We start from the raw sequence: 72,089 nt of genomic DNA on the forward strand, positions 1-72,089 counted from the left end.
CAGCACAGCTCTCCCAGATGTCAGATGCATTATTCAGGGGAAAAACAAAAAAGGATAGCTTAGATAGACGTATGAACATTAATGGCCCTGCCAATATGCGAGTTTAGAAATGACATGGGATTCTCAAGGCTCAAGTTCCATCATGTTTGTTCTGAGCTGAGAAGGATGTGTTTTAGGCTTAGTTGTGTAAATGGAGTTGCGCAGCCTATAAGTCATAAAAATACTGTATTCAGAAAAGTGATCAAACATATATAAACATACACTATATTACTAAAAGTATTGAGACGCCTGCCTTTACACACAAATGAACTTTAATGGCATCCCAGTCTTATGTGTCCCGTACACACGATCGGATTTTCCGACAACAAATGTTGGATGTGAGCTTGTTGGCTGAAAGTCTGACTGTGTGTATGCTCCATCGAACATTTGTTGTTGGACTTTCCATCAACAAATGTTGGCTAGCAGGTTCTCAAATTTTCCGCCAACAAAACGTTGTTGTCAGAATTTCCAATCATGTGACCTTTGAGATGAATTAGAGCAGAGACTGCGAGCCAGGTCTTCTTGTCCACATCAGTGCCTGACCTCACAAATGTGCTTATGGAAGAATGGTCAAACATTCCCATAGACACATTCCTAAACCTTGTAACCTTGCAGAATAGTTGAAGCGGTTATAGCTGCAAAGGGTAGACCAACTGAACATTGAACCCTATGGACTAAGACACCATTAAAACTTATGCGCGTGAAAAGGCAGGTGTCACAATACTTTTGGTAATATAGTATATCTGTACAAGAAATCAAATAAAGTGATAAAGTATAGTGAAGATAAAAGCTGTATACATACAGCATAACGAGTGACAGATCAATAGTCTTCAATCGTGATGCATAGGTATAGTCCACTTCCTTAATATGAGTTAATCCACATAGTTTCATAGTTAGTAAGGTTGAATAAAGACACCAGTCCATCCAGTTCAACCTGAGTGTCTACAATTGTCCCTATCCCTGTACATTACACACTCACATGTGTCCCTACCCTCAAGGAGCCCACAATCCAAGGTCCACATTCATATACTAGGGCCAATTTTGGACAGAAGCCAATTAACCTACCTGCATGTCTTTGGATTGTGGGAGGAAACCGGAGCACCCGGCGGAAACCCACGCAGGCACAGGGAGAACATGCAAACTCCAGGCAGGTAGAGTCGCGGTTGGGATTTGAACCAGCAACCCTTCTTACTGCTAGGCGAGAGTGCTACCCACTACACCACTGTGCTGCCACATGTGGTAATGTACAACCATACGCGTGCTTCCACCTCTGTAAAACACCTCCGCGTTCACAGAACTCTCACCTTAATGAATATTCAAATACGCCTTATAATCAAAGCTCTTATAGATGGTATGGTGATCCTCGAAACAGAGCGCTCTCCTAATTCAAACCTAGGGTGCTGTTCCCCTTAAAGCTCCGATAGATGCTCTCATCAACTTTTGTTTGTTCAGAAGGTATTGTTGTTTGTTGTCCTCCTATTCCAGACTGATTCCTCAATGGGAACATCTGCCTTGATTAGAACCTGAGAAGACATCCCTCAGTGTTCTAATGTGCTTATGGTGAAATAATAAAAAAAGGTGCAGCGCTTAGATTATATATATGACAATATCTATATAATCTTTTACCAGTGTAAAAAATATAATCAACTCTAGTAGTGATAAAAAAAACTCTACATAAAAAAACTCTACATAAATTAACACTATTAATGATTCTATGTTTTAGACAACACTATATCCAAATATCCAAAAAAAAAATATTTGATATTACGTATAGCCACGTATATCCGGGATAATCCCCAGATGATGCCTGTTTAGGAGAAACGCGTTGGGAAGGGCTCGTTGATGCCACTGCGTTGCAAGATTTTAATTTAATGCTTGTATTTGCCTGTAATATGTGAGTACCCATTTATGCTTTTAATGTTAATAAAAGTTTTAAACTGTATTTCACTATGAGGCTGTATTTTCTTTTTGGCCTATAATATACGTGGAAGAATCTCTGTCCTCAGTCACTCCAAAAGGTGGATAGCCATTTCATCTATTTTTGGGTCATCTCTCTGTCTACTCTGGTACCCAGGAGAAGTAACAAGTTTTGCCAGCTGTTTTTTCGTGTGGATTTACATCAATAAACTCGTGTGACTCACTAGGTATATACCTAACTGGGTCCATAACATCTGGTAAGCCTCCTCTCAAGTGGTGGTGGATTTCTGCAAAGCATTCACTGAAGTCACTATAACTTCTCAAGATATTGCACTTTGACACCATATTGTTTCACTTATGGACTCTTAACATGTTCACTTTGGTGGATATACATATATCAAAAAAAAAATGTTTGTATATTTGGATATAGTGTTGTCTAAAACATAGAATCATTAATAGTGTTAATTTATGCAGAGTTTCTTTTATCACTACTAAAGTTGATTATATTTTTTACACTGGTAAAAGATTATATAGATATTGTCATATATATAATCTAAGCGCTGCACCTTTTTTTATTATTTTACCATTTTGTTTGTTGCAGTAAGTCTGCGGTGCTGGCAGCTATTATTTATTTGTTGTTTGTGGATAGCGCGTTTTTTTCTCACTTTATATACACTTTATTCTAATGTGCTTATGCCAGCTATACAGATGGAAAACGACCTATCACTAAGTCAGCCTGTATATCTATTTTGGTTTTTCTGTTTCTAGTTTTGGTTCCCTACCATAATGATCCCTCACATTCACCCACCTGTAATACTTGCAGTGGCCACAAACATACCAATATGATCATCAAATTGGGCAATACATGCAACCAAAGTGATTACATTGAATATAGAATGTCTAGAATGCAACACCTGACCAATAACATCCTTTCAACCAATAATTTTTCATAAATTGTATGGAGACGTGGTGATAAATGTCAGAGAATTGATTGTAGACACCAACTGATTGTGTGGAAAAAATAGTGTCTCAATTATTTTTTTTGATTGACAGCTGATCAGCAGTGGTGGGGGACGGGGGCTACGTTTTGAGATATTGATAATTGGATCAATAAGGAATGGCTTATTTTTGATCACGTGTATTTAATTTGCTAAAAAAGCATATTGTGTTTTATGGGTGAGACACTAAATCTCACTATAACAATAATATTCTCACTAACCATCCCTGTAACCCCAACACTTAGCCTTACTTATGTAAAATTAACACATTGTTAGCATAATTAAAGAATACACTATGTAATCCCAACACTTCATATTCCTGATATGTGCCTGCTGTACCATGAAAATGTAGGGGGGCGTGTCCGGACGCGGAATGAGGAGGACGTGTGGCGGCTGAGCTCCATACAGCCCAGGAGACATCCACCGCCATCCACCGCCATCCACCCCTGGAAATCACACACAAAGTGATACCTGAGTCCGGGGTCTGCGGAGCTGTCTCCCGGAGGCCATCGGCGGAAAAATACCCACCCTTAGCGGCGTACTCACACCCGGCCGCATCGCGGAGCTCCGGGCGCCATATTGCGGCCTGCGAGAACGCAGGACCGCGCCAGCCTCTGCCGCAACACCGCCGGAGTGAGGAGTCGGCCCAGCGGACACACATCGCCGCTCATCCGGACACAGCACGGCCTGACCAACGGAGTACAGTGCTCAGCAGTCTCCCGGAGCGTCCATCCAGGCCCTGGATCCGGCCTATACCTCCACCAGGCCGCAGTGAGTACCAGAACGGCATCCCCCCCCCCCTCCACAGCGGACTAATCCCATCATACTTAGTGGGAGCCTGTACCACAAACAGATCTGGGGGGCAGATCCTGGGGGCACAGGAAACAAAGTCCATCAGAGCAGGGAAAGCTTGAGGCTCAGGCCTATTTACTGGAGACGGCGGCCATCTTGCTACTCCAAGTACACCCTGTACCTCCCTAACTAACTAGCTCCGCTTGGACTGAAAACACCTAACCCTTCCCCAGCACATCCCCAGCACAGGTGCACATCCCACTAGCAATACAGTTCTCCTACCCAAGAACTGCCAAACTCTACCACAGGGGTGGTGGCCTGGTGAGCAACACACATGACTGTAATGTAGAGAAACCCTGGTGACCAGAAGGGCCTGTGCACTGAAAACGGACCTGACAGACGAATATGTCCACACAATCAAGGAGAAGCACACACAGCCATATTCTCCGCTCTGTGGGGACACCCCAGAAGAAAAAAAGGAACTTGCCAGCAGACCTTAGCAAATTTAAATACTGTGGAGGGAACAAAAGCTCTAAAATGGCACTGTCACGAAGAAACAGTATTGTGGAGGATATGGAAGATGATGAAGTCTCCCTATCGGCGTCTGAAGACTCAACCGCAGGCCATGGCAAAACCGACCAGCTCCTTACTTACGCAGCTATGACAGACATTGCCGCTGATATCAAAAGCTCCTTTGCTGCAGCAATCACAGATATTAAAACCGAGCTAATGAGACTAACTGAGCAAATGGCAATCACAGACAGAGCTGGGAAAAGGAGGGACAGGGCACTGATCAGGCTGGACGATATCACTAACTCGCATTCCCAACATTTGATCGATATGAACAGGCAGATTGAAGACCTGGACAACCGTGGCAGACGGAACAATATCAGAGTCAGAGGAGTGCCCGAATCGGTACCCCCAGACCAGATCAGACCAGCCCTAACCGCCATCTTTAACACTCTCATCGAACGGCCGGAGCAATCCCCCATTGAATTTGACAGGGCGCATAGGGCTCTCAGACCCAGAGCGCAGGATGGAATCCCCCCAAGGGACATCATCTGTTGCCTATCGAACTTTAGCCTGAAGGAAGACATCCTCCACAAAGCACGGATGAAGGAAAGGATAGTGCACGAAGAAGCTGCGATCCAACTTTTTCAAGACCTGTCACCCATTACACTTAAAAATAGAAGAGCGTTACGTCCGCTTCTAGAAGTACTGAAGCAAAAAGGAATCAACTACAGATGGAAGTTCCCGTTCACACTACAAGCAAACTTCCTGGGGAAACAGCATATGCTAAAAGTCCCTGAAGACCTCAAAAAATTCTGTGAGGAACTACAAATTACACCGGTGGACCTCCCGGAATGGTATGCAGAATTCCTCACACCGCCAGCGATCAACAACCCACAATTCTCAGCGGGTCCCCCCCAGGCACAATCGCCTTATCAGCTAGGCAAGCACCGCAGAAGCACTGACAGACACAATTTAGAGTCCCCAGCATCCTCCAAAAGTGCTAGGAGCCCGAGAGGGAGAGAATCAAGAGGCTACTGAAATGACCAAACCTTCTACAACATACATCCTGACCTGATGCAAGTTATCTCCCAGCTCTCTAGTACGGCACTTTGAAATGGAGCAACCCACCCTGTTTTGTTTTGTTTCTGAAAAACTCACCCACTATCCCACCTTGGCGGCTGTCACTATCTTGCTGCAATAGGGGGGCCCACAACTCTAAGAGCTGAAGGTTCCCCCTTTCACCTCACCCCCCCCCCCCCCAACATGGTTAGACTTCAGTTCTCTGCGAAGAGACTATAACAATCTGCAGCAACAACATTGACTTTTATTCTGTTATGCTTTAACTTTTGTCTTTTATCTAGGTTCTGAGAATGGCGAAGTGTTAAGCGCCTAAATGTCGCTATTGGCGCATGCGATACTCCCCTACATCCCCCGAGATGGTGTATCTCTCATGACTACAGAACAGTGAGTTACATTGCATGAGACACCGCTGTATATTCCCTCCCCCCAACATAACATGGGGGAAAGTATACCCTTGCGGCTAGTAGCAGAAAGCAATAACAGGTTAACCCTAAGGACACTATTTAATCCATCTGGACTAGGCCTCCTTCCGCATAGTCTTGGCAAACATCCGTGAAGATCCCCCTACTTCACTCGCTATGACATATCTTGCTCGGGGATTATAAGGGAGGGCTAGACCTATATGAAACAGAAACCTTGTTTCTCTCTTGCTTGATGTGGGAAACTAATCGTTCTTGCACAGGGACTAGGCTACCCCTAGTGTACACGGGGGTGCCTGGACCTAGTAATGCAATGTGGAAGAGTTGAAAGTTAAGCACTTACTCACTTAGGCTTTGGGTTAAAATCTGTAAGGGTCTTGTTTTTGCTTTGTTTTTTTTTGTGTGTTTTTTTTTTTTTTCTTTCTTTGCCAGTACTCGTTATACAGCTTGGTGCCTAGGCCATAGTTTCTTCTGAATGCTTTATAAAGTGTTTATATTGTTAACTTCTTTTGCAAACCGGTTAATGGTAACTTGTACATCTCCTTCCCCCCCATTACTCAAATCCACCGTAGCCTACAATAGATGCTAATAACTGGTCTCAGATACCTTACTTACAGATATCCTCTTGATGGGGATTAGACACAATGCACTGAGCCGCCCCCCCCCCCCCTCTGGTCACCTACATTGCTGCCACAGAGCAGTCCAAAGAAACAGTCACCGTTACACTGCTTATTGATCACCTCCCACTATCCCCCAAAGGGAAAATACCAACACATACGCATATTAGTTAAATCCCAAACAGACCAACCACCGACTAGTGGCTGGTGGGTACTTTTCTTCTTATACCTTACCTACTTAAATCTTTCATCCCCCTTTCTCCCCTTACCTTACCCCCCCACCCCCTACTCCCATTCCCCCTTCTTACCCCCACGCACGTACGCATTCTCCTCTTCTGACCCACAGCACCCTACCCTAACACGCTGTGCCACCTACAACTCCTGTGAAAATCATTCACGGAAGTAGCTTTTTCAGAACCCATCCATCCTAGATTAAAGGCCAAGATGGCATATGCTTTTCTAGGGAAAAAGCCAACCTTTGTCTCACATAATGTAAATGGCCTGAATATTCCTGAAAAACGGTCTAGATTGTTAAGAGAACTTAAAAAAGTGCGTCCCTCCGTGGTATTTCTACAAGAAACCCACTTCAAAGACAAAAATATTCCTAAACTCACTGACAATATATACACCAAAGCTTACCACTCTACTAATCCCCTTGCCAAAACGAAAGGAGTGTCCATCCTACTGAACAAAGACGCACCCTTTGAACTGAAGCACCAACTTATTGATCCTGAGGAAAGATATTTGTTCCTGAAGGGCACCTGGGAGGGATCCCCTATAACACTTGCTAATGTGTACTTCCCGAACACCTCCCATGTGCCATTCTGTGGCAAAATAATCGAAGAACTTAAATGGTTTGCGGAGGGATGTGTTCTCCTAGACGGGGATTTCAACATACCTCTTTCACCCCTGAGGGACACCTCTTCTGGACACACCCATGTCAGTTACAGGCTTCTTAAACGAATGAAAACACTACTGCAGTCATTGACTTTGGTGGATGCGTGGAGATCCATGCATCCATCGGAGAAGGACTTTACCTTTTACTCCGCACCTCACAAACGATACTCAAGAATTGACATGATCTTTGTCTCACAAAGAGACTTGGGTAACTTACTTGCAGCTGAGATTGGCATTATTGCCCTTTCTGACCACGCACCCACGGCTATCTCAGTAGAACTGGGTGCACACCGCAAATCTGCATTTAATTGGAGACTTAACCCTACACTCCTTACTGACCAAATAGTGAGAGATGACATCCAAAACACAATTAATACAAACTTTCGCAATAACATTGACACTGATACAAACCCACTAAATAATTGGGAAGCCCACAAGTCAGTGGTGAGGGGTGAACTGATAAAATGGGGCGCCAGGAAGAAAAGGGAAAGAGAGGGTGAAATTACAAAACTATCCCAACAAATTTCTAACTTGGAACTACAACATAAACAATCCCAATCTCGCCGGGTAGAAGAGCAACTGACTGAACGCAGAAAGGCACTACGCCTCCTACTGGATCTCAAAATCAAAAGATCCCTCTTTTTCAAAAAAAATATTTTTTATGAACAAGGGGACAAAAGTGGGAAACAACTAGCTAGGGCCCTGAAGGAAGCAACACTATCTAGTCATATCCATGCCATAAAGGACAAAAAAGGGACTCTGCAATACAAATCTAGAGAAATGGCAGACCTGTTTCACGATTACTATGCCAAATTATACGACCTGCCGGCCCAACACAAACCACCCCACATAACTCAGACAAAACAAGAAGCAATTAAAGACTTCTTGGAAAACAGTAACTTACCTTCTCTGGCAAGTGGTGAGGCACACAAGCTAGATGACCCTATAGCTATATCAGAGATCTCAGACGCAATATTAGATTTAAAAACAGGTAAGAGCCCTGGACCTGATGGTTTTACGTCACAATATTATAAGACTTACACAATCTCTCTCCTGAAACCTCTCCAAGCGGCCTTTAACTTTCTAGCAAAAAACAGAAACAACTCCAACTCATTCTTAATGGCACACATAGCTGTTATCCCAAAACCTAACAAGGACCACTCCGATTGCGCAAACTTTAGGCCCATATCACTCCTAAATGTCGATCTCAAGATCCTGGCCAAAATACTTGCCAATAGATTGAAACCCCTTCTGGCAAAGATCATAGGCCCTGAACAGGTGGGATTCATGCCAGGCAGGGAAGCCCGTGACAATACCACTAAGGCACTGAATCTTATCCACTTTGCTCAAACCTCCAAAACAGCCGGCATATTGCTCTCCGCTGACGCAGAGAAGGCTTTCGATAGAGTCTCCTGGGACTACATGATGGACACTTGTGCCCATATTGGATTAAAAGAGAACATGCTATCATGGATCTCAGCCCTCTATCGAAATCCCCAGGCCCAAATTAAAGTAAATAACATACTCTCAGACCCCATCTCGATTCACAATGGAACACGCCAAAGATGCCCTCTATCACCACTTCTCTTTATCATCACCTTAGAACCCCTAATAAGAACAATCAACCTACACAGAGATATTCAGGGCTTCGTAGTAAACCATAGAGAATACAAAATAGCCGCATATGCGGATGACCTTTTACTCTTCATCACCAACCCACATATATCTTTACCAAATCTTCAAAAAGTGTTTCAAACCTTTGGGTTCATTTCCAATTTTAAAGTGAATCAGTCAAAATCTGAAGCACTCAACCTTATCCTACCTCCTGACCAATTTAAGAGACTGAAAGACAACTACCCTTATAAATGGGAACAGACCACACTCAAATACTTGGGAATAAACTTAACTAACAACCTTGACACTTTATACAACTACAACTTTAAACCTTTATTATCCACAATAACTAAAGACCTGCTGAGGTGGAAACCAAAGAAATTCTCATGGTTTGGCAGGGCGTCCATCTTGAAGATGACGATACTGCCTAGACTATTGTACCTATTTAATGCTCTACCCATAAAAATTCCGGAAACCTTTTTTAGCACTCTCCTTAAAGCACAGAGAAGCTTCCTCTGGGCGGATAGAAGACCCAGAATCAATTTCAATCTACTAACGCTTCCCAAAAGTAAGGGAGGCATGGGTCTTCCTGACTTCAAAAAATATTTTCAGGCTGCACACATCACCAGACTCATAGACTGGCACTGCCATGGCCCAAACAAAGACTGGGTCCAATTAGAAAGCAATCTAACCCTACATAAAACACTTTACTATCCATGGTCCATACACTCCAAAAAAGATAAACAGATAGGACACCCACTGATTGAAAACACAATCAATATTTGGCACAAAATAGCGAGTCTTTACAAAATCGCATCCGTCCCGGGCCCGCTGACACCACTCACCAATAATCCTGCTTTCCCACCGGGTATGCACCATAAACTACCACATGACCTCCTCATTCACCACTGTATAGCAAACTCGAAAATCAAAACATTTGATGCACTTAGCTCCGAGGTGGGCGAGACATTTCCTGGCCTGTGGTTTTACATGCAATTACGGGACTTTGTGGTGAACAGTAAGCACAAATCTAAATTTAGCCTCCCGTTGACGCAGCTGGAATCTATATGCTTAAAAAGATCACCGGTAGCGCACACCACGTCCCTTGCATACGCATGGCTAATGTGTACGCCACACGTGGATAATAATAAACACAAGAAGAAGTGGGAACATGACCTTAAACTGCAAATTTCTGAAAAGCAATGGGAAAAGGTGTGTATTCTGACACACAAATGCTCATTAAGCTCCAAATACCAAGAGATTTCCTATAAGGTCCTCACCCAGTGGTATTTGACACCGCAAAAGACCGGGGGATGGTCTCATCCCACCTCGGATAAATGCTGGAGATGTAAAACTTGTGTAGGCTCCTTTATACATATCTGGTGGGAATGCCCTCTCATTAGCACCTACTGGGACGAAATTAAGACCTGGATAAAACATATAACGGAAACTAATCTCGAGCTAGACGCAGCCGCGTGCCTGATTAATCTAGTCCCAATTACCTTAAGTCGCTACAAAAAATCACTCTCTCGACACCTACTCGTTGCTGCTAAAACACTCATACCCATCTATTGGAAAACCCCCATAGTCCCAGGAGTCAGGGACTGGTTAAATAGAGTGCAATATATTTTTAAAATGGAGGAAATAGTGGCAATGAAAAAAGAGAATAGCACTTCCTTTAACAAAACTTGGCAATCTTGGCTGGCTTTTTCCCTCTCTTCAGATTACCAATTACTTATGGGCTGAACTACCCCTCCCCAATATTCTCAGAGGAAAAGGAAATAGAAAGGAGAAACAGAATGATTGAGCTATATATGCCTCTATTAGATACACACTTAACTTAAGGAATCGAATCCCAGTGCGATGGTACCCCTCCCCCCCCCCCCCTTGACTTCCATCCCCCTTTACCTTGTACCCTCTTTCACCCTCCCTCAAATACATGATTTATCCAGTGGTATCTTTAGTTTCCACTTTAGCTATTGGATCTTGCTTTATCTTTTGTTCTAATTGAGATACTTGGTTACAACACAAATGCTACCTAACTGTATCAATGTGTGTATACATACCACTGTTGACGACATTTATAATCCTATGTTAATTGTAAACCTGAACATACTCTCAATAAAACCTTTGATTGGGAAAAAAAAAAAAAAAAAATGTATACTGTTCTCTTTGTATTGCTTCCTTTGTGTGAAATCCCCGGTGTCTGCCAGTCCCTCTGCTTTCCTATTAAAAACTGACCACACTAAAAACAGGAGAAACCACTGTGGTCATTTCCCTAGCTGTGCTGGGAACTCTATGTGCTTGATATGGGTGCACTCAGCTGGGGAGGAGGAACCAGGAGCGCTGGTCGTTAAACCGAGAAGTGGAGGATCAGGGCTGCCCTGTGCAAAACCATTGTACAGAGCAAGTAAGTGTAGCACTACACCCATAGGGGTTGCAGATGGCAGGGTTCCCCACTCCTAAACAGCCAGGAAAGTAAAATTTTCAACATTCATCCAGACACAAGGAACAGTCTTTGAGCTTTGTTTTATTAGGGGTAATAAATGGGGAATGGGAATTATGGAATGCCTAACTTGATGGCAACAAAACCAGGGACCACTTCCTCCCTATGTACAATTCCGATTGTACCAAGGCAGAGCACCCCCCCTCCCCCCAGACTAGGGGGTTTGCCTAAAGGGCCACGGACAGTCCCCTTAGCACTCTGTCTCCATCTTCTACCCGACTCCCCCTTGCCAGCATAACTCATCCATACTTAAAGTGGAGCTCCACCCTCTTTTTGAAGTCATTTGCATCCCCTGCTTCTCTGTCCCCTTAAACACATTTGGCATATATTTTTTTATTTTTTTTTAACCTCACCGTTTTATTGATAAATTTCTTCTTCACTTCCTGCTTCCGGCCGCGGCCTGAGCGCGTCATCCCCGTCCGCTATGCCTCCTGGGAGATGTTTTTTATCAATCTCAGGAGGCAATAGGTGTGGGCTGGGCCGTAGCATCGCGTTATTTCAAAACCGGAAATGACGCGATGCACGGCAACGCCCGGCGCCATTTTACACAAGGGCAACCAGGCTTTTGTTGCCATCGTTACCCAAGCTTCCCTTGCAGGTACAAGCGCCCCTCGAGGGCCTCGTACACTGCAAAGAAAGAAGCTTCTGGCGATGCAGTGAACAGGAGGTGGGGGAGGTTAGCAGTGGAGAGTCTTATCACCGAGCAGGTCTGTGAAAGAACACACACAGTAACAGATGGATACAGGGTTTGGAGCAGGAACACTTACTCTATTGGCCATGAGTGAGATCTGCAGGACTTCCACATACACCAATCCCATCCCATCCCACCTCACCTCATGCCATCCCATCCCACCCCACCTTACCTCATGCCATCCCATCCCACCCCACCTCATGCCATCCCATCCCACCCCACCTTACCTCATGCCATCCCATCCCACCCCACCCCAGCTCATCCCACCCCACCCTATCTCATCCCACCCCACCCCATCTCATCTCATCCCACCCCATCTCATCCCACCCCACCTCACCTCATGCCATCTCATCCCACCCCACCTCACCTCATCCCATCCCACCTCATGCCATCCCATCCCACCCCACCTCATGCCATCTCATCCCATCCCACCCCACCTTATCCCATCCCACCCCACCTCATCTTATCCCACCCCACCTCATCCCATCCCATCCCATCCCACCCCACCTCATGCCATCCCACCCCACTCCACCCCATCCCATCCCACCCCACCCCATCCCATCCAATCCCACCCCACCCCATCCCATCCAATCCCACCTCATGCCATCCCACCCCATCTCACCTCATCCCATCCCACCCCATCCCACTCCACCTCATCCCATCCCATCCCACTCCACCTCATCCCATCCCATCCCATCCCACTCCACCTCATCCCATCCCACTCCACCTCATCCCATCCCATTCCATCTCATCCCATCCCACTCCACCTCATCCCATCCCACCTCACCTCATCTCATGCCATCCCATCCCACCCCACCTCATGCCATCCCATCCCACCCCACCTCATCCCATCCCATCTCATCCCATCCCACCCCATCCTCATCCCATCCTACCTCACCTCATCCCATCCCATCTCATCCCACTCCACCTCATCCCATCCCATCTCATGCCATCCCATCCCACCCCACCTCATGCCATCCCATGCCATCCCATCCTACGCCATCCCATCCCACCCCATCTCATCCCATCCCACCTCATTCCACTCCACCTCATCCCATCCTACCTCACCTCATCCCATCCCATCTCATCCCACCTCATCCCACCCCACCTCACCTCACCTCATCCCATCCCACCTGCTTTGGGCGATGCAATTCGATGTGTTGATGCGATTCGATATGTTGGGGGTGATGCAATGTGCTTTGGGCGATGTGATTCGATGTGCTGGGGGTGATTTGATGTGCTGGGGGAGATGCGATGAGCTGGGGCAATGTGATGTGCTGGGGGCGATGCGATTTGATGTGTTGCGGGTGATGCAATGTGCTTTGGGGCGATTTGATGTTCTGGTGATATGCGATGCGATTGGGCAATGGGATTCGATGTGTTGGGGCGAAGCGATTCGATGTGCTGATGTGATTCGATGTTTTGGGGGTGATGCAATGTGCTTTGGGCTATTCGATGTGCTGGGGAGATGCAATGTGCTGGGGGAGATGCGATTCGATTTGCTGAGGCGATGTGATGTGCTGAGGCGATGCGATTCGATGTGCTGATGCAATTCGAAGTGTTGGGGGTGATGCAACGTGCTGGGGTGATGCAATTTCGATGTTCTGGGGGTGTTGTCATTCGATGTGCTGGGGCAATTCAATGTGATTTGTTTGGGTGATGCGATTTGATGCGATGGGTGATGCGATTCGATGTTCTGGGGTGATGCAATGTGCTGGGGGTTATGCGATTCGATGTGCTGGGGCGATGCAATGTGCTTGGGCGATGCGTTTTGATGCGATGTGGTGGGGCAAAGCGATTCGATGTGCTGATGTGATTAGATGTTTTGGGGGTGATGCAATGTGCTTTGGGCGATTCGATGTGCTGGGGAGATGCAATGTGCTGGGGGAGATGCGATTCGATTTGCTGGGGCAATGCGATGTGCTGGGGCGATGCGATTCGATGTGCTGATGCAATTCGAAGTGTTGGGGGTGATGCGATTCGATGTTCTGGGGGAGATGCGATTCGATGTGCTGGGGCGATTCAATGTGATGTGCTTGGGTAATGCGATTCGATGCGATGTGTTGGGGGCGGCGCGATTCGATGTTCTAATGCGATTTGATGTGTTGGGGTGATGCAATGTGCTTTGGGCGATGCGATGAGATGTGCTGGGGGCGATTTGATGTGCTGGGGGAGATGCGATTCGATGTTCTGGGGCGATGCGATGTGCTTGGGCGATGCATTTCGATGCAATATGGTGGGGCGAAGCGATTTGATGTGATGATGCGATTCGATGTGTTGTAGGTGATGCAATGTGCTTTGGGCGTTTTGATGCGCTGGGGGTGATGCAATGTGCTGGGGGAGATGCAATGTGATGGGGAGATGCAATGTGATGGGGGAGATGCGATTCGATTTGCTGGAGCGATGCGATTCGATGTGCTGATGCAATTCGAAGTGTTGGGGGTGATACAATGTGCTGGGGGTGATGCGATTCGATGTTCTGGGGGAGATGTGATGTGCTTGGGTGTTGCGATTTGATGTTCTGGATTCATTACTGATCCGTCCCGTGTGAAAGGGGCCTAACACCAAAACTCAAGCACCATTTTTCAAAATTAATATGCACAGTTTGAACTTCATAAAGTCGTCTTCAATACATCTAGATGCATAAATGAATTGTGTTGCTGAGATTATTATTTTTTTTTTTCTTTTTAAATGAAAATCTGTACAGAAAAAAGTATCCGCTGAGTGTATATATGTACAGAACACGATATATATAGTGTGTGTGTTTCTTGAATAATATTCCTTGTACATGCAGTATATTTACTGGTTCCTGGAGGGAGGAGGGGTTTGCATAGATATGGGTGGCAACTTCCTCTAACACTGCCATTGCCATGGAAACCTGACCTGAACCTTATTACACTGCTTGTGCAGCATTGAGCATGTGCGAGATCTGAGAGGCTGAAATCCAGGAAGAAATACAGTCTGGCTTCAGATGCCCACACTTAAGATGGCCACGGTCTGCTGCTAGTTTATAAACTTTCAAAATGCTGTAATAACCTAACAAAACGGACCTTAGTTTACAGACCAACTTTACTGAATACATTAAGCTTGTGTATTATAGGGATATTTTTATTTAAAAAGTGTAATTTTGGCCGGAGCACCACTTTAAGATGAGCCAGAGCTATGCCCTTTCACTAAATGAAACAAAATCATCATTTCCATCTCTTCCTGTCTTTAGTTCCAGAAATATAGAATGTTGTTAATATGTGCTAACACATGTCACTCAATATGCGGCACATGGCATCTTAATTAAAATGACTTTTTTGTAATATTTGTCCAATGTACAGTTATGTTTGTTCCAGATTTTGCAAATGGTCCACACAAGGTTTTCTTAAAAAAAAAAAAAAAAAAAGAAAGAAATATCTGTTTAACCACTTAAGTCCCGGACCAATTTGCAGCCAAAGGACCAAGCCCCTTTTTGCGATTCGGCACTGTGACGCTTTAACTGACAATTGCGTGGTCATGCGACGTGGCTCCCAAACAAAATTGGTGTACTTTTTTTCCCACAAATAGAGCTTTCTTTTGGTGGTATTTGATCACCTCTGCGGTATTTATTTTTTGCGCTATAAACAAAAATAGAGAGACAATTTTGAAAAAAATGCAATATTTTTTACTTTTTGCTATAATAAATATCCCCAAAAAATATATAAAAAACATTTTTTTTCCTCAGTTTAGGCCAATACGTATTCTTCTACATATTTTTGGCAAAAAAAAATCGCAATTAGTGATTATTGATTGGTTTGCGCAAAAGTTATAGCGTTTACAAAATAGGGGATAGTTTTATGGCATTTTTATTAATATATTTTTTTTACTAGTAATGGCGACGATCAGCGATTTTTATTGTGACTGCGACATTATGGCGGACACATCGGACATTTTTGACACATTTTTGGGACCATTGTCATTTATACAGCAATCAGTGCTATACAAATGCACTGATTCCTGTGTAAATGACACTGGCAGTGAAGGAGTTAACCACTAGGGGGGGAGGAGGGGTTATGTGTGACGTTGTGTGTTTTTTTATTTATTGTAGGGGGCGTGGCCTGGCATGTGACATCACTGATCGTCTTTCCCTATAACAGAGAACAGACGATCGGTGACAGACACAGTAGGAAGCACGGGGAGAGGTTTGTTTACACAGACCTCTCCTGTTCTTCAGCTCTGTGACCCGATCGCGGTACACCAGCAGCGATCGGGTCCGCTGGTCCCGCGGCCACGGAGCTCAGGGCTGGGTCGGGAGCGTGCCGCCGACGGCGCGTTCCCGACCCATGGCTGGGCACTTAAAGAGCAACGTACAGGTACGTGCTTGTGCCCAGCTGTGCCATTCTGCCGACGTACATCAGCGTGAGACGGTCCTTAAGTGGTTAGAATTCGTTCTAAGTGAGCTTTTCTCAACCGGGTCCCTCCAGAGTATGCTTGGGGTTCCTTGAGCAATGTGAAATTTCTCCCTCTCAGATAGGTCTCCTCTGACAACAATGACATATTTTTGCTCCAATCTCTAGGTCTCTGATCTAGGTGCCGCTAAGATGGCTCTATTAAAGTGGTTGTAAACCCTGTTACTCCACTTTTACCTACAGGTAAGCCTATAATAAAGCTTACCTGTAGGTACTGGAAATATCTCCTAAACCTGTATGGTTTCGAAAATATTTACCATATACGCTTACGCCGACATCATCGGTGCATGCCCACTGAAGAAGGGGAACGATCGTGCAATTTCCAAGGGGCTCGTGCCATGACTGGCGGCTCCCACGCACATGCGCAGGAGTGACGTCATGTAACTCCGGACAGTCACAGAGCCGAAGTCAACGCATCGCTGGCTTCGTTTGCAGATAAGTGGCACATTATGGGCTAGTAAGCGATACACACTAGCATGCGCAGACCCATCTGAGGCATTTTTCGACAGGACGCAGTACTCAACAGGACATTGGAGATGAAAGCAGAGATCCCACTGCTTCTTTCATTTTGTGGGTTTGTGCTTCTTCCACCTCATTTGCTGCCTCTTGATCATTACACCACTGCTCATAGATTACCAGTCTTTCGGGGGTAGCACTGACATGAAGCAACATCCTGTCTCTATCAAGATGGCTATCTCACAGTGAAACAGTGCAAGCCAAGAAATGGTAAATCAGCAATGGGGAAATGATCAATAAAAAACGCAAATATTTGAAAAATTATATAATGTGGCCCTTAAACTGAAAAGGTTGGAGACCTCTGATTTGGACTAATAAAGTAAATAATAATAAAAAAGCAAAAACAAATTAGAAATAATTGGTGTTCATCCTGTCTAAATTTGTCAATGTCCCCGAAAAAGAGGTTTTCCACACTCTCTCTCTTTTTAATATTCCCTTCTATGAAGGCAGTGTATATACTAATGTCTTCTTAATACACAAGAATTTAATAGAACAAATGCACATTCAAGCAATAGTCAATAGTAATTTCTTTTACGTAATTGTATAGGGAATTAATATGAATATTTGTCATTTTATATTTTAAGTCTTGTATCTGATTATGTCAACTTTATATGATTACAACTATTACAGTGCTCCATGGAGCAGCTATATAGACCTATTTAATCGTCTGTGAAGGATTATTTCAGGGATTATTTTGTTTTCTGGGAAATGAAAACAAATTTAGATTTATGTAGTAAAAGAAAAGAAAAAAAGAAAAGGGATTTGTATTACAGCATCAAATGTTTTACAATAGGAATCTTATAAGAACAGTAACCTTAAATCTCCGAAGAGGTCTACATTTTCTCGGTGCATTACTTGCCTTACAGCACTAAGACCATTAGTCCCCTCATTACTTTGGATCGAACTCATATGACGAATTTCAACAAATCCAAAATACATCTTAATGAAAACAACAAATTCATTTGTTTCCTTCAGATGACATGACAATACGATAGTTTGGGCCTTTTGTTAATGTTTGAATTATCCCAAAAAAACGCAAAGACATAACGAATAATCCAAATTGATTCAGATCCGCTTGTTTTTATTGTAGTGAGCGTAGCTTGAATATTCTAATAAGATTCTTTTTGTATTGGGGTTGAGAGACCATTCCTTTAATTTGTATGTGTGTAGCCCAACAAGGGAATGGGGAAAGGAATTCCACTTAAAGAGAAGTCCACCCACCATTGCTGGTAAGCGAACCTGGCAGTGTAGGCTTTCGGCTTCACGGTCAGGTCCTTACTGCGCATGCGTGAATAGCGCTGCGGTCTCTTACCTGCCCGGCAGAAGTGGAGGGAGGAGGAGGGGGCGAGCTGCTGATGTACTTTGCCGCGGCCTAGTCTCCCAGAAGTGGGGACAGGGTATCTGTAAAAACCAGGTACCCGCTCCTCCCCGAAAGTTGCCAAATGGGGGGGATGGGAATCAAAGGGGGGGGGGATGGGGGGATGGGAATCAGTTAAGCGGAAGTTCCACTTTTGGGTGGAACTCTGCTTTAATAACATAACAAATGAAAACAGAACTTCCAAAAATAAAAATTGATTCGGAGCAATGAATATATACTCTCCCGAAATAACGATTGTTCCAAAAGTGAATCATTCTAATATAACTATTATGATAAAACTAAATGATTTACTTAATGAATGAAACAAAACAAAGTTTTCCGTTGTGCACATCTCCATTTACCTCCACCCTCTAAAACCTAAACCTAACCTCAGATCTCAAATTTAAACTACACCTTCTAATCTGATTATATTACTAAATTAACCGAAGCCAACACTATAACTAACCAAGTCGGAGCACTAAACCTGCCCCTTGCTGTGTATTGTCACCTCATCCGGCACTGGAAGTAATTGCTCAGAATCCTCACAGCTCCGCTTCAACAAACACCTTCTCCAAGCTGTAAGCAGCAATATAATTACTGATCTGTTCATATATAGAAGTGTTATTAGTACTTTTTTTTTAATAACAGAATTAGCATTGCTCCAGTGGCATGAAAGCAGGTATTTCACTTCTTGGAAAGACTCTGGTGTGAATTATGATGGCTGTTAAGGAATAAATGGGATTTCCGGTGCTAACTAGTTCAGTGACTATATATAGCACATATGGTAAATGTCTATTTACTGGACGGCTCTAACATATACTAGATGTAACTAAAAGGTCACAGTGGAGAAGATATTCAGAACCATTACTATAATATCATTATCGTGACTACAGCTGGCCATACATGGGATATTATTGTAGACAGTACAAATATTTTAGACCTATATATCAGTTGTACATTTATCACATGACCTCTAGGATTCCCTTTCTGTATCTTGACTATATGCAGAACTTTAGTCTCTACCAACTATATCTGCTCTAATGGCATCACTTACTGTTAAGTCAATTTGTTTCTAATACCTGATGCTGTGTAAGGACAAGTATCGTTCTCTGTTTAGTACAAGATCTAAGGGATCTATGCATGGGTCCCTCTTCACTTAATGGCAGGCTTGAGATCTCCGGTCTCTTGTTCAACCTATCTTAAGACTGTAGGCAAATGTCCTATACTTATACTGTATTAGTGATCATTTTCATACTTTTTGACTGAAATGTATGAAATTTTTGGAGCTAGGTGGGCCACTCATTCCTTATACACTTCATGGATGGAAGGAAGACAGATATGAGGTTTGACAGGGGAGGGGGGACTTTATTAGAAGGTTGATGTATGTATTTATTTATTTTTTGTTACACGGCCCCGTGTGGCCAATTTAAGGCGGTCTCTATTGTATTTGCCAATTGTTGAAAATGCAATAAAAAAGAATAATAAAATAAAAGACTGCAGGAAAGAGCAAGCTACAGCAGAAGCGCAAAACACATTTTTACTGCTGTTCTATTAGGAAAATGCATTTATATCCTTTAAACATAGAACATGCCACTTTCTTTGGTGGTATAATGGCACAGAGCCAATCTCACTGTGGTCTTTAAATAAAGCCTGGTGTCTAACAGGTGGTTACATCCCCATTGGTCACAATAGGTAATTTTGTTTTTGCTGATTAACAGTAAAGCCTCTATGACCCCACTTGATGCAACCATAATGCACTGGCAGTTTAAATACATGATCTATGGGATCCATCCCTGCATTACCCCAATCCACCTGGCATGGCACTTAATGGCAGCCTTGAGATCTCTGGTCATGTCTCTTGTCCAACCAATCTTGAGACTACAGGCAAGAGCATCCTACAGCAGAAAACAAAAATACATTTTTACTGTTCCTCTACTAGGATAATGCATTTATAACCTTTAAACATGGCGTATGCCATCTCCTTAGTGGCATAATATCACAGAGCCAGTCTCACTGTGGTCTTCACATAAAGCATTATGTCTAAGCCCTTGTACACACGGTCGGACATTCTGACAACAAAATCCGTTGGATTTTTTCAGATGGATTTTGTCCAAAACTAGTGTTGCATGCACAAGGTCAGACAAAGTTGTCGGAAAATCCGATCGTTCAGAACGTGATGACATTCGTTCGTTGCGACGGGACTACGTTGCGGCTAGTAGCCAATAGCTTTGGTCTCGTAATTTGATCTGAGCATGCGTGGCACTTTGTCCGATCGGAATTCTCTACAAACGATCGGACAAACTCCGATCGGATCATGTTGTCAGAAAATGTTATATCCAGCTCTCAAACTTTGTTTCTTCAGACATTCCCACTTAAAAATTCCGATGTAGCCCACACATGGCTGGATTATCTGACAAAATGGTCCGATCGGGCCTTTTCCGTCTGAATTTCCGACCATGTGTACAGGGGCTAACAGGTGGCTACATCCCCAGTGGTCACAAAAGGTAATGTGGTTTTTGCTGATTAGTAGTAAAATCTCTATGGCACCAGTTGATACAGCCATATTGAAATAGCTGCACTTAATGTTACCGGAAAAACTATCGTTGCCATGGTGGATCTCGGTATATCTCACCAAACTAAATACGTAATGGCAAAATGCCACTGGTGTTGACTTTTTGTAGGTTCCTCAGATGCTTTGCTGTATGAAGAATAAACTTTATTCCTTTGAAGTGCTCCTATCATGAACTTCCTTCCACCTTAATAAAACAGTTTGTATGGGCTTGTATATGTTTCAGTGTACAATATGGGGAAGACAATATTCTAACTACATGCTGGTACAGCAGATGGGTGTGACATGTGGCTCTCTGACACAAAGCAAATGTTATGATGGTAGAATTAAACACGGAATGCCAGCACTTTGAAGAAATATGGTATATTATTTTTATTTTAAACATGTGAGAAAAATACAACTAAAAAGACAAAGATCCTTGGGTCTACATGCGTTCACCTAAAAATGTTATTTTTTTTGCTTTTTTTCTTCCCTTGATGTGAACTAAAAATTATATTCTCTATATAGCCAAAAGTTGACTATCACACCTCTTTGACCTTTTTGGACATTCCATTTCAAAGCAACAGCCATTATTATGGAGCCCTCCCTCTTTGTGGCCTCCACCATTCTGGGAAGTCTTTTTACCAGATTCTGGAACATGTCTGTAGGAATTTGGGTCCATTCAGCCAAAAGAGCATTTTTGAGGTTGGGTACAGAGGTACTGATGCTTGATCTGGCTTGGCTATGCTTAAAACGTAAAATGGCATTCACAAACTGCTGCAAAAATGTGAAAATACCAACTGAAATTGTCTATTCTGTATTTGTACTGTATGCTGTAGCATTAACGAAGCCCTTGCTGGAAACCTGAGCTCAATAATTTGGAGCGCTGTCCACATACTTTTGGCCAGAGTGTGCATGTTATATGTATCTTGGATTATTGGTGACCCCCATTTGCAGTTGTACTCATCTATGCAAAGGTTTTTTATGTGGTGTGCATCCAGGATAAAAAATAATGGTGCTACAGAGGGGCATGTGTAATGGGCTCAACAAAACCATTAAAAGGCACCTATGCGTCTCTAATCTCCATCTCAAAGGCATTTCTCCTAGTGATATAGAATAATAATTGATCTCATGGCAATCATATAGAGGTTCTCAAAATATGTAATGTATACACAGAGTTTAACCAAACGTGTTTGATAAATGAGCTTGCTACCTGAACAAATCAGTGTGTACCTGGATAGCTCTGGGTCCCATTGTAGTCATATAGTCTGTTGGGGATCAAGTTGCCCCTAGTGTGGTATATAACTAGGCAAAGTTTGACAGAATGACCATTTATCAACATAACAGCACAGACTGGCCAAGGGCAAGTGTCTTGTCAGTTTTGTATCAAAGCCACCTCCATTTTTGGAAACACAGATGAATGTTCAATGTATAGAACATATGTTTGATCCTGTCCATTTTTACAAATGTTGAGAGTTAATCCAAGTATTAAATGACACTCATGCAATTTCTGTCCCAAAAATGAATACATACAGTGCATCCGGAAAGTATTCACAGAGCTTCACTTTTTCCATAATTTGGTACAGTATGTTACAGCCTTATTTCAAAATTGATTAAATTCATTATTTTCCTCAAAATTCTACAAACAATACCCCGTAATGACAATGTGAAAGAAGCTTGTTTGAAATCTTTGCAAATGCATTAAAATTAAAAAGCGAAAAAAGAAAAACGTACATTAAAGTATTCACAGTAAAGTATTCACAGCTTTTGCTCAATACTTTTGTGAAGCATCTTTTGGCACAAATTACAGTCTCAAGTCATTTTGAGTATGATGCTAAAAGCTTGGCACACCTATTTTTGGGCAGTTTCTCCCATTCTTCTTTGCAGAACCTCCAAAGTCCATCGGGGTGGACGGGGAGGGTCGGTGCACAGCTATTTTCAGATCTCTCCAGAAATGTTCAATTGGGCCCAAGTCTGGACTCTGGCTGGGCCATTCAAGGACATTCACAGAATTGTCCAGTAGCCACTCCTTTGTTATTTTGGGTGTGTGCTTTGGGTCGTTGTCCTGTTGGAAGATGAACCTTTGCCGCAGTCTGAGGGCCAGAGTGTTCTGGAACAGGATGGCTCTGTACATTGCTGCATTCATCTTTTTCTTGATCCTGACTAGTCTCCCAGTTCATGCCACTGAAAAACATCCCCACAACATGATGCTGCCTCCATCATGCTTCACCGTAGGGATGGTATTGTCCTGGTGATGAGCGGTGCCTGGTTTCCTCCAGACATGACTCTTGTCATTTAGGCCAGAATTCAATCTTTGTTTCATCAGACCAGAGAATTTTGTTTCTCATGGTCTGAGGGACATTCAGGTGCAACTTCTTTCATGTTGTCATTATAGGGCATTGTTTTTGTAGAATTTTGTGGAAAATAATGAATTTAATCCATTTTGGAATAAGGCTGTAACATAACAAAATGGGGGAAAAAGTGAAGTGCTGTGAATGCTTTGCAGATACAGTATATTTGTTCAATCTTTATATTGCTGAGAATTTTAAAAGAAAATCCTGGAATATAACACAAATCAGTCACTTGTATATAGTGTCTTATTATTCACAGCTCATATAGAAAGAGAGGTTGACATAGACATACCACACCAATGCATTTATTGTTACATGACATTTTTAAGTAGCCACTTGGGAGTCCTGGATCTTTCTACTGAGCTTCATATAATATTAGCTCCCAGCTATTTCTTTGTGGGGTTCTACTTTGTTTATGGTACACAAAACCACACTGCCTTATCAAGGCCTCTCTGTAAAGAGCCGTCTTAGACCCCTTTCACACTGGGGCCACCCGTGCGTGAGTGGTAAAGTGGCGCTCGTTTTAGCAGTACTTTACCATTGTTTAAGTGTCACTTTTCAGCCAATAGTGAGGCTAGAAACACCTGTGTTGCGGCACTTTCAAAGTGATTTTCAGGTGCTTCGGAAGTACTGCCCATTCATTGCAATGAGCAGTGTAGGAGTGCTGTATACATCGCTCCCAAACTGCCTCACAGATGCTGCTTGCGGGACGCTAGAAAAAGTCCACCGCCCCAGTGTGAAAGCACTCGGGCTTTCACACTGCGGCGGCATGGGAGCTTGTGGTTTTTTGTTATTTTTAATGAAAGTAATAAACATATTTATACTTGCCCGCTCTGTGTAAAGGTTTTCTATAGAGAAGCCTGAATTCCTGCTCTTCTGGGTTCCCCCACTGGCGCTCCTAGCTCCACCATCCCACCCCTCTTCCTCTGCTGATTGCAGCTTGATATGGTGGGCACATGCTGGAGGACAGGAACCAGGAACACCGGAGGGGGTCCCGAGAAAAGGAGGATCAGTTCTGCTCTGTACAAAACCACTACACAGGGCAAGTAAGTATAAAGTGTTTGTTTTTGTTTTTTTAAATGTTCTGTACAAGTTGTGTCATTATGTAAAGAAGAGTAAAGGCACAGACACAAAATATGTAATGGTGTCATCAATGGTGTAATGGCAGCATGTCATCTGCAAATCATTAGCTTTTCTGTTTCAATTCTCAGAACTAGCCCTGGTTCACATTGGCCCAATTTGACATGTCACATCAAATGCGAAATTGGCATCAATTGCTGGCAATGGCACTGTCCGAACCGGTGCAATGCCACATTTGCGGCGCCGCACCGATTCCCAAAAGTAGTTCCTGTACTACTTTTGGTGACTTTGGGGTGCGATTTCCATAGACATTTGTGCAGGAACTTGCACAGTAGGGTTGCCACACCATTTAAGAGATATTATTTTTTGTTTCATTTAAAAAATTAGCAAATGTCTCTTTGCTGTACATGTCCAATTATTTATTACTGTGAGTTATACAATAAAACCTTGGATTGCGAGCATAATTCGTTCCAGAAACATGCTTGTAATCCAAAGCACTTGTATATCAAAGTGAATTTTCCCATAAGAAATAATGGAAACTCAGATGATTCATTCCACAACCATTTATTCCTAAATCCTTCAGTTTATAGTCCATATATAAAGATTATAGCAATGTGACCATAAAATGTCCATTCACAAATGGAAGCCCCCACAAGGGGATTAGAAGAAAAATCCAGTAGGAGCTACTGAGTATAAAAGAGAAGAGAGGCACCTCTAAGTGTAGCAATATGGTTACATTTAATGAAAGTACAACATTTAGCAACTCCCATGGTTGATGATTAAAGGATGCACATCTAGTATGTATGCAGGCAACTGGGGTAAAGCTGTCACATAGACCAACCTCCGCACCGCTGGCTCTCACTACTGTCAGTCTGCAATGGTGACTGGGAAGAGTACCCTGCAGTAGAGTGATCTGAAAGCGAGGCTTGAAGCACTCGTGGAGCGCAGCGTGGAGGGGGCGATGTCGATGGCGGTGCGGAGGACTGTCTATGTGGACAGCTTTACCCCGGATGCCTGCATACATAGATGTGCCAGCTTTAATCATGAGCCATGTGAGTTGCTAAATTTTGTACCTTCTTTAAATGTAGCCACATCTTCTCTTGTATACTCAGTTGTGACATGGCGCTACTTGTATATCAAGACAAAATGTATTTAAAAATTTTGCTTGTCTTGCAAATCGCACTCAAACCAAGTTTTTACTGTATTACATTTCTTTAACCGCTTCCCGACCGCCTCACGCAGATATATTGCAGCAGAAGAGCATGTACAGACAGATTAATGTACCTGTACGTTGCCCTTTAAGAGGCGGCTGGCGGGCGCTTGCATGCCGGGAGCTCCGTGACCGTGATCGCGGATCGGCGGGGATATCCGCGATCGTGTCACAGTGAGGAAGAACGGCGAGATACTTGTTTACATTAGCATCTCCCCGTTCTTCCTCTCCCCGTTTTGCCTAGTGACACTGTCACTGATCAGCTCTCCCTGTAATCGGGAGTGCTGATCAGTGACATGTCACACACAACCGCACCCCCCCCCCCCCACAGTTAGAATCACTCCCTAGGACACACTTAACCCCTACACCGCCACCTAGTGGTTAACCCCATTCACTGCCAGTGACATTTTTACCATAATCAATGTAATTTTTTAGCATTGATCGCTGTATTAATGCCAATGGTCCCAAAAAATGTGTCAAAAGTGTCTGATCTGTCCCCCATAATGTCGCAGTCATGACAAAAATCGCTGATCGCCGTCATTACTAGTAAAACTATCCCCTATTTTATAGACACTATAACTTTTGCACAAACCAATCAATAAACGCTTAGCCCCTGTACACACGGTCGGAGATTCTGCCAACCAAATCTGTCGGATTTTGCCCGTCGGATTTAGTCAGACGGATTGTGTCTGAAACTGTTGCATACACACGGTCAGGCCAAGTTGGCGAAAAATCCGATCTTTCAGAGCGTGATGACGTAATTTCGTTACGATGGGACTACATTCAGGCTAGTAGCCAATAGCTTTGATGTAGGAATTTGATCTGAGCATGCGTGGCACTTGGTCCGATCAAAATGCTATACACATGATCGGTGTTGGAAAATTGGGTCGGACGGAGATTCGGACGGAATCAGTCCGATGCATACCACACACAGTCGGATTATCTGACGATACGGTCCGATAAGACGCATTCCGACAGATTCTCCGACCGTGTGTACAGGGCTTTATTGTGATTTTTTTTTTTTACCAAAAATATGTGTCGGCCTAAACTGAGGGAAAAAAATGTTTTTATAAATATTTTTAGGGGATATTTATTATAGCAAAAATGAAACAATAATGCGTTTTTTTCAAAATTGTCGCTATTTTTTGGTTTATAGCGCAAAAAATAAAAACCGCAGAGGTGATCAAATACCACCAAAAGAAAGCTCTATTTGTGGGAAAAAAAGAAAGTCAATTTTTTTTTTGTACAGTGTCGCGCGACCGCGCAATTGTCAGTTAAAGCGACGCAGTGCCGAATCTCAAAAAGTGCTCTGGTCAGGAAGGGGGTAAATTCTTCCGAGGTTGAAGTGGTTAAGTAATGAGAGAATGTTTCACATAGAAAAATGTATCAAGTTGCACTTTTTGTACCTTATTAAAATAATAGGCTTCATCCTGAATGGTAACACGATCGGTGTCACCTCTTCAAAGCACAGCACACTCATTAGAAAGGAAAGTCTGTATGGAGGAAGTTCTGGCTAGTTATATTTTATCAGAATTCACTACCCAGATCATTTAAGTCAGTCTGAGTTTACGTTGAATTTCGTCTGGTCAGGACGTCTGCTTAAAAGGCTTCTGCTAAATGCCACCGGTATCTAAACTGAGTAGGGAGGGTGAATCTGCCGGGTTTGAAACCTGAAATTTGTGAAACTTGAAATTAGCAGCAAAGCCCATTAAAGTTCTTGATACAAAATTCTGGCCATTTTCAAGGCTAATAGGCACATTATTTATAATAAAGTCGCTGCATGGGGGGCATGGCACTACCATGGGGGATATTTTACTAAGCAAAAAAAAAAAAATACTGCAAAGCAGAGAAATTATCTTTTTTATTGTCACTTGGATAAAAACACCAATCCTTTAATTTATATGTAGCCTTTATTATATAGACTTTAAGCTGTATATGGTATAACAGAACAGGATAATTGTCATGGACATTGTCAGCAACCCCCTTATCCTGGCTTCAATTACACTATATTACCAAAAGTATTGGGACACCTGCCTTTACACACATGAACTTTAATGGTATCCTAGTCTTAGTCTGTAGGGTTCAAAACTAAGTTGGCCCACCCTTTGCAGCTATAACAGCTTCAACTCTTATGGGAAGGCTGTCGACAAAGTTTAGGAGTGTGTCTATGGAAATGTTTGACCATTCTTTCAGAAGCGCATTTGTGAGGGCAGGCACTAATGAGAAGGCCTGGCTCGCAGTCTCTGCTCTAATTCATCCCAAAGGTGTTCTATTGGGTTGAGGTCAGGACTCTGTGCAGGCCAGTCATGTGGTTCCTCCACCCCACACTCGCTCATCCATGTCTTTATGGACCTTGCATTGCACACTGGTGCGCAGTCATGTTGAAACAGGAAGGGGCCATCCCCAAACTGTTCCCACAAAGTTGAGAGCATGAAATTGTCCAAAATTGCATTTGACTCGTGATTAAACCTGTGGGTTTTAATTGGGTCATGGGTTTACATAAGGTCAGGGCTGGATGACTCATGCAGGCAAGTCTCTGGTGCCCTCCCCCTGGGTCTGGAAGTTTGGAGAAACTTCTAGAGGTTAGTGGATGGAAGCCAGTAGGATTGATCTGCATATTTAAGGGAGTTTGACCAATCCCTAGGCATGTGGGCCTGATAGGGTGGCTAAACAGCCCTTAAAGTGGTGCTCCGGCCAAAATTACACTTTTTAAATAAAAAATATCCCTATAATACACAAGCTTAATGTATTCAGTAAAGTTGGTCTGTAAACTAAGGTCCGTTTTGTTAGGTTATTACAGCATTTTGAAAGTTTATAAACTAGCAGCAGACCGTGGCCATCTTAAGTGTGGGCATCTGAAGCCAGACTGTATTTCTTCCTGGATTTCAGCCTCTCAGATCTCGCACATGCTCAATGCTGCACAAGCAGTGTAATAAGTTTCAGGTCAGGTTTCCATGGCAATGGCAGTGTTAGAGGAAGTTGCCACCCATATCTATGCAAACCCCTCCTCCCTCCAGGAACCAGTAAATATACTGCATGTACAAGGAATATTATTCAAGAAACACACACACTATATATATATCGTGTTCTGTACATATATACACTCAGCGGATATTTTTTTCTGTACAGATTTTCATTTAAAAAGAAAAAAAAATAATAATAATCTCAGCAACACAATTCATTTATGCATCTAGATGTATTGAAGACGACTTTATGAAGTTCAAACTGTGCATATTAATTTTGAAAAATGGTGCTTGAGTTTTGGTGTTAGGCCCCTTTCACACGGGACGGATCAGTAATGAATCCAGAACATCAAATCGCAACACCCAAGCACATCACATCTCCCCCAGAACATCGAATCGCATCACCCCCAGCACATTGCATCACCCCCAACACTTCGAATTGCATCAGCACATCGAATCGCATCGCTCCAGCAAATCGAATCGCATCTCCCCCATCACATTGCATCTCCCCCATCACATTGCATCTCCCCCAGCACATTGCATCACCCCCAGCGCATCAAAACGCCCAAAGCACATTGCATCACCTACAACACATCGAATCGCATCATCACATCAAATCGCTTCGCCCCACCATATTGCATCGAAATGCATCGCCCAAGCACATCGCATCGCCCCAGAACATCGAATCGCATCTCCCCCAGCACATCAAATCGCCCCCAGCACATCTCATCGCATCGCCCAAAGCACATTGCATCACCCCAACACATCAAATCGCATTAGAACATCGAATCGCGCATGAGGTGGGGTGGGATGGGATGGGATGGGATGGGATGAGGTGGGGTGGGATGGGATGGGATGAGGTGGGGTGGGATGGGATGGCATGAGGTGGGATGGGATGAGGTGAGGTGGGATGAGATGGGGTGGGATGGGATGAGGTGGGGTGGGATGGCATGAGGTGGGGTGGGATGGGATGGGATGAGGTGAGGTGGGGTGGGATGGGGTGGGATGGGATGAGGTGGGATGGGGTGGGATGGGATGAGGTGGGGTGGGATGGCATGAGATGAGGTGAGGTGGGATGGGATGAGATGGAATGGGATGGGATGAGGTGGAGTGGGATGGGATGGCATGAGGTAAGGTGGGGTGGGATGGAATGGCATGAGGTGAGGTGGGATGAGATGGGGTGGGGTGGGATGGGATGGGATGAGGTGAGGTGGGGTGGGATGAGATGGGGTGGGGTGGGATGGGATGAGGTGGGGTGGAATGGGATGGCATGAGGTGGGGTGGGATGGGATGGCATGAGGTGGGGTGGGATGAGATGGCATGAGGTGAGGTGGGGTGGGATGAGATGGGGTGGGATAAGATGAGATGGGGTGGGGTGGGATGAGATGGGGTGGGGTGGGATGGGATGGCATGAGGTAAGGTGGGGTGGGATGGGATGGCATGAGGTGGGGTGGGATGGGATGGCATGAGGTAAGGTGGGGTGGGATGGGATGGCATGAGGTGAGGTGGGATGGGATGGGATTGGTGTATGTGGAAGTCCTGCAGATCTCACTCATGGCCAATAGAGTAAGTGTTCCTGCTCCAAACCCTGTATCCATCTGTTACTGTGTGTGTTCTTTCACAGACCTGCTCGGTGATAAGACTCTCCACTGCTAACCTCCCCCACCTCCTGTTCACTGCATCGCCAGAAGCTTCTTTCTTTGCAGTGTACGAGGGGCGCTTGTACCTGCAAGGGAAGCTTGGGTAACGATGGCAACAAAAGCCTGGTTGCCCTTGTGTAAAATGGCGCCGGGCGTTGCCGTGCATCGCGTCATTTCCGGTTTTGAAATAACGCGATGCTGCGGCCCAGCCCACACCTATTGCCTCCTGGGATTGATAAAAAACATCTCCCAGGAGGCATAGCGGACGGGGATGACGCGCTCAGGCCGCGGCCGGAAGCAGGAAGTGAAGAAGAAATTTATCAATAAAACGGTGAGGTTAAAAAAAAATAAAAAAATATATGCCAAATGTGTTTAAGGGGACAGAGAAGCAGGGGATGCAAATGACTTCAAAAAGAGGGTGGAGCTCCACTTTAAAGATACTTGAGATTAGGGATGAGCTTCGTGTTCGAGTCGAACGTACGTTCGACTCGAACATTGGCTGTTCGGCCGTTCGGCGAATTCCGAACGTTTGGGCCGTTCGCGTCAAAAATCGAGTGACGCGCGCGGACCACAATGCACTGCGGTGGCACAGTGCATTGCTGCCCCATGATTGGCAAAGCATGCACTGTGACCCCGCATGCTTGGCCAATCGCAGCGCCGGCAGCGAGGAGAGCCATGATTGGCCACAGGCATCCTGCCTGTGGCCAATCATAGCTCAGGCTGTGTAGTGCACGCCCCACACTATATAAGGCCGCCTTTGAGGCGGCCTCGTGTAGTGTGTTAGCATCTGAAGCAGTGGGTGTTCTGTGTACCTTCAACACAGTACACACCAATCGTTTTTGGCTGATTTCCTATCTTGCTGCTGTGTAGTGGTTGTTGTCTGTGCCCTGACTGCAGTATACACCACTATATTCACCTCACCTATATAGCTAGTGATCTAGCTTTAACCACTTAACAACTGCCCATTGCCGATTAACGGCTTCAGGGGGGTTGTTTAACTCTGAGAGGCCGTTAATTAACGGCCTCCCAGAATTCTGCTCTCGCGTGCCCCGAGGTGTGCGCACTCGAGAGCATCCGTGACCGCCGGGTCGCATCACGGATCAATGACGGAGTGATCACTTGGAAACAAACCGGCGTCATGTTATGACGCCTGTTCCTCCCTCCCCTCTCTGTACCGATCGGTACAGCGGAGGGGAAAGAGATCGGTGTCAGCAGCGATGTGGGCTGCATCTGCAGTGCCCACATCGCTGCTCACCGAATTTAACCCCTCAATTCCCTGCCAATACTCTGCAATACCAGTGCATACTCTGCAGTACCCTGCCATTACTCTGCAGTACCCCGCCATTACTCTGCAGTGCAGTACCCTGCCATTACTCTGCAGTGCAGTACCCTGCCATTACTCTGCAGTACCCCCCATTACTCTGCAGTAACCCCCATTACTCTGCAGTACCCCCCAATACTCTGCAGTACCCGCCATTACTCTGCAGTACCCGCCATTACTCTGCAGTACCCCCAATACTCTGCAGTACCCTGCCATTACTCTGCAGTGCAGTACCCTGCCATTACTCTGCAGTACCCCCCATTACTCTGCAGTAACCCCCATTACTCTGCAGTACCCCCCAATACTCTGCAGTACCCTGCCATTACTCTGCAGTAACCCCCATTACTCTGCAGTAACCCCCATTACTCTGCAGTACCCGCCATTACTCTGCAGTACCCGCCATTACTCTGCAGTAACCCCCATTAACCTGCAGTACCCCCCAATACTCTGCAGTACCTGCCATTACTCTGCAGTACCCGCCATTAGTCTGCAGTACCCCCAATACTCTGCAGTACCCTGCCATTACTCTGCAGTACCCCCCATTACTCTGCAGTAACCCCCATTACTCTGCAGTACCCCCCAATACTCTGCAGTACCCGCCATTACTCTGCAGTACCCCCAATACTCTGCAGTACCCTGCCATTACTCTGTAGTACCCCCCAATACTCTGCAGTACCCTGCTATTACTCTGTAGTACCCCGCCAATACCCCGCCAATACTCTGTAATACCCTGCCATAAATTGCCATACCCAGCCATACTCAGAGATACCCAGCCATACTCGGTGATACCCTGAAATACCCAGCCATAGACGCCCCCCACCCCTCACCGCCCTCCGGTGCTTCTACCAACTCGCCAGTACGATCAAAGCCAGAATCTTTTTTTTATTTTTTATTTCAGGCTTCCCAGCCTAGAGGTGAGATGTGGGGTCATATTGACCCCCCAGATTTCACTGTAAAGAGGACCTGTCACCCCATATTCCTATTACAAGGGATGTTTACATTTCTTGTAATAGGAATAAAAGTGATCAAAAATATATTTTTGGGGAAAAAAATGTCAAACTAAAATAAATAAAGTAAAATGAACAATAAAAAAATAAAATAAAAATTAAAGCGCCCATGTCCCCATGTGCTCGCATGTGCCACACATGTGAGGTATCGCCGAGAATGTTAGTGCGAGAGCAATAATTCTAGTCCTAGACCTCCTCTGCAACTCAAAACATGTAACCAGTAAAAAAAAAATTAAAGCGTCGCCTATGGGGATTTTTTAAGTAGCGACGTTTGGCGCCATTCCACGGGCATGTGCAATTTTGAAGAGTGACATGTTTGATATCTATTTACTCAGCATAACTTCATCTTTCACGTTATGCAAACATTGGGCTAACAAGTGGTTAATAATAGAGCTTGCAGTCAGTAGTGTTAGGAGATAGTGCGTGCTGTCTGCGTGCTCTGTACCCAGTACATACCGCTATAATATAGGGCAGGCCCCTACTTTCAAACATCCAACTTACAAACATCTCCTACTTGCAAACGCAAGGAGACAGCAGCAAGTGAGATGAAAAAAGATGGACGACAAAACAAATTATACAGGGGTGATAACCCTTCCCTATGTTTTCCAAAAAGCTTAAAGATAGTTTTTTTGACTGGAGCTACACTTTAAAAATGTACCTGTTGAAAATGACAAACAGATTCAACTTAACACAACAAACCTACACAGTCCCTGTCTTGTTTGCACCGCCTGTATACTGCTGTTCTGAGTATATAGGGCCTGGGGGCCACACGCATTTCCTTTTTTTAATATGGGTACGGGGTTCCCCTTAATATGCGTACAAGACCCAAATAGGCTGGTAATGGGCAGGGAGGGCTACCCATGCCATGTTTCTCAATGATTTTCAACCATATTGCAGGAACCAGATATAACATTAAAACCGCAAGCAGTTTTAAATGGTGTTATTTCCGTTTAATGTCATTTTGTGCAGGGACTGTTCTAAACACGGGAAACATGTGGCACTTCACAGGCATACTACAGACACCCCCCAGGCACCATATTTAAAGGAATATTTCACTTTTTTTTTTTCACTTTAATCGTCATTAAAATCAGTGCTCCCGCCAAAACGGCAGTTTTTAAAACTTTTTTTTGCAGTGACCCATGTCCCCTGAGGCAGGAGGCAGGTCCCCAAACCCTTTTTAGGACACTATCTTGCATATTAGCCGTTAAAATTAGCACTTTCCAATTCGAACGTTCGAGTCCCATAGACTTCAATGGGGTTCTAACGTTCGTACCGAACGCGGGGGTCGTTCGCAAGTTCTGGTGCGAACCGAACCGGGGGGTGTTCGGCTCATCCCTACTTGAGATAATTAACACTCTTCTGCTCAATAACGACATAACAGTACGCTATAATTAAAGAGGCAATTTTAGTCTTTTTTTACAGATATATAAATTTTCAAAGTGGAGTACTTTAACTTTATAAAAAAGGAGGGTAAATGTAAAATTTTCGGTGGAGAACATACACTATATTTTCAAAAGTATTGGGACACTTGCCTTTACATGCACATGAACTTTAATGGCATCCCAGTCTTAGTCCGTAGGGTTCAATATATAGTTGGCCCACCCTTTGCAGTTATAACAGCTTCAACTCTTCTGGGAAGACTGTGCACAAAGCAAAGTCCATAATGACCTGGATGAGTGAGTTTGGGGTGGAGGAAATTGACTGGCCTGCACAGCGTCCTGAACTCAACCCGATAAAACACCTTTAAGATGAATTGGAAAGGAGACTGTGAGCCAGGCCTTCTCGTCCAAAGTCAGTGCCTGACCTCACAAATGCGGTTCTGGAAGAATGGTCAAACATTTCTATAGACACACCCTACGGACTAAGACTGGGACGCCATTAAAGTTTATGTGTGTGGTAATATAGTGTAGGTCTTTGTGACAAACCTAGCTGGGACCGAGGCTCTTGGAGGGGACTGAATGGGAGTCTCTTGCCTTGTGATTATGGGTCCTTGCATTTGGGGGAACGGTGCTCTTTGTGAGCTGTATGCCTGGGGACCCCTGAGGTGGTGTTACTTGGGTTCAGGTCCGTGCCCCCACCCCCCCCAAGACACACAGACTCTGGATATGTAAATGCCATGTTAGCGATAGACTGAATCACACTATTGGGACACAAACTCTTAGATGCTAATATCATTAACTCCAGCCACCTGTCTGTGTCGTGTATAATGTAAATGAGTCTAGTCTGGCTTGACACAGATTCTAAAGAGTATTTCACCTATTGTTGTTTTGTTGTTTGTGCTAATTAACCTGCAATTGAATGAAGGAGCCCAGTGTTGATTAGATAATTATCTCATGCTAATTAGGTTAGGTTTTAGTCACCCCGCTGTATATATTTTGTGTGAGATCTCAAATAAAGGTCATTCCTGATGTCCTCCAAGACTGGTGTTGTCTAGTTCTTGGAGGTTCCTATAGCCAGATCCATTGGACTTGTGTTCCAAGACTTAGGAAGCGGTATATAGACGGAAGCACTCAATCGGAGTGTGGGATTGGTTCTGTCACAGTCTTAACCCCTCACCAATCCTTCCATAACGAGAAAACATCTTTTGGACAAAGGTATGCTTGAAGCTGAACAGTAGTAGGTAAGATTTTGCAGCCCTCATATTTCTCACAGTACAAGCCAAAAAAAAAGTATCCTTTACAGATGCTTGTTTTTTTTGTATTTACCTCAATCACATTCTTCCTCCCTGCTTGTTTAAGTTGCAATGTCCAGTGCCCCAAAGCTACATTTCCTGCTAATCTCTGACTGGTCTTATCACCGCCCCTTTCAATGACATCATTACATACATTTCAGAATCAGTTGTCTCTTCAGGTCCTGCATTATACATAATATTGAGTGCCTACTAGGGATGAGCTTCGTGTTCGAGTGGAACGTACGTTCGACTCGAACATTGGCTGTTCGACCGTTCGACGAAATCCGAACTCTTGGTCCGTTCGCGTCAAAATTCGTGTGGCGCGCGCGGACCACAATGCACTGCGGTGGCGCAGTGCATTGCTGGCTCATGATTGGCCAAGCATGCACTGTGACCCTGCATGCTTGGCCAATCGCAGCGCCAGCAGCGAGGAGAGCCATGATTGGCCACAGGCATCCTGCCTGTGGCCAATCATAGCTCAGGCTGTGTAGTGCACGCCCCACACTATATAAGGCCGCCTTTGAGGCGGCCTCGTGTAGTGTGTTGGCATCTGAAGCAGTGGGTGTTCTGTGTACCTTCAACACAGTTACACACCAATCGTTTTTGGCTGATTTCCTATCTTGCTCTTGTGTAGTGGTTATTGTCTGTGCCCTGACCGCAGTATACACCACTACACTATATTCACCTCACCTATATAGCTAGCTAGTGATCTATCTTTAACCACTTAACAACCGCCCATTGCCGATTAACGGCTTCAGGGCGGTTGTTTAACTCTGAGAGGCCGTTAATTAACGGCCTCCCAGAATTCTGCTCTCGCGCGCCCCCTGGAGCGCGCACTCGAGAGCATCCGTGACCGCCGGGTCCACAGGACCCGGCGCATCACGGATCACGGTAAACGGCCGCTCGTTGCGGCCGTTTACCACGTGATCGCTCCGTCAAATGACGGAGTGATCACTTGTAAACAAACCGGCGTCATGTTATGATGCCGGTTCCTCCCTCCCCTCTCTGTACCGATCGGTACAGCGGAGGGGAAAGAGATCGGTGTCAGCAGCGATGTGGGCTGCATCTGCAGTGCCCACATCGCTGCTCACCGAATTTAACCCCTCAATTCCCTGCCAATACTCTGCAATACCAGTGCATACTCTGCAGTACCCTGCCATTACTCTGCAGTACCCCCCATTACTCTGCAGTACCCTGCCATTACTCTGCAGTACCCTGCCATTACTCTGCAGTACCCCCCATTACTCTGCAATAACCCCCATTACTCTGCAGTACCCTGCCATTACTCTGCAGTACCCCCCATTACTCTGCAGTAACCCCCATTACTCTGCAGTACCCTGCCATTACTCTGCAGTACCCCCCATTACTCTGCAGTAACCCCCATTACTCTGCAGTACCCTGCCATTACTCTGCAGTACCCCCCAATACTCTGCAGTACCCGCCATTACTCTGCAGTACCCTGCCATTACTCTGCAGTACTCCGCCATTACTCTGCAGTGCAGTACCCTGCCATTACTCTGCAGTACCCTGCCATTACTCTGCAGTACCCCCCATTACTCTGCAGTACCCTGCCATTACTCTGCAGTACCCTGCCATTACTGTGCAGTACCCCCCATTACTCTGCAGTAACCCCCATTATTCTGCAGTACCCTGCCATTACTCTGTAGTACTCCCCAATACTCTGCAGTACCCTGCTATTACTCTGTAGTACCCCGCCAATACCCCGCCAATACTCTGCAATACCCTGCCATAAATTGCCATACCCAGCCATACTCGGAGATACCCAGCCATACTCGGTGATACCCTGAAATACCCAGCCATAGACGCCCCCCACCCCTCACCGCCCTCCGGTGCTTCTACCAACTCGCCAGTACGATCAAAGCCAGAATCTTTTTTTTATTTTTTATTTCAGGCTTCCCAGCCTAGAGGTGAGATGTGGGGTCATATTGACCCCCAGATTTCACTGTAAAGAGGACCTGTCACCCCATATTCCTATTACAAGGGATGTTTACATTCCTTGTAATAGGAATAAAAGTGATCAAAAATATATTTTTGGGGAAAAAAATGTCAAACTAAAATAAATAAAGTAAAATGAACAATAAAAAAAAAAAAAAATTTAAGCGCCCATGTCCCCATGTGCTCGCATGCAGAAGCGAACGCATGCGTAAGCCCCGCACACATATGAAAACGGTGTTCAAACCACACATGTGAGGTATCGCCGAGAACGTTAGAGCGAGAGCAATAATTCTAGTCCTAGACCTCCTCTGCAACTCAAAACATGTAACCAGTAAAAAAAAAATTATGAAGAAAAAATTACTAATCTGCTAAATTTTATAACAGAAACAAAGAAAAATTCATTTTTTCGCAGAATTTCCGGTCTTTTTTCTTTTATAGCACAAGAAATAAAAAACTGAGAGGTGATTAAATACCACCAAAAGAAAGCTCTATTTGTGTGAAAAAAAGGACAAACATTTCATATAGGTCCAGTGTTGCATGACTGAGTAATTGTCATTCAAAATGTGAGAGCACCAAAAGCTGAAAATTGGTCTGGTTATTAAGGGTGTTTAAGTGCCCAGTGGTCAAGTGGTTAATAATAGAGCTTGCAGTCAGTAGTGTTAGGAGATAGTGCGTGCTGTCTGCGTGCTCTGTACCCAGTACATACCGCTATAATATAGGGCAGGCCCCTACTTTCAAACATCCAACTTACAAACATCTCCTACTTGCAAACGCAAGGAGACAGCAGCAAGTGAGATGAAAAAAGACGGACGACAAAGCAAATTATACAGGGGTGATAACCCTTCCCTATGTTTTCTAAAAAGCTTAAAAATAGTTTTTTTGACTGGAGCTACACTTTAAAAATGTACCAGTTGAAAATTACAAACAGATTCAACTTAACACAACAAACCTACACAGTCCCTGTCTTGTTTGCACCGCCTGTATACTGCTGTTCTGAGTATATAGGGCCTGGGGGCCACACGCATTTCCTTTTTTTAATATGGGTACAGGGTTCCCCTTAATATGCGTACAAGACCCAAATAGGCTGGTAATGGGCAGGGAGGGCTACCCATGCCATTTTTCTCAATGATTTTCAACCATATTGCAGGAACCAGATATAACATTAAAACCGCAAGCAGTTTTAAATGGTGTTATTTCCGTTTAATGTCATTTTGTGCAGGGACTGTTCTAAACACGGGAAACATGTGGCACTTCACAGGCATACTACAGACACCCCCCAGGCACCATATTTAAAGGAATATTTCACTTTTTTTTTTTCACTTTAATCGTCATTAAAATCAGTGCTCCCGCCAAAACGGCAGTTTTTAAAACTTTTTTTTGCATTGACCCATGTCCCCTGAGGCAGGAGTCAGGTCCCCAAACCCTTTTTAGGACAGTATCTTGCATATTAGCCGTTAAAATTAGCACTTTCCATTTCGAACGTTCGAGTCTCATAGACTTCAATGGGGTTCTAACGTTCGTAACGAACGTGGGGGCCGTTCGCAAGTTCTGGTGCGAACCGAACCGGGGGGTGTTCGGCTCATCCCTAGTGCCTACTTATGTCAGAGAGAATAGGATCGGACTGCTGACTGATACACTATATTATCCCTTCCCTGAGGGCTGGATCTCACTAGACGTGTTTTTGCATGTTCCTGCACATTCCCCATTCATGTCAAATGGCTGTCAAACTCAGGGAACATGCAAAAGGTAGGGCAGGTGCTACTTTTGCTAATTGAACAAAACCACATTGTTCTGCACTGCGTTTGCTAGATGTGTTTGGGGTGCCATCAGTGGTGGCCCATACATTAGGGCCCCATCTATGCGTCCTGCCCCCTGATTTACGCACAGGGTGCCAGACCATGGATTCCGCACACGAAAACATGCCTTTCTTGTGTGAACTGGCCCTGAAAAAGACATACAGTGCCTTGAAAAAGTATTCATACCCCTTGATATTTTACATGACATTTTGTCATGTTACAACCAAAAATGTAAATGTATTTTATTGGGATTTTATCTGATAGACCAACACAAAGTGGCACATAATTGTGAAGTGGATGGAAAATTATAAATGTTTTTCAACGTTTTTTACAAATAAATATGTGAAAAATGTGGCGTGCATTTGTATTCAGCCCCTTTTACTATGATACCCCTGACTAAAATCTAGTGCAATCAATTGCCTTCAGAAGTCACCTAATTAGTAAATAGAGTCCACCTGTGTGTAATTTAACCTCAGTATAAATACAGCTATTCTGTGAAGTCCTCAGAGGTTTGTTAGAGAACCTTATTGAACAAACAGCATCATGAAGGCCAATGAATACACCAGACAGGTCAGGGATAAAGTTGTGGAGAAGTTTAATGCAGGGTTAGGTTATTAAAAAAATATCCCAAGCTTTGAACATCTCACGGGAGAACTGTTCAATCCATCATCCAAAAATAGAAAGAGTATGGCACAACTGCAAACCTACCAAGACATGGCCGTCCACCTAAACTGAGAGGGCGGGCAAGAAGAGAAGCAGCCAAGAGGTCCATGGTAACTCTGGAGGAGCTGCAGAGATCCACAGCTCAGGTGGGAGAATCTGTCCACAGGACAACTATTAGTCGTGCTCTCCACAAATCTGACCTTTATCGAAGAGTGGCAAGAAGAAAGCCATTGTTGAAAGAAAACCATAAGAAGTCCAATTTGCAGTTTGTGAGAAGCCATGTGGAGGACACAGCAAACATGTGGAAGAGGGTGCTCTGGTCAGATGAGATCAAAATTTAACTTTTTATCCTAAAAGAAAAACGTGTGGCAGAAAAGTAAAAAAACTGCACATTACCCTGAACACACTCCCCACTGTGAAATATGGTGGTGGCATTATCACGTTGCGGATGCTTTTCTTGAGCAGGGACAAGGAAGCTGCTCAGAATTCATAGGAGGATGGATGGAGCCAAATACAGGTTAATCTTAGAAGAAAACCTGTTAGAGTCTACAAAAGACTTGAGACTGGGGCGGAGGTTCACCTTCCAGCAGGACAACAACCCTAAACATACAGCCAGAGCTACAATGGAATGGTTTAGATCAAAGCATATTCATGTGTTAGAATGGCCCAGTCAGAGTCCAGGCCTATTGAAGAAAAGGACAATTGGTCGCACACCATGGAAGGCAGAACTTCTGTAGAATAGTTACTATTCTGTGCGTGACTGTTCTCTTCAGTGGCTCTCATCCTACCTATCCCAATGCACCTTCAGTGTCACTTACAATTCTACTTCCTCCACTTCCCTTCTCTGTTGCGGACCCCCAAGGTTCTGTTCTTGGACCTCTTTTATTTTCCATCTACACCTCTTCCCTGGGTCAGCTGACAGCCTCTCACGGCTTTCAATATATTTTCTACGCTGACGACTCACAAATCTAGCTCTCCACCCCTCAACTCACTCAATCAGTCTCCTCACGCATCACTAACTTACTAACAGACATATCTGTATGGATGTCACACCACTTCCTCAAACTCAACTTGTCCAAAACCGAACGTATAATATTTCCTCCCCCACGCGCCTCTTCCCCTGACTTCTCTGTCAAGAGCAATGGTACAACCATCCACCTATCACCGCATTTCAAGGTGCTAGGTGTTATCCTGGACTCTGAACTCTCCTTTCGGCCCCACATTCAATCACTTTCCAAAACTTGCCACCTCAACCTCTGAAACATCTCTAAACTACGTCCCTTTCTAACCAATGAAACCACAAAGCTCCTGATTCACTCCCTGGTCATCTCTCACATTGACTACTGCAACTCCCTCCTCATTGGGTTACCTTTAATTAGACAATCCCCCCTTCAGTCCATCATGAATGCTGCTGCCAGATTCATCCACCTTACAAACCACTCAGTGTCTGCTACCCCTCTCTGCCAGTCCCTCAATTGCCTGCCACTCGCTCAACAAATTAAATTCAAAATACTAACAATAAGTTACAAAGCCATCCACAACTCTGCCCCCAGCTATATCACTAGCCTAGTCTCAAAATACTAACCTAATCGCCCTCTTCGTTCCTCCCAAGACCTCCTGCTCTCCAGCTCCCTCATCACCTCCTCTCATATCCACCTCCAGGACTTCTCCCAAGTCTCGCCCATCCTCTGGAACTCGTTACCCAAATCTATCAGACTGTCTCCAAATGTATCCACTTGTAGGCGATCCCTGAAAACTTTCCTCTTCAGAGAAGTCTATCCTGCCTCCATCTAACAATTGCACTATTTTCTCCATTAGCTCATCCCCCACAGCTATTACCCTTTTGTATAACTTGACCCTCCCTCCTAGATTGTAAGCTCTAAGGAGCAGGGCCCTCTGATTCCCCCCCGTATTGAATTGTATTGTAATTGTACTGTATGCGCTAATGTTGTAAAGCACTGTGTAAACCATCGGCGCGATATAAATCCTGTATTATAATAATAATAATAATAATACTTTATTGTCAAAGTGCCAAAGGACGTAGACAGGACGTTATTGGAACATTGGTAGACTGTGTGTTGTTGTCAACAAGCACGCGTTATCTGTGTGAAACTGGTCTACCAATGTTCCTGTAACATCGTGTCAACGAATGGGCAAAAATGTCACTCTAGATGTGCAAAGCTGGTAGAGACATCCCCAAAAAGACTTGCAGCTGTAATTGCAGAGAAAGGTGGTTCTACAAAAATTATTGAATATAAATGCACGCCGTACTTTCACATATTTATTTGTAAAAAAAATTGAAAACCATTTATCGTTTTCCTTCCATTTCACAATTATGTGTCACTTTGTGTTGATCTATCACATAAAATCCTAAGCCCACGTACACACGGTCGGAGATTTTGCCAACCAAATCCGTTGGATTTTGCCCGTCGGATTTTGCCCGTCGGATTTTGCCCGTCGAATTTAGTTCAACGGATTGTGTCCGAAACTGTTGCATACACACGGTTGGGCCAAGTTGGCGAAAAATCCGATCTTTCAGAATGTGATGACGTAATTTCGTTACGATGGGACTACATTCAGGCTAGTAGCCAATAGCTTTGATGTAGGAATTTGATCTGAGCATGCGTGGCACTTGGTCCGATGAAAATGCTCTACACATGATCGGATTAGGTCCGTCCGGCCCAGTTGGTCGGGAAATCTTTCCAACATGTTGGAAATTTGGATCGGACGGAGATTCGGACGGAATCAGTCCGATGCATACCACACACAGTCGGATTATGTAACGACGCGGTCCGATAAGGCTCATTCCGACAGATTCTCCGACCGTGTGTACAAGGGCTAATAAAACGCATTTACATTGACAAAATGTGGAAAATTTTAAGGGGTATGAATACTTTTTCAAGGCACTCTTAGCATTGTGTTCTCCATAAGTTAGGAAAGTTTTTATTTTTTTAAGCTCAGCCCAAAGTTAGACTTTAAAGAAACCAATTTTGTTCCATTTTTCTGTTCTCACCTGCACAACTGTGCACCTGCTATTATTCAGAATGAATTCTCCCCTCATTCTCTGCTCTCTGGATGCTTCCTATTATTCAGGAATTTATCATCACTGAAAATCTGTGTGACCTTAATCTCCCTTAATATTACAGAATAATCTTTCAGAAAGTACAAAATACATTCTTTGCGTCTAACAGATTCAACTAAAATTACTCCACTTAGTTGATCCTCTTCAAAGTTGCATTTTCAGCGTGTATTAATGTTCTTGTAGTTTGTGTATAAAAGTGATACCAAAAACTGGTTAAAAGAAAAAGTCCCTTCTATTGCTCTCAGACTCCTCCAGATTCCTTGTTTTGCTGCTGTTTTCAGACTTCCAGGTAGCCTCCCTGGCAGTATTCCCGAGTCTGGCTCGGGGTGAGATTTCAGTACCATAAGAGGTATTCCTGAGCCAGATTGCTCGGGATTGCATCGCTGGATCCATGGAGGGGGTTACTTACCTTGTCCCCTGGATCCAGCGATGTCTCCCCGCTGTGATCAGCGAGCCGCCACGTCTCGCTCGATCTGTCACAGTGCCGAGCTCTGTTCCCTGCGAGCGTTGTGATGCACGGGGATGGAGTTTGGCGCCAAATTCAAAAAGTAAAAAAACACAGTATAGATATAGTATACTGTAATCTTACAGATTACAGTACTGTATCAAATAATTACACATCCCCTTTGTCCCTAGTGGTTTGTCCAGTGTCCTGCATACAGTTTTATATTATAAATATTATTCTTTATGCCAGGAAACTGGAGATTGTCCATAGCAACCAAAAAGTGTCTGTTTACATCAAAAGTGGTTATAGACCAGCTAGAAAACAGCGATAATAAATTAGAATCACTTGCAGAATTGAGCGATAGTAATTAGTGGGGAAATTCATCATCAAACACTGAAAGTAATGACAGCGACAATTCTGCAACTCAGCACATTTCAGTGTTTTTGATTTGATTACATTATTGAATAATTTGTATTATTATTATATTATTATTTGATTATTTGTTATAATTATTTATAGTTATTTATTTTATTATATATATATATATATATATATATATATATATATATATATAAAATATTATATTAAAATTTATGATTTCAAATTTTATCATACCCGGGATGTCTATTAGACTCTTGTTTGGATGGATTTAAGTGAATTATTTTTAAGAATTACAGAACTACAATATAAAATGCCAAATTTGCATGCAAAATAATTGTATCGCTTTCAGCACCTAAAATCCGACATAATCATACCGCCAGGGAGGTTAAAGGATGACTACATTTGTTCTCCATGCTCCCACTGTATGTAGGAATGTAGCCACCCTCTCTTACTCGCTCCCGAGATAGACTATGGACTATGGTAGGTGTAGAGCAGTGCTAATGACAACAACTAATGTGCAATGCTCGTTCCAAACACACAAAAGTATGTGGGGGAAAGGAAAGTTTAAAGAGTTCATGGAGGACATTAAAAGGAGCCAGAAAAACACAGTAATAAACAATTTCATGAAAAAAAGATTACATGGCCATTAAGTAATGGATATTTATTGAATAAATTGGAGTACAGGAATATACACTATATTACCAAAAGTATTGGGACACTTGCCTTTACACGCACATGAACTTTAATTGCATCCCAGTCTTATGCCCCATACACGCGGTCGTATTTTCCGACGGAAAACGCGTAGGCTCCATCTGACTTTTTCCGTCAGAATTTCCAACGCACAAAGTTTGAGAGCTGGATCTAAAATTTTGCGACAACAAAATCCGATCATTTAAATTCCAATCGTGTGTAGACAGTTCCGACAAACTAAGGGCCACACATTCTCAGAATAAATTATGAGATGAAAGCTATTGGTTACTGGCCCGTTTATAGTCCTGTTGTACGTGTTCTAAATGATTGGATATTCTGACAACTTTGTGCGACCGTGTGTATGCAAGAAAATTTGGGCCAAAATCTGTCAGAAAAAAATCGATTTTGTCATTGGAAAGTCCAACCATGTGTACAGGGCATAAGTCCGTAGGGTTCAATATTGAGTTGGCCCACCCTTTGCTGCTATAACAACTTCAACTCTTATGGGAAGGTTGTCCACAAGGACATGGAAATGTTTGATTAGTCTTCCAGAAGCACATTTGTGAGGTCAGTCACTGACGTTGGACGAGAAGGCCTGGGTTGCAGTCTCCACTATAATTCATCCCAAAAGTGTTCTATTGGGTTGAGGCCAGTCAACTTCCTCCATCCCAAATTCTCTCATCCATGTCTTTATGGACCTAGCTTTGTGCACGGGTTCAAATAATTTTGGGAAGGGGGATTATGGTGTGAGGTTGTTTTTCAGGGGTTGGGCTTGGCCCCTTAGTTCCAGTGAAGGGAACTCTTAAGGCGTCAGCCTACCAACACATTGTGGACAATTTCCCACTGTGTGGGAACAGTTTGGGGATGACCCCTATTTGTTCCAACATGACTGCCCACCAGTGCACAAAGCAAGATCCATAAAGACATGGATGAGTGAGTTTGAGGTGGAGGAACTTGACTGGCCTGCACAGATCTCAACCCAATAGAACACCTTTGAGCTGAGTTAGAGCGGAGACTGCAAGCCAGACCTCACAATTGCGCTTCTGGAAGAATGGTCAAACTTTCCCATAGACACACTCCTAAACCTTGTGGACAGCCTTTCCAGAAGAGTTGAAGTTAATATACCTGCTAAGGGTAAGCCAACTCAATATTGAAGCCTACTGACTAAGATGTCATTAACGTTCATGTGCGTGTAAAGGCATGTGTCCCAATACTTTTGGTGGTATAGAAGGTTATTTACTAAAGGAAAATCCACTTTGCACTGCAAGTGCACTTGGAAGTAAAGTCGCTGTAGATCCGAGTGGAACATGCGAGGAAAATAAAAAACAGCATTTTAGCTTGCACATGATTGGATGATAAAATCAGCAGAGCTTCCCCTCATTTCAGATATACCCCTTAGATTTAGAGCGACTGCACTTGCAGTGCAAAGTGGATTCGCCTTTTCATAAATAACCCCCATAGTGTAGTTTAGTGTCACTTTAAAATTACATTACTAATTAACATTATCATTACATCATTATTACATCATTATGAGCATTTAAATTTTTGGCTATATATTTAGTATACATTTTATTTAAAGTTTGTATACACAATGAAACATTTATTTTATTATTCTGTATGTAGTGAGGAATAGTTTGAACCCCCCTCTGGCTTTTTTTTTTTTTGCAGTCTGTGTACCCTTGGGGAGATTTCCTTTTAATTCCTGCCCTGTAGACAAAGCATGAAATGAGGGGGAAACTCTTTAAAGTGAAGAAAACCCATCTTGGCCAGTTGTCTATGGAATAGTTGTCTTAACTGGAAGATTTCGCCACCATTACTGCTTTAGTTACAACTAAGCATTTTGGATTTTCCATAACCTTCGTTCCCCATGATAATAATCACCATGGCAAATATATAGGGTAAATATCTGCCAGCAGGATTACAGACAGCAAACACAACCTGACAGGGGATCTTATCCCTCAAAACTTTATCCTAAAACGAAAAATAAAGATTTTGTGGGGAAAAAAACTAAAAATAAACTTTTAATACATGGGAAATAAAGAAAAAAAAATATTCAACAGTTACTATATACAGTGGTGTGAAAAAGTGTTTGCCCCCTTCCTCATTTCCTGTTCCTTTGCATGTTTGTCACTAGACATGTGCAGAGTAAAATATTTCGTTTCGGAATTTCGTTTTCGTCCGAAAACTTAATTTATTTAGTTACTCCCGAAATTCGTTTTTATTTATTTCGTTTTTCGTTCAAAAATTGCATTCGTCCGAAAATCCACATGAATTACGGTCGAATCTGTCTTGGAAGGCTTATGGTGTCTGTCGAATGTATAAAGAAGATTCGACGGAGCTAACTATATAGCATACTTTAGAACCCTATTAAAGTCTATGGGACTCCAACGTTCAAAATGTAAAGTGCTAATTTTAAAGGCTAATTTGCAAGTTACTGTCCTAAAAAGTGTTTGGGGACCCGGGTCCTGCCCCAGGGGACATGTATCAATGCAAAAAAATGTTTTGAAAACGGCCGTTTTTTCGGGAGCAGTGATTTTAATAATGATTAAAGTGAAACAATAAAAGTGTAATATTCCTTTAAATTTCGTAGGGGGGGGTTGTCTATAGTATGCCTGTGAAGGGGCGCATGTTTCCCGTGCTTAGAACTGTCCCAGCACAAAGTGTCATTTATGCAGGAAAAAAAGTCCTTTAAAATCGCTCGCAGCTATAATGAATTGTCGGCTCCCGTAATACAGAGAACACTCATTGAAAGTCATTGATAAAAAAATAAATAAATAAATAAATAAAAAAGCGTGGGGGTCCCCCAAATTCAATTACCAGGCCCTTCAGGTCTGGTATGGATATTAAGGAGAACCCTGCCTCAAATTTAAGAAAAAATTTGACGTGGGGTTCCCCCTAAATATCCATAACCAGACCCTTCAGGTCTGGTATGGATATTAAGGGGAACCCCGCGTCAAATTGAAAAAAAAATTGACGTGGGGTTCCCCCTAAAAATCCATACCAGACCCTTTATCCGAGCACGCAACCTGGCAGGCCGCAGGAAAAGAGGGGGGGACGAGAGAGCGGCCCCCCCTCCCTCCTGAACCGTACCAGGCCACATGCCCTCAACATTGGGAGGATGCTTTGGGGGTCCGTGACCCCTCAAAGCACCTTGTCCCCATGTTGATGAGGACAAGGGCCTCATCCCCACAACCCTGGCCGGTGGTTGTGGAGGTCTGCGGGCGGGGGGCTTATCAGAATCTGGAAGCCCCCTTTAACAAGGGGACCCCCAGATCCCGCCCCCCCCCCCTGTTTGAAATGGTAAGGGGGTACAAAAGTACCCCTACCATTTCACAAAGAAAGTGTAAAAAATGGTTAAATAAAACAAACACACTTTTGAAAAATTCCTTTATTAAAAATAAAAAAAAGATTCCAGCGGCGGTAATCCACTCTTGCTATCCAGCGACGGACGGTCATCTCTCCAGCGATGTCTCATGTCATCCAGCGCAGCGAATCCATTCTTCTTCTGTCTCCTCCACTGAGACACTGCAGGCATTCCGGCGGCTGACGTTTCTTATATACGGAGGGCGGGACCACCCGTCACCTGACCCCGCCCCCCTCTGACACAAGGGGAAACCCGGGGTTCCCCGTGACGTATGGGTGACCCCGCCCCCCTCTGATGTAACGGAAACCTGCCTGTGTTACATCAGAGGGGTGCGGGTCACCCCTACGTCACAGGGAACCCCGGGTTTCCCCTTGCGTCAGAGGGGGGCGGGGTCAGGTGACGGGTGGCCCCGCCCTCCGTATATAAGAAACGCCAGCCGCCGGAATGCCTGCAGTGTCTCCGTGGAGGAGACAGAAGAAGGATGTATTCGCTGCGCTGGATGACATGAGACATCGCTGGAGAGATGACCGTCCGTCGCTGGATAGCAAGAGTGGATTACCGCCGCTGGAATCTTTTTTTTATTTTTTTATTTTTAATAAAGGAATTTTTCAAAAGTGTGTTTGTTTTATTTAACCATTTTTTACACTTTCTTTGTGAAATGGTAGGGGTACTTTTGTACCCCCTTACCATTTCAAACAGGGGGGGGCCGGGATCTGGGGGTCCCCTTGTTAAAGGGGGCTTCCAGATTCTGATAAGCCCCCCGCCCGCAGACCTCCACAACCACCGGCCAGGGTTGTGGGGATGAGGCCCTTGTCCTCATCAACATGGGGACAAGGTGCTTTGAGGGGTCACGGACCCCCAAAGCATCCTCCCAATGTTGAGGGCATGTGGCCTGGTACGGTTCAGGAGGGAGGGGAGCCGCTCTCTCGTCCCCCCCTCTTTTCCTGCGGCCTGCCAGGTTGCGTGCTCGGATAAAGGGTCTGGTATGGATTTTTAGGGGGACCCCCACGTCAAATTTTTTTTTAATTTGATGCGGGGTTCCCCTTAATATCCATACCAGACCTGAAGGGTCTGGTTATGGATATTTAGGGGGAACCCCACGTCAAATTTTTTCTTAAATTTGAGGCAGGGTTCCCCTTAATATCCATACCAGACCTGAAGGGCCTGGTAATTGAATTTGGGGGACCCCCACGCTTTTTTATTTATTTTTTTTTTTTTTTTTTTATCAATGACTTTCAATGAGTGTTCTCTGTATTACGGAGCCGACAATTCATAATAGCTGCGAGTGATTTTAAAGGACTTTTTTTCCTGCATAAATGACACTTTGTGCAGGGACAATTCTAAGCACGGGAAACATGCGCCCCTTCACAGGCATACTATAGACAACCCCCCCCTACGAAATTTAAAGGAATATTACACTTTTATTGTTTCACTTTAATCATTATTAAAATCACTGCTCCCGAAAAAACGGCCGTTTTTAAAACTTTTTTTTGCATTGATACATGTCCCCTGGGGCAGGACCCGGGTCCCCAAACACTTTTTAGGACAGTAACTTGCAGAATCTTTTCTCTCTGTCAAATCTTTTTTCTCTGTCGAATATTTTCTCTATATAATCTTGGACTAATAGAGGTAAGGTTAGGCACATTCGACCACAGGTTCTATAGACACAGATTGTTGTCAGAGTCATGTCGAATCTCCTATTCTATATCAAACTGTTGTAACAATGAAAACGAAAATAAAGCATTTATTTATGTCGGATCTTTCGTTTTTCAGATTTTGTGCTTTCGTTATCGTTTGTCAAAACGAAAACGAAAATAGCTGAAATTCGGACGAAAATGCATTCGGACAAAAACGAATGCACATGTCTAATTTGTCACACTTAAGTGTTTCGGAACATCAAACCAATTTAAACAATAGTCAAGGACAACACAAGTAAACACAAAATGCAATTTGTAAATGAAGGTGTTTATTATTAAAGGTGAAAAAAAATCCAAACCATCATGGCCCTGTGTGAAAAAGTGATTGCCCCCTAAACCTAATAACTGGTTGGGCCACCCTTAGCAGCAACAACTGCAACCAAGCGTTTGCGATAACGTGCAATGAGGCTTTTACAGCGTCCTGGAGGAATTTTGGCTGACTCATCTTTGCAGAATTGTCCTAATTCAGTTACATTAGAGGGTTTTCGAGCATGAACGGCCTTTTTAAGGTCATACCACAACATCTCAATAGGATTCAGGTCAGGACTTTGGCTAGGCCACTCCAAAGTCTTCATTTTGTTTTTCTTCAGCCATTCGGTGGTGGACTTGCTGGTGTGTTTAGGATCATTGTCCTGCTGCAGAACCCAAGTTCGTTTCAGCTTGAGTACACAGATGGTCGGACATTCTCCTTCAGGATCTCTTGGTAGACAGCAGAATTCATAGTTCCTTTTATCACGGCAAGTCTTCCAGGTCCTGAAGCAGCAAAACAGCCCCAGACCATCACACTACCACCACCATATTTTACTGTTGGTATAATGTTCTTTTTATGAAATGCAGTGTTCCTTCTACGCCAGATATACTTGGACACACACCTTCCAAAGAGTTCCACTTTTGTCTCATCGGTCCACAGAATGTTGTCCCAAAAGTCTTGGGGATCATCAAGATGTGTTGTGGAGAAATTGAGACGAGCTTTGATGTTCTTTTTGCTCAGCAGTGGTTTTCTCCTTGGAACTCTGCCATGCAGGCCATTTTTGCCCAGTCTTTTCCTGATGGTGGAGGCATGAACGCTGACCTTAACTGAGGCAAGTGAGGCCTGCAGTTCCTTGGACGTTGTTGTGGGGTCTTTTGTGACCTCTTGGATGAGTCGTCGCTGTGCTCTTGGGGTAATTTTGGGCGGCCGGCCACTCCTGGAAAGGTTCACCACTGTTCCATGTCTTCGCCATTTGTGGATAATGGCTCTCACTGTGGTTCGCTGGATTCCCAAAGCTTTGGAAATGGCTTTATAACCCTTTCCAGACTGATAGATCTCAATTACTTTCTTTCTCAATTGTTCCTGAATTTCTTTGGGTCTCGGCATGATGTGTAGCGTTTAAGGATCTTCTGGTGGACCTTACTGTGTCAAGCAGCTCCTATTTAAGTGATGCCTTGATTGTGAACAGGTGTGGCAATAATCAGGCCTGGGTGTGGCTAGAGAAATTGAACTCAGGTGTGGACAACCACAGTTATAGTATGTTTTAACAAGGGGGGCAATCAATTTTTCACACAGGGCCATGATGGTTTGGATTTTTTTTCACCTTTAACCACTTGCCGACCGCCGCACGACGATGTACGTCGACAGAATGGCACGGGCAGGCATAAGGGCTTACATGTACGTCCTTGCCTGCCCGCGGGTCGGGGGCCCGATCGGGCCCCCGCCCGGTGCCTGCGGCGGTCGGTATTCGTTCGGGAGCGATCCCGGACGAGGGGACGGCCATTCATTCATGGCCACCCCCTCGCGATCGCTCCCGACGAATGAAAATGTCCGGTGACATCACTTCCTCTCCTGTAATGTAAACACAGGAGAGGAAGTGATGTATTCTCTCCTCCGTGTCGGTATTTTTCGTTCCGGCACCGAGGAGAGAGCATCGGTGAGTTGCACAAGCACTACACTACACAGTAGAACATGCCAGGCACACTCACACCCCCCCTTTACCCCCCGATCACCCCCCAATTACCCCTGCCCCCCCAGTCACAGTGACACCAATTGCTTTTTTTTTTTTTGCATTGGTGTCATTTGTGACTGTAATAACTGTTAGGGCAGTTAGGGTTAGCCCCCTTTAGTTCTAATGTGCCCCCCTAACCCCCCCAATAAAGGTTTAACCCCGTAATCACCCCCCGTCGCCAGTGTCACTAAGGCTGGGTTCACATTGCAGCGGTTTATGATAACGAATGTGATTCGCACCGCACTGCAGTGCAAATCACATCCGATCTCTGTGCGATTCGAGTTCAGCCATACAGATAGTATGGCTGAATTCGTGTCGCACCCGCCGCACCCGCCGCACCCGCCGCAAATTCGCACGGGACCCTTTTTTTGGCCCGCAGCAGAATCGGATCGCATGCGATCCGAGTTTGCAGATCGCACTGCGATATGCGAACTGATCTGGGGGTGTCATTAACATTTCACTGACACTCCCAGCAGTTCGCATAGGGCAGTGTGAACTGCCGCCGGGAGGCATGCGATGCGGGAACCCGCCGCAGATTCGTGGCGTTCCCGCATCGCTCCAGTGTGAACCCAGCCTAATAAGCGATCATTTTTCTGATCGCTGTATTAGTGTCACAGGTGACGCTAGTTAGGCAGGTAGGTATTTAGGTTTGCCGCAGCTTTTTATAGCGCCAGGGACCCCCATATACTACCGCATAAAGCCCCCTGATTTCCCCCTAGTTAACCCTTTCACCAGTGATCACCATATAACTGTTACAGGTGACGCTGGTTGGTTAGTTATTTTTTTATAGTTTCAGGGCACCCGCCATTTATTACCTAATAAAGGTTTAACCCCCTGATCACCCGGCGGGTGTCATTTGTGACTGTAATAACTGTTAGGGCAGTTAGGGTTAGCCCCCTTTAGTTCTAAGGTACCCCCCTAACCCCCCCAATAAAGGTTTAACCCCGTGATCACCCCCCGTCGCCAGTGTCACTAAGGCTGGGTTCACATTGCAGCGGTTTATGAGAACGGATGTGATTCGCACCGCACTGCAGTGCAAATCACATCCGATCTCTGTGCGATTCGAGTTCAGCCATACAGATAGTATGGCTGAATTTGTGTCGCACCCGCCGCACCCGCCGCAAACTCGCACGGGACCCTTTTTTTGGTCCGCAGCAGAATCGGATCGCATGGGTGTTCACACCATGCGATCCGAGTTTGCAGATCGCACTGCGATATGCGAACTGATCTGGGGGTGTCATTAACATTTCACTGACACTCCCAGCAGTTCACATAGGGCAGTGTGAACTGCCGCCGGGAGGCATGTGATGCGGGAACCCGCCGCGCATTCGTGGCGTTCCCACATCGCTCCAGTGTGAACCCAGCCTAATAAGCGATCGTTTTTCTGATCGCTGTATTAGTGTCACAGGTGACGCTAGTTAGGCAGGTAGGTATTTAGGTTCGCCGCAGCTTTTTATAGCGCCAGGGACCCCCATATACTACCGCATAAAGCCCCCTGATTGCCCCCTAGTTAACCCTTTCACCAGTGATCACCATATAACTGTTACAGGTGACGCTGGTTGGTTAGTTATTTTTTTTTTATAGTTTCAGGGCACCCGCCATTTATTACCTAGTCTCACTAGTGTACCCCTAAATTTAGAGGTGTCTACTTTCCAAAATGGGGTCATTTGGGGGGGGTTTGTGCCATCTTGGCATTTTATGGCTTTCAAAACTGTAACGCCCTTAGAAATCCTGAAGGCAGTGCTTGGTTTTCGGGGCCCCGTACGCGGCTAGGCTCCCAAAAAGTCCCACATATGTGGTATCCCCGTACTCAGGAGAAGCAGCAGAATTTATTTTGGGGTGTCATTTCACATATGCCCATGGCATGCGTGAGCAATATATCATTTAGTGACAACTTTGTGAAAAAAAAAAAAAAAAAAAAAAGTTTGTAATTTTCCCGCAACTTGTGGCAAAATATAAAATATTCTATGGACTCAACATGCCTCTCAGCAAATAGCTTGGGGTGTCTACTTTCTAAAATGGGGTCATTTGTGGGGGTTTTGTGCCATCTTGGCATTTTATGGCCTTCAAAATTGTAATAGGTAGTGAGGAGTGAAGTCAAATATTTACGCCCTTAGAAAACCTGAAGGCGGTTCTTGGTTTTCGGGGCCCCGTACGCGGCTAGGCTCCCAAAAAGTCCCACATATGTGGTATCCCCGTACTCAGGAGAAGCAGCAGAATTTATTTTGGGGTGTCATTTCACATATGCCCATAGCATGTGTGAGCAATATATCATTTAGTGACAACTTTGTGAAAAAAAAATAAAAAAAAATTAAAGTTTGTAATTTTCCCGCAACTTGTGGCAAAATATAAAATATTCCATGGACTCAAAATGCCTCTCAGCAAATAGCTTGGGGTGTCTACTTTCTAAAATGGGGTCATTTGTGGGGGTTTTGTGCCATCTTGGCATTTTATGGCCTTCAAAACTGTAATAGGTAGTGAGAAGTGAAATCAAACATTTACGCCCTTAGAAAGCCTGAAGGCGGTGCTTGGTTTTCGGGGCCCCGTACGCGGCTAGGCTCCCAAAAAGTCCCACATATGTGGTATCCCCGTACTCAGGAGAAGCAGCAGAATTTATTTTGGGGTGTCATTTCACATATGCCCATAGCATGTGTGAGCAATATATCATTTAGTGACAACTTTGTGTAAAAAAAAAAAAAAAAATTATTTTTTGTCATTATTCAATCGCTTGAGGCAAAAAAATAAAATATTCAATGGGCTCAACATGCCACTTATCAATTTCCTTAGGGTGTCTACTTTCCAAAATGGGGTCATTTGGGGGGGTTTTGTACTGCCCTGCCATTTTAGCACCTCAAGAAATGAGATAGGCAGTCGTAAACTAAAAGCTGCGTAAATTCCAGAAAACGTACCTTAGTTTGTAGATGTGACAACTTTTGCGCAAACCAATAAATATACAATTATTGACTTTTTTTTTACCAAAGACATGTGGCTGAATACATTTTGGCCTAAATGTATGACTAAAATTGAGTTTATTGGATTTTTCTAATAACAAAAAGTAGAAAATATCATTTTTTTTCAAAATTTGCGGTCTTTTTACGTTTATATCGCAAAAAATAAAAATCGCAGAGGCAATCAAATACCATCAAAAGAAAGCTCTATTTGTGGGAAGAAAAGGACGCAAATTTTGTTTGGGTACAACATTGCATGACCACGCAATTACCAGTTAAAGCAGCGCAGTGCCAAATTGTAAAAAGACCTCTGGTCATTTACCAGCAAAATGGTCCGGTCTGAAAGTGGTTAATAATAAACACCTTCATTTACAAATTGCATTTTGTGTTTACTTGTGTTGTCCTTGACTATTGTTTAAATTGGTTTGATGTTCCGAAACACTTAAGTGTGACAAACATGCAAAGGAACAGGAAATGAGGAAGGGGGCAAACACTTTTTCACACCACTGTATCTAGCCATTTATTAACTTTTGAAAACTACAGATCTTATGCCCCGTACACACGATTGGAATTTCGGCCAGCAAAAGACCGATGAGGGCTTTTCATCGGAAAATACGACAGTGTGTATGTTCCATCGGAATTTAGCTGCCCGAATTCCCACCAGCAAAAATTTGATAGCATGTTCTCAATTTTGCCGATGGAAAAACTTTTTATCAGAAATTCCGATCGTGTGTATGCAAAAAACTCACGCATGCTCAGATTCAACTACGAGATGGAAGTTATTGGCTACTAGGTATTGAACTTCCTTTTTCTAGTCCCGTTGTACGTGTTGTACATCACCGCGTTCTTGGACTTTCCACCAACAAATTTTGGCTAGCAGGTTCTCAAATTTTCCACCAACAAAACATCGTTGTCGGAAAGTCCGATCGTGTGTATTTAGCATTGGTGTGACTGGAGTCTTATAGAGCTTAGTTCTTTTATAACCACCTTTGAAGTATTGAGGGTTTCTGCTACAATTCCCACTCTTCTTGATGCATTCTGCATGATATATGAAATAAAAGTAAGGGAAGTAGTAAGTGCTTGTACCGTTGTCCCATAGGTGTGCAGGCCAAGGAGTTGAGGAATAGGAATATTTTAATGGAATCATCAAGACATACAACAATCCTTTGGGTGTTATCATTCTCTTTCATCTTCCCAAAAGCTACGGTATATGCTTTAACTGTCTTTTCAAAAATACAGTTAATGGAAAATTCTACAGTAGGTAAATATAAAATAAAATTTGTGGAAGTTTTGTATGAACTGTCTCCCTTGAGGAATAAAAAAATAATCATAATATATATATATATATATATATATATATATATATATATATATATATATATGTATATATATATATATATATATATGTATATATACACACACACATATATAATAAAAAAGCTGCTCTGCAGTCCCTCCATTTAGCACAGTGACTCTTCTTCCAATAAAGCCAACAGACTTGTTGCCCATCTGTCCCAGTCCATTTTCTCTGTGCTCCCATCAGAGGTACTACGCAGCACTGCTCCAACTGCCGAAGAAGACACAGGACAGAGTGGTTCCACAGCAGACAGATGGCACATATCACTTTTATTTAACCCAAAAGTGGAACTTCTACTTTAAGTACTCCTTGCCCCCTGACATGCCACAATTTGCATGTCTTTTTTTTGGGGGGGGGGGGGTGCTGGGTACCTGGTTTGGAATGGGACTTCCTGTCCCACTTCCTCCTTCCGACTTTCTAGGTGGCCCCTCCCTCCCGGCAATGCTCTGGGACACGTCACAGGTCACAGAACATTGCCTGGCCATTGACGGAGCGCAGCGTGGCTTGCGCATGCTCAGTGCACGCCCGACTGGGGAGCCATAAACTGTCACAGCTGGGTTCCCACATTCACAATGTCAATAAAGTAAAAGGGAAAACACTGCGCTAAAGTTAAACCTGTAACAAGACGGCCACGATGGCCAAAGATAGCAGCTAACACTAAAAACAAACAAAGTTCAGCATACAGAAGAAAAAATATGTGTAGCGCTTCAATATTACTAAATATAATCAACATAAAATAAACATAAAATAATTAATGTGTAATCAACATAAATTGTAGAGTAATACAAAAATTCATATAGTTAATAATTTGAGAAAAAGAGTCCATAAGATGGGCACCAATTTCACAATGGAGCTGATATAGAGATGACTGGACCGTCATAAAACAAAAACAGGTCACTGGGCAGGTATATTCATGTAGGCCAGCTTGTCTGTAAACGTCAAAAGAAGGTAGATAAATACTTCTTACCAGCTCTGTTGGACTCACAAAGTCATATGACAATTGAGTCTGAAAAGGCTTGAGGTCTCGCTCTGGGACCAGAGAGTATATGGAAGGAGGTCCGTTGGACTGGTGGAGGAACTTCAAACAGCTGTGTACTCAATGGCGTGTTTCGCAAACTGGAACATCGAGGTAGTTTGGAATCCAGCTCAGACACGGTCCGATACTCCAATCGCCCCAAATGGGGAGAGAAATGTTTGAGGGTTTAAACCACACAGAAGGGAGAAAAGAAAAAAGAGCTCCACATGGTGCGGGTCAAATGATATAAAATACGGATTTATTGAAGTCAAAAAGTTATAAATGACTTGGTGATCACAGAAATAAAATGAAGTAAAGTTAAAAGCAATGTAGGGTGCCAACAGCTAGCCCAACGCGTTTCGACATAAAAGTCTTCGACAGACTTTTATGTCGAAACGCGTTGGGCTAGCTGTTGGCACCCTACATTGCTTTTAACTTTACTTCATTTTATTTCTGTGATCACCAAGTCATTTATAACTTTTTGACTTCAATAAATCCGTATTTTATATCATTTGACCCGCACCATGTGGAGCTCTTTTTTCTTTTCTCCCTTCTGTGTGGTTTAAACCCTCAAACATTTCTCTCCCCATTTGGGGCGATTGGAGTATCGGACCGTGTCTGAGCTGGATTCCAAACTACCTCGATGTTCCAGTTTGCGAAACACGCCATTGAGTACACAGCTGTTTGAAGTTCCTCCACCAGTCCAACGGACCTCCTTCCATATACTCTCTGGTCCCAGAGCGAGACCTCAAGCCTTTTCAGACTCAATTGTCATATGACTTTGTGAGTCCAACAGAGCTGGTAAGAAGTATTTATCTACCTTCTTTTGACGTTTACAGACAAGCTGGCCTACATGAATATACCTGCCCAGTGACCTGTTTTTGTTTTATGACGGTCCAGTCATCTCTATATCAGCTCCATTGTGAAATTGGTGCCCATCTTATGGACTCTTTTTCTCAAATTATTAACTATATGAATTTTTGTATTACTCTACAATTTATGTTGATTACACATTAATTATTTTATGTTTATTTTATGTTGATTATATTTAGTAATATTGAAGCGCTACACATATTTTTTCTTCTGTATACATTCACAATGTCGGCACCGTGAAGAGGAGGGGGAGAGAGGGTGGCAGCATTACTGGACCATGGGACAGGTGAGTGGCTGTTTAATAAAAGTCAGCAGCTATACTTTTTGTAGCTGCTGATTTTTAATAAACTCAAAAACCAGTGGAACTCAGCTTTAAGCTAACCTGTGGCAAAACATTTTTAAACATAACAGGCTGCAATACCATAAGTTTGCCACCTTGCTTGGGTGGCGCTTCATTACGATCATGAACACTTTTGCTATCAGCAATGACAGGCCGCAATAACCCAATAACATCACATGTAATTTCAGACATTTTAGTTTTAACATTTAACATATTCTCATCACCAAGGTCATGTAATCCATCAGAACAGCACCACAGTTGTCCCGGGCAACCTCCAGCTCCAACATACAGAGCTCCCTGGAGGTTTCTAGGGATACCTCTGCAGCCTTAGATACTGATGCTAGGGGGAATAGCATATCCTGCTTAGCGATCACCTCTACCTCATTGAGTATCACATTATCAGCAGTTAGTCAACTCAATACCAGTATGATCATACTCCTTAGTAAGTTTCACATCATCACATACAATTTTGACACTTGCCTCCCCACTAGACAGGGCACTGCAGTGAGGCAAGTCCTTTTCTGCACCAACAGTGGATCTCCCCTCTGGGATCACTTCCACTTCAGTGTGAGAAATCCCACAGTCAGTCTTTCCCATGACTTCAACAGCTACAGTCTTACCATTCTCTTTGGCAGGTGTTGAAAGCTTCATTGTCCCTTCTTTGCTGCGCATTCACAAGCTGATGTCCCCACATGGAAACAGGGCAACATTTCATCCTTCTTAGATTTTCCAACCCCCTGCAGGTTTCGTCCGAATGCATTTTCATCCGAATTTCGGGTATTTTCGTTATCGTTTTAACAAACAATAACGAACGCGCAGAATCCAAAAACCAAAAGATCCGACATAAACAAATGCTATATTTTCGTTTTCGTTGTGACAACAGTTCGATATAGATAGGAGATTTCGACATGACGCTGACAATAGCAATCTGTGTCCATCAAACCTGTGGTCGAATGTGCCTAACCTTAGCTCTATTAGTCCAGGATTATTCTACATAGAGAGAAAATATTCGACATAGAGAGAAAAGATTCGACATAGAGACAATAGCAAAAAAGGATGAATGTGCCTAACCTAACTCTATTAGTCCAAGATTATTCGACATAGAGAGAAAAGATTCGACATGAAGATTTGACGAAGCAGTCGCCACGAGCGATTTGATTGATTTGATTTATGGTCAAATGCTCCGCCCATAGGCTATTGAAGAATTCTAATGTTGGTTGACTAGTAATAATAATTAATAAATATAATTATTACTAGTGTTATACAACATTAGAATTCTATAGCTATATTCTATAGCTTGTAGGTGGAACATTTGACCGGAAATGTACAATTGCGGCGTCGTATAGTTTAGCTGCTCCGTCAAATCTTCTTAGAACATTCGACAGACGCCATGAGCCTTCAATGACAGATTCGATCTTAATTATTTCAGATTTTCGGACGAATGCATTTTTTAACAAAACAAAATAAATAAAAACGAATTTCAGGAGTAACTAAATAAATTTTTTGGACGAAAATTAAATTCCGAAACAAAATATTTCAGTGTGCACATGTCTAGTGGAGGATCCAAAGAAGAAGGAAGTCCTGCCCTCCATCCTTCAATTGTGGATTGTTTTTTTCATTTTATTAGCCTAGACGTATGGCGGTTGGGGTCTGTGTAGACATTAACAATTTGGAGCTGTAATGTTTGTCCCCGAGCCAGAGTTGCGTGGCTGGGGATAGTGAAGTGAACTGGGTTTGTCCCCTAGCCGGTGTTGTGTGGCTGGGGATAATTGAGTATAACAATGATACCCAAGCTGAATGGGATTAGGGATGCCTCCTTAGACCTGCAACCTAGTTCTAGTGATACATTGCAGGTACTGTTTTTTGATTATCGATGTTATAGAGATTTAAATTTTTGTTTGTTAATAAAATGGCCAAACAGCTACTCCGTTCCCTTGCTCCATGACTTCAGGTGACACACTGCCAGCACAGTCCGAACACACTTTTGCATTCATTCGGATGGTCTCAGCCAAGAGTTATAGCCATATCTTTTTCTAGCAACCTTTATATTTCACTGGCAGGAGAAAAGTGCCCGTTTTTTACTGGCTTCCAGTAAAAATACTGGCAGTTGGCAACACTGCTGTGGTCATTACAGCACCCATCATTACAAAACAGCCATTTTCAGAAACGTGTGCGTGGGGAATATTGCGTTTGCAATAAAGATCCAGGACACAGGCTTCTGGCATACTGATGTTTGCTGCTATGTTAATTTACTTGACTAAAACATGTTAGTCGACTAAATGAATACTATTTTAGTCAACTAAAATAAAAATAAAACAATTCAGATGATTAAAATACAACTAAAACTAAAATGGCATTTTAGTCAAAAAAACTAAAATGAGACTAAAACTAAAATTGCATTTTAGTCAAAAGACTAAGACTAAAAAGAAATAGAAATTTTACTTCAAAATTAACATTGGTCTCTTGTGCATACCCCTAACCCAAAAATAATAACAAGATTTTTCAATCCAGCAGTATGTAATGAGTTTGGAAATTGTAGAGAAAAGTTAACTAATGCATTACAATTTAATTACACCCATTTGTTTTTGGACGACTAAGATGAGATTTAGTCCACTAAAATGTACTGGAGATTTAGTCGACTAAACACAACTAAAACCAAAACAATTGCAGAAGACTAAAATGGGACTAAAACTAAAATGCAATTTTAGTCCTAAGACTAATGCCCCATACACACGACCGGACTTTCTGGCAGACTAGGTCCGACGGTCTTCCCGGAGCACTTTCGGCGAACTTCCGACGGACTTTCCGAATGAACGGACTTGGCCACACACATTCCCACCAAAGTCCAATGGATTTGCCCGTGATGACGTACGACTGGAGTAGAATAAGGAAGTTCATAGCCAGTAGCCAATAGCTGCCCTAGTGTCGGTTTTTGTCTGTTGGACTAGCATACAGACGAACAGATTTTTCAACCAGTCCGTCGGAAAGATTTGAAACATGTTCTAAATCTAAAGTCTGTCTGATTTTTTGACAGCAAACGTCCGATGAAGCCCACGCACGGTCAAATTGTCAGACGGATTTGTTCCGTCGGACCTTTGCTGTCGAAAAGTCCAGCCGTTTGTACACGCCATAAAACTAAAACTAAATCGAAATTTGCTGCCAAAATTAACACTGGTTTGCTAGGCCCCCTGGAAATCAGGAAAACGTGAGTACCAGCCTTTTGGGTCTGCAGACTTTCCTTAACTCTCCTGGAAGATCTTTAGCTACTACTCTTTGCATTCAGGACTGCATTTATATTGTGGGATTCCTGTTTGTTTCCTACTCAGTATTATAACTTCAAACTGAAGTTTGGCTCAGTTTAGAGTCCTCATTGTCAATTTATAGTTTTCTTGAGTATCCCTAGTCTCACCCACACACTATCCAAGTTCTACCCAAAATTAAACCACAATAAAAAGACATGCACAGCTTGTTCTCTGACTTGAGTGAGTGGAAAATGTTGCGTGCCTGGCTGCAGTGTGCCTATCAGGGAATAGAACCCGAGATTAAAATACCAGACCAATCCTCAACTCTTTTTATGCTTAGGCCCAACTTAAGGCTGTGCAGCCTACAGTATTTCAGACCAGCACCCAGATATTATCAAGCAAACTAGTTGGCCAATTTTAGAACTGGTAAATTGTCAGTTCAGGCCAGGTGAATGGATGCTAATGACCTATGGTGAGAAGAATCTGTCAGCATAATACAGGTCTCACCTCTGTATGGTTGAGTAATCTGTGTCATTGTAAAGAGGATGAGTTTTACAGAAACAAGGATCAGATCCCTCTGTTAAGAGAGTCCTTAGATAATGCTGAAAATCTTTCATCTGTACTGACATCATCCTTTGATACTCAGATCCAAGAGCATTCGATATTAAAATCACAGTGTTGCTTTGTGGCAGGTCTTAATACATAACTAATGTCATGTCTAGTTTACAATAAATAAAGTAACCTGAGACTGATTTCGTCCCAATATGGCCCAATAACTTTATACTTTTATAAATGGAATGTACAGTACTTTTCGATGTATGTATATCGAGGTGTGATAATAAAAAAATTTAAAAAAGCAACCCAATTAGTTTAAAATAGAAATGAAAGGCAAAACATTTTTGTATAGATATAAAAATACATTATATATTTTTTTTCCTTTTTCATAAGTGATCACATTCTCTCGGTTCTCAGCTGCATCAGAGCTGGGGGAGGAGAAGAAGCAGCAGCACACTGAGCTTCCCAGTGAATGGCTGTGCAGGAGGGGTGTGTCAGGACAAGTATAGCTAAGAGAACTGACAACGCTGTGTTCTCTTGCTTATGAATTTCACATAAAGGAAGCAATACAAAGAGAACAGGAGACTTTCTCATACAAGTACATAGTACAGCAGCCACATATCAGGAAGATGAAGTGTTGGGGTAACAAATGCTTTAATTCCCATAATGGCCATGGTGTAGCGCTATGGTGGAAATGGGCGCTGCCCCCTCTGTCATGCTGTCCCCTATATGACAAATGGATAGATTCATCCATTGCATTGCATGAATTTATCCATGGCTGCCGCTGCTACCCCCTATTTATGCGTCCGGACCCTTTTCAGGTGCCAGCTGTCTGAATTCCAGCAGCGGGGGTGTTTTTTTGAAGTACCTGATTAGAGTCATAGGCTCTAATAGGCTTCAAAAAAGGTGGACTTGGAACGCAGAGCATTGCGCTCGCAGTCCACCCAGGTATGTTAGAAAAGCAAATGAATATTTGCTTTCTAACACTGAACCGCCACTTTGCCAATTAGGAGGCTCTGGTCTAATACCAGTCACCTGATTGGCTGAAGGCACCGGCAATCCCATTTGCCAGCTAGCAGAAGCAACAAAGAGATGCCCGAAGGACACAGGAGCCATACCTGACCCGTGCTACCCATCCCACAGCTGGCCACCATCACCCACTGTCTGACCCATCAACAACTGCTGGACCCGCCACCAAGAAGGGGTAAGTGCCCTGGAGATGGTGAGCGGGCAGGCGGGGAGGGGGGTAAAGTGGCTGCATATGATGGGCACAGAGGCTGCAATTGATGGGGCACAGCAGCTGCAATTGATGGGGCACAGAGGCTGAATTTCATGGGTGCAGAGGCTGCATATGATTGGCACAGTAGCTGCAATTGATGGGCACAGTAACTGCAATTGATGGGCACAGAGACTGCATATGATGGGTTTAGTGGCTACATTTCATAAGCACAGAGGCTGCATATGATGAGCATAGTGGCTACATTTCATGGGCACAGAGGCTGCATCTGATGGGCACAGTAGCTGCAATTGATGGGCACATAGGCTGCATTTCATGGGCACAGAAGCTGAATATGATGGGCTCAATGGCTGCATTTCATGGGCTCAGTAGCTGCAATTGATGTGCACAGAGGCTGCATATGATGGGCTCAATGGCTGCATTTCATGGGCTCAGTGGCTGCATATGATGGGCACAGTGGCTTCAATTGATGGGGCACAGTGGCTGCATTTCATGGGCACACTGACTGCATTTCATGGGCACACTGGCTGCATATGATGGGCACAGTGGCGGTATTTGATGGGCAGAGTGGCTGTAATTGATGGCACAGTGGCTGCATTTGATGGGCACAGTGGCTGCAATTGATGGCACAGTGGCCACATTTGATGTTTTTGTTTCAGAATTTTTCAGTTTATTTGCGCCCCCCAAAACATTTTGAGCACCAGCCACCACTGGTCAGTGTCACACAGCCATTCAAACTTTACAGAGTAGTAGAAGAAATAACACACGTGTCGATTGCACTGTTTGTGGAAAATTAGTGACATGAATCTGGGGCAGCAACATTTTGCATGAAAACTGTCAAAAGTGCAAAATTTAGCTCTGGAACAACAGGCTAATGGTGAACATTCCATTAAGAAAACAAATGTTTTTGAATGACTTAGGTGGTTTATAAAAGGGCAGGAAAACAAAGAATTCACCTTGCCTGAAGGAAGCACGCATGTCTCCTCAGTTTAAGACCATGCTGGTGTGTTTTTTTTTATTCCGTCCTTTTTTTACAGGAATCTGTTCAGATTGTGTAAAAAGGCTGTTTGATCCTGTCTTCTCTGATCTTACTTCTTCCACTGTCCTCAATCCATCTCCTGATAGTACAGAGCATTGGGGGAATGCTGCACCTGCTCAGTTTGATGTGTATTGCTAGAGAGCTTTTTTTTTCTTTTATTATTTGGGAGAGTGCATTTGATCAGCACAGGGCCAATCATTACTGTCCAAACAGAGGGTCAGGGGTCATGCAGCCTCATAGGACAGTCAGAGGAGAATGAAAACTCCTTCTACAAGCTTTAACCAGTGCTCAGCCAGACACTAATATAAGTTACAAGTCTGCTATATACTTCTGATGACAAAAGGTATTTAGCCGTTTATATTTACTAAAATAATTGCATTTCCATGTTCTGTGGGAGACCATATATAGTTAATGCAGGTCCTGGGTTTAGTAACACTTTAAAACATGGGTACTCAACCTGTGGCCATCCAGCTGTTGTGGAACTACAAGTCCCATCGTGCCTCATCCTTTGGAAGTCATGCTTGTAACTAGTGATGGACGAACTTCCGACGGGACGTTTCGCGAACGCGAAACGCGAACGGACACAAACGTTCGCGAAAACGACCGTTCGCCGCGGGCTCCATTGACTTCAATGGGAGGCGAATTTCGCAAACCTTTAGGTCGAATTTGCGGCCACGGGGTAATTATTAGGGGGTAGCACGTAGTCCCACCACCTGGACAATAGCATAATACATGTATGAGGTGAATTTGGGATCGATAACTACAAGCATTTTTTTTTTATTTGGGAAATTGTTCTGACAATTCAGGACTATGGAGCTAATGAAGGCAATGGAGGAGAGGGAAGGTCAGGGACCAGGGTAGGCAAACAAGAGGGTGCAGGAGATACAGAGCACTGACAGCAGCACCGTAATACAGAGCACTGACATCAGCACCGTGACATACAGCGCTGACAGCAGCTCCGTGACATACAGCGCTGACAGCAGCTCCGTGACATACAGCGCTGACAGCAGCTCCGTGACATACAGCGCTGACAGCAGCTCCGTGACATACAGCGCTGACAGCAGCTCCGTGACATACAGCGCTGACAGCAGCACCGTGACATACAGCGCTGACAGCAGCTCCGTGACATACAGCGCTGACAGCAGCTCCGTGACATACAGCGCTGACAGCAGCTCCGTGACATACAGCACTGACAGCAGCTCCGTGACATACAGCGCTGACAGCAGCTCCGTGACATACAGCGCTGACAGCAGCACCGTGACATACAGCGCTGACAGCAGCTCCGTGACATACAGCGCTGACAGCAGCTCCGTGACATACAGCGCTGACAGCAGCTCCGTGACATACAGCGCTGACAGCAGCTCCGTGACATACAGCGCTGACAGCAGCTCCGTGACATACAGCGCTGACAGCAGCACCGTGACATACAGCGCTGACAGCAGCTCCGTGACATACAGCGCTGACAGCAGCTCCGTGACATACAGCGCTGACAGCAGCTCCGTGACATACAGCACTGACAGCAGCTCCGTGACATACAGCGCTGACAGCAGCTCCGTGACATACAGCGCTGACAGCAGCACCGTGACATACAGCGCTGACAGCAGCTCCGTGACATACAGCGCTGACAGCAGCTCCGTGACATACAGCGCTGACAGCAGCTCCGTGACATACAGCGCTGACAGCAGCTCCGTGACATACAGCGCTGACAGCAGCTCCGTGACATACAGCGCTGACAGCAGCTCCGTGACATACAGCGCTGACAGCAGCTCCGTGACATACAGCGCTGACAGCAGCTCCGTGACATACAGCGCTGACAGCAGCTCCGTGACATACAGCGCTGACAGCAGCTCCGTGACATACAGCGCTGACAGCAGCTCCGTGACATACAGCGCTGACAGCAGCTCCGTGACATACAGCGCTGACAGCAGCACCGTAAGCAGCCCCAGGAGGAAGTCAGCACAGCACAGGGATGGTGTGATCCCCTCATAATAAGAACCCCCAGGAGGAAGTCAGCACAGCACAGGGATGGTGGGAGCCCCTCATAATAAGAACACCCAGGAGGAAGTCAGCACAGCACAGGGATGGTGGGAACCCCTCATAATAAGCAGCCCCAGTAGAAATATGACACCGCTCAACCTCTTCAAAGAGGAGGGTAGGGGCATATAGTACGGTGTGCTTTTTTGGGTCAGGGAAGTGAGCCAAATGAATTAAGAAGGTCTGTGTGCTTGATTCCAAAAATTGTTTATAGACATATACATGGTCTACTGATCACATGTGTTGAATTCCTCCGAGATCCATGCCTCATTCATTTTTAGAAATGTGAGGTAGTTAACACTGTGGTGAGCTAGGCGAGTACGCTTATCGGTCACAATCCCCCCTGCTGCGCTGAACGTCCTTTCGGACAGGACACTGGATGAGGGGCAAGCCAACAGTTCGATTGCAAATTGGGCAAGCTCTGGCCAGAGGTCAAGCCTGCCCACCCAGTAGTCTAGGGGTTCATCACTCCTCAGAGCGTCCACATCGGCCGTTAACCCAATGTAGTCGGACACCTGACGGTCTAGGCGTTCCCTGATGCTGGATCCGGATGACACCTGTCGATGGGTCGGCTGAAAGAATGACCTCATATCCGAAGTCACCAACACATCTTCAAACCGGCCTCTTCTTGCAGGCGCTGTTGGATTGGTACCCGCAAATCCTTCTCTGGGAGTGGGAATTGCTCCTCTGCCAGCGCACGCAAAAGCAGAATGCAGCATTTCTCGAAGCAAGGCCTGGAAGTGCTGCATTCTGACAGCCCTCTGCGACGGCGGTAACATTTCCGCCATTTTGTGTTTGTACCGGGGGTCTAAGTACGTTGCCACCCAGTACTGGTCCTTGACCCTCATGCTTTTTATACGGGGGTCCCTATTAAAACACTGGAGCATGAAGGCCCCCATTTGCACTAAAGTGGAAGCGGTGTGGTGGCCTGGCTCCTGCTCATCATCCAGGATAATGTCGTCCTCTTCATTCTCCTCTCCCCATCCTCGCACAACAGGGATCCCAGAAAGGTTTAAAGCATGCTCTTCTTGCTCCTGCTCATCCGCCCCGGCACCATCCTCCTCTGACTCCTCATCAGACTCCTGTTGTTGACTTGTCTCAGATAGAGTAGCCCCCCCTGGGAATTCATCCAGCATTGCGACTTCCTCATCTTCCCGCTCCTGCTCCTCCACAGCCTGATCAATGACACGACGCAATGCACGCTCCAGAAAGAAGGCATAAGGTACCATGTCACTGATGGCGCCATGGCTGCGACTGACCAGTTTGGTGATCTCCTCAAATGGCCGCAGAAGTCTGCATGTGTCGCGCATGAGCAGCCACTGGCGCGGTGAAAAAAAACCCAGCTCCCCAGAACCGTTTCTTTCGCAGAGTTCATACAGGTAGACGTTAACTGCACGTTTCTGCTGGAGCAGCCTATCAAGCATATAGAAGGTTGAGTTCCATCGCGTCGGGCAATCGCAAATAAGACGTCTGACCGGCAGATGGTGTCGCCGCTGAATGTCAGCAAGGCGAGCCATGGCCGTGTAAGATCTTCTGAAATGGGCCGAGATTTTCCTTGCCTGCCGCAAGATGTCCTGGACCCCAGGGTATTTGACAAGGAATCGCTGCACGACCAAGTTTAAGACGTGTGCCATGCACGGCACGTGCGTGATTTTGCCCTGTTTCAATGCGCTAAGCAGATTGGCACCGTTGTCACACACCACTTTACCAACTGTCAAATTGAGCGGTGTTAGCCACTCATCTGCCTGTGAACGCAAAGCTGAAAGGAGTGCCGGGCCAGTGTGGCTCTTTGCTTCCAGGCACAACAGACGCAGCACGGCATGGCAACGTCTCACCTGGCATGTGGAATAGGTTCTGGGGAGCTTGGGCGGTGCAGTGGAAGAGACGCTAGCAGCGGAAAAGGAGGAGGCAGCTGAGGAGGAGAGGGAGGAGGATGGAGTAGGAGGAGGAGAAGAAGAGTCAGGCCTGCATGCAATCCGTGGCGGTAAAACCAAATCTACACGGGTGCCACGGGTTACATGCTTGACGGCCGTCAGAAGGTTCACCCAGTGGGCAGTAAAACTGATATACCTTCCCTGCCCGTGTTTGCTAGACCACGTGTCTGTGGTCAGATGTATCTTGGCACCGACACTGTGTGCCAGAGATACATTCACTTGCCGCTGAACATGGCCATATAGCTCTGGGATGCCCTTCTCTGAGAAATACTTCCTTCCTGGGACCTTCCATTGTGGTGTTCCAATGGCCACAAATTTGCGAAAGGCCTCCGAGTCCACCAGTTTATATGGCAGTAGTTGGCGGGCTATGAGTTCTGACAAGCCAGCCGCCAACCGTTGGGCAAGAGGGTTATCCGGCGTCATCATTTTTTTACGCTCAAACATTAGGCCCACGGAAGCCTGCCTTTTTGCAGAAAAATGTGAGCTTGGCGTGATGGAAGGTGGAGTGGAGGACAATTGTGAGGAGAGAGGAGAAGGAGAAGTAGAAGACGAGGCTGGACGGTGAGAGCCTGCAGTGTGGCTTTGTGTGTTCCGTTGCTCCCACTGGGCTCGGTGATGGCTGCTCATGTGCCTTCTTAAGGCGGTCGTCCCTAGGTGAGTATTGGGCTTACCGCGACTAACGCGTTGACTGCAAAGATTGCAGATGGCAACGCTATTGTCAGCAGCGGACACGTTAAAAAAAGCCCACACTGCGGAGCCATGTGCCGGTGTCCTGGGAGCGCCAGATGTGACCGTACATGGTCGATGACTCGCTCCTGATACATTTGCAGTCTGCTTTGTCCCTGCTGTGCAATGTAAGTCATTGCTGCTTCTCCTCCCTATCTGCTGGTCCATATCTCCCTCTGAACTCCCCTCCTCTTCCTCTCTTGTGGGCACCCACGTGACATCACTAGACACGTCATCATCAACGTCACCTTCCCCACCGCTATAAGTAGAGTAGGCAGCAACACCGGGGACCAACCTCCTCCTTGGGCTGATCTGGGTACTGGCGTCAGACTGCTGAGTAGCGCTTGTTGCTACCTCCTCTTCCTGATCCAATACCAAGAGTGGCTGCGCATCAGAAATGTCCTCTTGATATGGATCGGAAAATAATTCCAGTGACTCAAGCGGAAGGTATGTGGTGGTGGTGGTGGTGGTCGTGTTGTTGGTGGTAGTGTCTTTGGGGGTGCACATAGCAGAGAGTGAAGAAGAGGGTGCAGATCGAGAGGATGAGGAGGGTGCAGAAGAGTAAGGCTGAGCGAGCCACTCAACCAAGTCTGGTGCATCCTTTAAAGTAATTGAACGCACCTTCTGCAACTTCCCACTTTGGCTCAAGCCTGTTGCTCCTGCCCTACCCCTACCACCCCTGCGGAAGGGCCTGCCTCTTCCTCTGCATGTCATTTTTTAAATGACCCTGTGACAAAACTCTTAGTCCCTATACCGCTGAAGGACTGCTGCAGTATAGGTGAGCGGTCAGCAGTGGTGCACGTCAACCCTATCTATTGTGGACCTATAGCGGTCCTTACAGAACAGCAGACTGTACCGCACTCAAGCCTATGTACCGTAGCACCCTATACCAAGTTACCAGTCCTTATAAGAACTTTTGTGGACCAAGCAGGTTGTGTATTAGTGTTTAGCAGACTGTACGTCAGTCCCTATACCGCTGAAGGACTGCTGCAGTATAGGGCAGCGGTCAGCAGTGGTGCACGTCAACCCTATCTATTGTGGACCGATAGCGGTCCTTACAGAACAGCAGACTGTACCGCACTCAAGCCTATGTACCGTAGCACCCTATACCAAGTTACCAGTCCTTATAAGAACTTTTGTGGACCAAGCAGGTTGTGTATTAGTGTTTAGCAGACTGTACGTCAGTCCCTATACCGCTGAAGGACTGCTGCAGTATAGGGCAGCGGTCAGCAGTGGTGCACGTCAACCCTATCTATTGTGGACCGATAGCGGTCCTTACAGAACAGCAGACTGTACCGCACTCAAGCCTATGTACCGTAGCACCCTATACCAAGTTACCAGTCCTTATAAGAACTTTTGTGGAACAAGCAGGTTGTGTGTTAGTGATTAGCAGACTGTACGTCAGTCCCTATACCAATGAAGGACTGCTGCAGTATAGGGCAGCGGTCAGCAGTAGTGCACGGCAACCCTATGTATTGTGGACCGATAGCGGTCCTTACAGAACAGCAGACTGTACCGCACTCAAGCCTATGTACCGTAGCACCCTATACCAAGTTACCAGTCCTTATAAGAACTTTTGTGGACCAAGCAGGTTGTGTATTAGTGTTTAGCAGACTGTACGTCAGTCCCTATACCGCTGAAGGACTGCTGCAGTATAGGGCAGCGGTCAGCAGTGGTGCACGTCAACCCTATCTATTGTGGACCGATAGCGGTCCTTACAGAACAGCAGACTGTACCGCACTCAAGCCTATGTACCGTAGCACCCTATACCAAGTTACCAGTCCTTATAAGAACTTTTGTGGACCAAGCAGGTTGTGTATTAGTGTTTAGCAGACTGTACGTCAGTCCCTATACCGCTGAAGGACTGCTGCAGTATAGGGCAGCGGTCAGCAGTGGTGCACGTCAACCCTATCTATTGTGGACCGATAGCGGTCCTTACAGAACAGCAGACTGTACCGCACTCAAGCCTATGTACCGTAGCACCCTATACCAAGTTACCAGTCCTTATAAGAACTTTTGTGGAACAAGCAGGTTGTGTGTTAGTGATTAGCAGACTGTACGTCAGTCCCTATACCAATGAAGGACTGCTGCAGTATAGGGCAGCGGTCAGCAGTAGTGCACGGCAACCCTATGTATTGTGGACCGATAGCGGTCCTTACAGAACAGCAGACTGTACCGCACTCAAGCCTATGTACCGTAGCACCCTATACCAAGTTACCAGTCCTTATAAGAACTTTTGTGGACCAAGCAGGTTGTGTATTAGTGTTTAGCAGACTGTACGTCAGTCCCTATACCGCTGAAGGACTGCTGCAGTATAGGGCAGCGGTCAGCAGTGGTGCACGTCAACCCTATGTATTGTGGACCGATAGCGGTCCTTACAGAACAGCAGACTGTAACGCACTCAGGCCTATGTACCGTAGCACCCTATACCAAGTTACCAGTCCTTATAAGAACTTTTGTGGACCAAGCAGGTTGTGTGTTAGTGATTAGCAGACTGTACGTCAGTCCCTATACCAATGAAGGACTGCTGCAGTATAGGGCAGCGGTCAGCAGTAGTGCACGGCAACCCTATGTATTGTGGACCGATAGCGGTCCTTACAGAACAGCAGACTGTAACGCACTCAGGCCTATGTACCGTAGCACCCTATACCAAGTTACCAGTCCTTATAAAAACTTTTGTGGACCAAGCAGGTTGTGTGTTAGTGTTTAGCAGACTGTGCGTCAGTCCCTATACCGCTGAAGGACTGCTGCAGTATAGGGCAGCGGTCAGCAGTGGTGCACGTCAACCCTATCTATTGTGGACCGATAGCGGTCCTTACAGAACAGCAGACTGTACCGCACTCAAGCCTATGTACCGTAGCACCCTATACCAAGTTACCAGTCCTTATAAGAACTTTTGTGGACCAAGCAGGTTGTGTATTAGTGTTTAGCAGACTGTACGTCAGTCCCTATACCGCTGAAGGACTGCTGCAGTATAGGGCAGCGGTCAGCAGTGGTGCACGTCAACCCTATGTATTGTGGACCGATAGCGGTCCTTACAGAACAGCAGACTGTAACGCACTCAGGCCTATGTACCGTAGCACCCTATACCAAGTTACCAGTCCTTATAAGAACTTTTGTGGACCAAGCAGGTTGTGTGTTAGTGATTAGCAGACTGTACGTCAGTCCCTATACCAATGAAGGACTGCTGCAGTATAGGGCAGCGGTCAGCAGTAGTGCACGGCAACCCTATGTATTGTGGACCGATAGCGGTCCTTACAGAACAGCAGACTGTACTGCACTCAGGCCTATGTACCGTAGCACCCTATACCAAGTTACCAGTCCTTATAAAAACTTTTGTGGACCAAGCAGGTTGTGTGTTAGTGTTTAGCAGACTGTGCGTCAGTCCCTATACCGCTGAAGGACTGCTGCAGTATAGGGCAGCGGTCAGCAGTAGTGCACGGCAACCCTATGTATTGTGGACCGATAGCGGTCCTTACAGAACAGCAGACTGTAACGCACTCAGGCCTATGTACCGTAGCACCCTATACCAAGTTACCAGTCCTTATAAGAA

The sequence above is a fragment of the Lithobates pipiens genome, unplaced genomic scaffold (genome assembly GCF_037356315.1).
Source record: "Lithobates pipiens isolate NorthernLeopardFrog02 unplaced genomic scaffold, aLitPip1_a1.2 Scaffold_18, whole genome shotgun sequence".
NCBI classification, from domain to species: Eukaryota; Metazoa; Chordata; class Amphibia; order Anura; family Ranidae; genus Lithobates; species Lithobates pipiens.